Here is a 72,089-nt window from a genome sequence, read left to right as displayed (position 1 = left end):
TTTAATTCCTAATTTTAATTTTTAATTTTTAATTTTTAATTTTTAAAGTTTTAAGTTCAATTTTTAATTTTTAAAGTTTAATCTTACTTTTAATTTTTAAGTTTTGAGTTTTAATTTTAAATCCTTAGTCATCTCACCCGATCTACGCTTTCATTCAGGAAATCTTATAATTTTGTGAGATGAGTTAAGTTCAATTTCAGGTTGGGTTTAACTTTGTGTTAAATTTAGATTTAGCTTTGGGTTCAACCAGTGGCGGATCAAGAAATTCAAGCATGAAGGGGCGATTTTTACGTGAAACAAGGGCCGATATCTTTTATCTCTACCGGTGGAACCCCACACCACCCGCTGGATCCGCCCCTGGGTTCAACAAATAGACATTGTTTGGATAAACGTCTAAGCTATGGTGAGTCATCTGGACATCATTAGAGTAATCACGCCTTCGAGGTTTCCTAAATAGTCCTATCCATTGAACTTAGTACAAAACCTTAGTCTAACTAGTCAAGATCCGTAAGGAATAGCTTCAGTTAGTTCCACTCAGCCAAATGCACCAAGTCGAAGCCATATCTTCCTAGACATACATAAATATAGTTTCCCTAACCTACTATTATCCAAAACTTCACCAGTACTTTTGTCAAGTTAAATTGTTGTCCATATTTTAGCTAGTCCTAATTACCCTACCGGGTAAGTTATTATTTTGGAAGTGCCAACTAATTTGGAGCCTCCCTCTGAATTATTGAATATTTTGAGTTTAAGTTTTGGGTTTATGTCGATTACTTTTATAATTATAGTATACTTGATTATAATTTTTGTTTTTGTTTAAGTTAGGTTTGAATAACTTAAGATTTTTCTTTTGTTTTATATTTATTTTTGAAGATTTAACTTTAGAGTTTAAGGGAGATGATTTATTATAATTTATATAATAAATTTTATCTTTAGGTATGTAATATTGATTGAGTTCTACTTGCGTGGTTAGACACGCTTTCGGAACCCAAGCTTTACTTTGATTTTTATTTTGGTTAACTAAAGATATAAAGGATTTGTTGGTTGAGCTGGGCTTATATCCAACTCCGGACTTGTTGTGCACAACTCTTTGTGATCCAAGTATCATGTCAAGATACTTGGATCTAGTTGTGAATTTTCAAGTAATTCCTTTAGTTTAACTATTTCTTTTTTCAATCTGAAATTGTCCTTCTTAAGTTTTGCAATTTGAATTGGGATTTCAGTTTGAATTGGTTCAGTTGTTGAGTTCAATTTTAATTGTTCATTAAGTTTATCATTTTTTTTGTCAGTTCATTTATTTGATTTTCATAAGTGGTTAATTTCCTATTTAAGCATGCAATGATTTTAAAGAACTTTTTATTTAATCAAAAATATACCTTATCTGAACCTTCAGAAACGAGTGCGGACTCGTGGCTTGATTAGGGTTCGGACCCGTCTTCGGATTCACTTTTTGATTCAGGTCTGTACGCTATCAGTGCGAGGTAGTTGGAGTGTTTCGATTCTCTGCCGTCTGATTCATCTCCGGGCAATTTGTCCCACATCGCTTTGAGAGCCTTTTTTTTTCAGATTTGGGTAGTCAGTCTTGTAGTGCCCGTTCTTATTGTATCCGAAATAGGTCACTTGTGGTTAGAGTTGGAGGTGGAGTTGATCTTCTGCAAGTTCTTGTTGGTGAAGTTCTTTTTTCTCCTAGTGAACATTTTTCTTACCAAGTTCACCAGGTGTTCTTCATCATCTGAGTCTGGGTCAGACTTGTCTTCAGGTTCCGGCTTAGATTTGGACTTGTCTTTTGATGATCCTGCAATAAGAGCAAGACCTTTCTCGGATTTGGCGTTAGTCTGTTCGTGCAGTTCTAGTTCACAGAATAATTCATCTAGTTTTAACTTTGACAAGTTCCTTGAAATCTCATACGTATCCACGATGGATGCCCACAATGCATTTCAAGGAAATGCGTTCAAGGCATACCTTATCAGGTCTCAGTTCTCTAATTGGTGGTCAATTATGTGGAGTCCGTTGAGAATGTCCTTTATCCTCGCGTGCAGATGACTGGAAGTCTCACCCTCCTGCATTTTGACATTAAACAACTTATTTAAAAATAAATCTCTTTTTGTTACCTTAGCATCATTAGTTCTCTCGTGCAATTCTATGAGTTTGTCACAAAGTTCCTTTGTGTTTTCGTGTGGGCCGATGCGGTTCAACTCTTCTTTTGTTAGCTCGCACTGAATTGTGTTAAGTGCTTTGAAATCGATCTACGTCTTTTTCTTCATTTTCGGATTCCAATGTTCCGGGTCCATTGGAATTTCGACGTTGTCAACAGGAGCTTTGTAGCCTCTGGTGATGCTGAACAACTGGTCAAAGTTGGTCTTCAGGTACACCTCCATCCGCTTCTTCCAATAAGGAAAGTCATCACCGTTGAATAGGGGAGGGCGAACAGTGTTGTACCCTTCAAATTGTGTCATTTCACAGTTGTAGAAAGGAAAACTAAAATGAGGTATCAAGACTTGGTATTGGATTAACAGTGTTTGAGATAAAAAATATAGAAAAATTTGAGAAGTATTGCACCAATCTTAAACTAAAATCGGACGAAAATAATTATCTGAATAGGTCAATTCAGATAGAAAAAAATAATGCCCCCGGCTTGATTTGTGGTTGCACCAAATCACAGTAAAACATACTCTGATACCACTTGTTGGATCGATTATACACGTGAAAGGGGGGGTGAATCATGTGGGTTTCAAATATTTTCTTTTTGTAGTTTTAAAATCAAAGTGCGAATGCAGCGGAAAAGAAAAACACAAAAACTAGGCACGAGAGGAACACAAGCGGTTTACTTAGTTCGAAACCTTCGGCGACTCCTACTTCAAGACCCAGGTTTCGAGGATCTATCGATGGGTAATTCACTATAAACCTCTTCCGGTACCTCCGGAAGAGGGAATCGAAGTACAAGGAAAGTTAGAATAAGTGTAACACCCTGCACTCGTCCTTTTGTAGTATGTAATTACAAAAAGAATTTACCGACACTTTGGAGATCAAAGTGGGAGTGCTCATATCGATCTCGGTTTGCTGACTGTAATCGGAAGTCCTTGGAGCAATCTTCGAGCACAGCCACTTTGCAGCAAAGTCGTAGCAGAAGCCTGGAGTAGTCGGAAGTTCAATCGGATGCGCAGTAGCTCGTATAGGTGTTGTGTCTTGAAGCTTGGTTGAGTATGTCTTATATAGGCTGTGGAAGGCGCCTTTCATAGCCATGGAAGGCGCCTCCAATGAGGCAAGTTTGATCCCGAACAGCCTGTCACTTATCCACTGTAACACCAATTTTTTATCCTGTGGAAGGCGCTTTCCAAAGCCATGGAGGGCGCTTTAGAAGGCGCCTTCATTGCTTGAAGGCGCCTTCGGACACTGTTCATCCGAAGGTAATTTCCTTCTTTTTGCCTTGCAAAACAATGTTAGTCCAAAAATACTCTGCAAAGTAAGTATTAAGACAATTTAATAATAATAATATAGAGTAGTAATTAGTTCCTGCCCTTCCAAGATCAGGAACTAGTCAATGTCTCAACTTAGGGATCCCAAATAGACCTAAATTGGACCAACTCTTACTGTCCCTTCAACCGGGGTGTGCCCTCACTTGGTCACTCTCCTCTAGTGACCTGCCTTAACTTACCAGTTTGCCAAACATCCGGTCAGCCCATCGACCTGTCTGGACTTCGTGCCAGCTATCCGGTCGGCCCGTTGACCTAGCTAGACTTCGTACCAACTATCCGGTCGGCTCGTTGACCTAGCTGGATTTCGTACCAGCTATCCGGTCGGTCCGTCGACCTAGCTGGATTTCATACCAGCTATCCGGTCGGCCCGTCGACCTAGCTAGATTTCGTACAAGCTATCTGATTGACCCGTTGACCTAGCTAGATTTTCTGCATACTCAATCAAGTGGTTAGATCACAACAAAACCTAATTTAACTTACTTGTCATTCATTAAAATCTGAGTTAGACCGTTAGTGTAAAATCACACCAACACTTTGCTCCATTTTCGCTCCAATTTATGTCTTATCAATCAAAACAAGTAAAGAGCAGATCTCCAAATAAATATAATGAAAATATGACATAACAATGAAATAGGGTACAATAAACATAGATTATATACATGAAACATAAGTAGATGTGCGTTAAAGAATACTTTAAAATATATATAATCTACGTACATCACTAGTAAGGATTTAGGTTCTCACCAACTCTACTATATGATAGTTTGGGAGTTAGATAGTCTGTATGTTAGTTTTTGTGTTACTCTATTAGCGACTTGCCATTTGGCGAACCTTACTCTCATATTACATTGGATACCATCAATATATATTTTTTTGGTGAGGAGAGAGTACCCACTGTGACAGACTTTAATCTCTCTTTCTCTCTCTCAGGGTTCAGGACTATGTCTTGTATAGAGTCCTTACCACCTGTATTTTACTGATCACATCTCACGATGTTGCGGCGATGCAACCATCACATTCTTTCTTCCTTTATGCACTATGCCAGAGATTAGACATCAATATTACATTATATATGTTTTATAATGTCATTTATGTATTAGTCTCATTACTAGGGGACGAGTTTATATGCCCTACTGTTATATTCTGACATTCATATTTTCAACCATAGGAGTAGACATGACCCAGGGTACACTCACTCCCTTAGCGAGTATGATGAGATTAGTCAGCGCCAGCTTGCATTAGTGCATATAGATATTACCGCTCAGGGAGGACTGACTTAGAGAGAGGGTCTTCAGCCAGCTGTTCCAGACTAGGCCGATGAAGGCATCTTGCCAGTCATTCTAGCCGAGGTCGATGAGGCAACGACAGCAATAGAGGAAGAGATGCCAGAGTTTACATTTGACAAGTTCTTTGCATCTCTTCTGACTAGGACCCAGCGTTCGACCTCACTCTCCATAGATGAGCACCTTGCCAGATTGGAAAAGTCTTCCACACAAATTCAGTAGTAAGTCTCAGAGGGATTCACCTCTCTATGTGACGAGATGACCACTAGATTTAGGTAGATTGACCAGCATATGCAGGTTATACTTCCGACATTACATGTGACTGATCAGCCCCCACCTCCACCTACCGATGATGATTAGAATTTATTTTGTTCAGTGTACTTGTATATATTGGTCGCTTGACTTGATCTATTTATTTGACCTATTCAGTATATATGTATGGTATTGATTACTTTCTTTAGATAATCTAGTAATTTTTTTTAAATCTAATTACATGATAGGATGTTTTTGTTAAAATAATTTCTATCTTCTAGGGCACTGCTACTTCTACTTTTTTAAAAAACCCCATTTTTTTTAGTTTTTCAAAAATTATGATAGACTTAGCCTAGGACTTCTCCTAGAAATCATGTACATATAGTTTTTAGACAACCAACATCTCACAAGCACATTAGAATTACCTTGCTTGTATATTTAAAAATATTGAATGGTGTGAGATGCTTAAGACTCTGCCTGGACTTTAGATGCTTATATTAGTGCATCAAAATAAGTCTGGGCGTTAAACACAAAAAATACATTGATCAAGTTAAATAGTTCATTTTAGTAAATCACTAGCTGAATTAACATACTTAACTTGACTAACTAAGTGAACGCTGCTATCTTCTAGTAGTTAGTTAGTAGTTACAAGTTAGACATTTAAGGATTATTTTTAGATGAATATTATTTTCAAAGTAATATCAGGTTAAAGAGGAGGATCTGCTTGGACAATTTAAAAATATTTTGAAAGATACTTTGAAAAATCTTTTTTTTAAAAATATTTTAAAAATATTTCAAAAATTATTTTCCTTAAATTCTTTAGAAATATTTTGTAGAATTTTTGTAAAGTTTCATAAAAATATTTTAAAAATTATATGTTTAAAAATTAACTTGAAATTATTAAATGTTTTCAGAACTTTCAAAACTTACTTTGAAAATACTCTTATACTTTTCAAATGTTTATTTTGAAAAATTACTTTGCAACATTATTTTGAAAGTCCTTTAAAACACTTCCTTAATAATTTGAAATTTTCTTTAAAAATACCTTGAAAAATATTTTATAAAATACTTACAAATTTTTATGAACATTATTGTGAAAATTACTTTTAAAATGTTGTTGAAAAATACTTGAAAAATAATTTGAAAATATTTTTATACTTTTCAAATATATGTTTTGGGAAAATGATTTGAAAAACTCTTTTCAAAATTTACTTTGAAAACTTAACTTTCAAAAATTGCTTTGAAAATTAACTTTAAAAAACTTACTTTGTAAACATTTTCAAAAATTTTTTTAACAACTTTCTTTAAAATTAATTGTAAATTCTCAAAATAAATTGTTTTCGATATTTTTTCTACTTAAAACCAATTACTTCAGAAAAGAATTATAAAAAATCTTTTTTCTCAATTTCTTTGCAATAGTATTATCTTTGAATTTCTAAATACTCCCTAAAATAGACCTATAATGATATAAGAAAACAAAAGTTTATTGCTTGACATACTTACTTGCTTTATTTATCTATTTCATAATTTCTCTTATTTATTTACATGTTTTTTTTTATAAATACCAAAGATGAAGGGTAAGGAAAAACTAAAGATAAATCTGACAAATTTAAAAATCTGAATCATATAATAATTAAGAGAATAAAATAGAAATTAAATTTACTTATTTTTATCTCTTGAATCATTTTTATTGCTATTTTATTTTGTATATTTTTTCTAACTTTAATTGAGATTGTCATTGCATCAAAAAGGAAGAGATTGTTGGTGCAATTGACACCAATGATCAAACCTAAGTTTTGATAAATGACAAATTGATTAAAGTTAGATGTTGGTTGATCTAACCTTTCTACCAAGTGTGTAGGACTTGATGGGTTTGATACCAAGTTGAAATCTAGTTAGATCTGGAGGATCTGATAGCTGGTGTAAAAGTCCAGATTGGTCAAAGAATGACCCGATATCTGACGAGAAGTCCGGTTGGCTCCGCGGGACCTAATAGCCGGTTAAAATCCAATTAGGTCTACGGACCTAACAATTGGCTAGAAGACCTGGTGGACCGAAATAAATTCAAGTGATTCTACATAGTAAATAAGTTAAGTCACTGGAGGAGAGTGTTCCAGTGAGAACAAGTCCCAATTAGGGACTTAAACGCATATCCAGTTTAGGCCCATTTTAGAAACCTAAACTGAGACTGTGACTAGATCCTAGTCTCGGAAAGACAGGATCTAATTAATAACATTTATATAAATTGTACTAACTTTATTTTATAGGTTAGATATTTTTCTATTAGCCTAACACATTTTTGCAAGAGCAAAAATCAAATTAAGCCTCGGATGAACAATGTTTGAGCCGCCTTAAAGGGTCTTGGAGGTGCCTCAGAGTGGTGCGGAGGCACCCTAGATCCAGCAGAGGCACCCTCGCATGGATGGACTTTACGGATAAAGTTTCATTGTGGGGAGACACCCTAGAGAGCACGGGAGGCGCCTCAGAGTGCTTCGAAGGCGCCTTAGAGAGCATTGATGGCACCCTCAAGTGGATAGATGTCGAAGACGATGTTGTTTATCGCGACCGAAGTTTATGGGATTAAACGACTTTGCATTGGAGGCGCCTCCTATGAACTTGGAGGCGCCTTCAACACTCTTTAAAGGAGCAATTCGAGTAGCCTTCATGAATCAATTGAATTACGAGCTTCATCAACCTTTTGCTATTTCAACTTCATTCTGCTGGTGCGCTACTACTTCGAGGGCATCCAACCGCTATTGGCAAACAGACTCCGACACACGAGTCCGTTCGAATTCTACATCCTTAAAGTGTTAGTAACAATTTAATATTCTTTTATTCTTTTATATCAATAAAAAAGAAAATGTAGACGGTTATACTTTCTCATTTTCCATATTTATATTTGATTTTTTTTTCTGACGATTCTAAAAAGGATTTATAGTAAATTATCCGTCGATATAATACTAAACATCGCGAATCTTAAAATAAAAATCATCGAAGGTTCGAATCAAAAACTCCTCGTACTTATATTTTTTCGATTCTATTTTATTTTATTTCACTGCATGCTTCATCTTTAATTTCCAAGAAGAACGGAGTTTTTTTTATCACGTGATTCACCTCCACGTTCCACCGGTTCTACCTATTGCGCTTTAAATTTTCGTTGATGCGATTTATTCCGCTGCATGCTTCATCTTTAATTTCAAAGAAGAACAGAGTTTTTTTTTATCACATGATTTACCCCCCACGTGCCACCGGTTCTCCATATTGCGCATTAAATTTTTGTTGTGCAATCTAATTGATGCGAAAGGAGCAATTCATGCTTCTGAGCTCACATTGGTCCCAACACATCTATTCTCTCAAAATTGATTAAACAACTTTAAAATAATAAATTAATAAATTTAACATATTCTGCTTAAAATTTAAGGCAAATGTTGTTCACGTATACATTTAAAATGACAAAAAGGCTCAAAAATAATTATTTAATGATTTTGACTAAAATTTTGAATGTAGATAGATGCAGTTTAGGAGCTTATTGAAGTCACTCATATTTCAAAGTGATTAAACAACTCAAAAATAAACGTACAATAAATTTTGCAAAATATACTCTAGGAGATTATTAGAGTTGTTCTGTATTTTTAAAACGATCAAATAATTTTAAACAAAAAATATGATAATTTTAGCTAAATTTGTTACATGATAATTTTGAGTCTTTTTTTAATATTGATACGGTAATAAAGGAGACCCACTAAGTGTGAGTCAAAGAAGGAAGATATAAGTTTATGTGGAGGTCAAAGTCAAGGGATTCAACATCAGAGGACCGACAGACCCACCAAAGGGTGGCAAAACGGAGCCCTACATTAGGGGCCGGTCGGACATATGTTGCTTGTGTTGGGACCGAATATGTAGCCAGAGGGGGGTGAATAGCTCGATGCGCTCGTCGTGCTCTTCGTTGCTTGTTTCTTCAAAGATATGTAGCGGAAATACAAGAAACAAAACATACAACGCTAACAAAAAGGATTTACTTGGTATCCACCTTACAAGAGGTGACTAATCCATGGATCCACACACTCACGCACCCTCCACTATGAAAAACACTCCTTTATGGTAACTACCAAAGGCGGAGAAGCCCTACAAGTTCACACTACAAGAAGAAAGGGAAAGGGAACAAAATACAAGCTAAAATCTTACAAGTTAGCACAAGAAAACCCTAACCCTAGATTTCTTCTTCTTGCTGTAGATCCGCCTCTTGACTTGGAAGTGCCTCCAAGAATCCTCAAGATCTGGCGGTGAGAACTTTGTGGAATTGCTGTGAAGATCGCTGAAGAGAAGAATCGAAGCCGTGGAAGTTCTTGCCGAGAGAACAGCTCGCCGGCAGCTAAATACGACGCCAACGGTCAGATCCCGATCGATTGGATTGCTCCCAATTGATCGGGGAGGCTCTGGATCGATCGGTCGATCGATCCAGAGCGCCTCTGTGCTCTCGGGAAATGCCTGGATCGATTGGCTGATTGATCCAGGGCTTATCGCGCAGAATCGCGACTCCCAATCGATCCACTAATTGATTGGGGGCTCTGGATCGATCGGCCGACAGATCCAGAGTTGTTCTGTGCGATCGCGCACTTCTCCCAATCGATCCACTAATCGATTGGGAGGAGGCTTGTCGCGAAGACTCGCCCAATCGATCAGCCGATCGATTGGGCATGAGCCAATCGATCGACTGATCGATCCAGCTCATGATTTCTCCCAAAATCAAGTCTAACGTCTCCTCAAACCAACATCCGGTCAACCATGACCTGTTGGTACATCATGCCTAGCATCTGGTCACCCTTGACCTGCTAGGACTCCCTTACCAAGCATCCGGTCAATTCCTTTGACCCATTTGAACTTCCACCAGATGTCTGGTCAACCTTGACCCATCTGGATTTCCTCGTGCCAAGTATTCGGTCAATCCCGTTGACCTACTTGGACTTCCCAACACCAGATGTCCGATCATCCTTGATCCATCTGGATTTTCCTTGTGCCAAGTATCCGGTCAATCCCTTTGACCTACTTGGACTTCCCAACACCAGATGTCCGATCATCCTTGATCCATCTGGATTTTCCTTGCCTAGCTTCACTCACCAAGATTTCCACCTGGCTTCACTCACCAGGATTTCTCTTCTGCCTAGCTTCACTCACTAGGACTTTCACCTGGTTTCATTCACCAGGATTTCTCTTCTGCCTAGCTTCACTCACTACGACTTTCACCTGACTTCACTCACAAGGATTTCTCTTCTGCCTAGCTTCACTCACTAGGACTTTCACCTGGCTTCACTCGCCAGGATTTCTCTTCTGCCTAGCTTCACTCACTAGGACTTTCACCTGGCTTCACTTACCAGGATTTCTCAGTCAAGTATCCAGTCAATCTTGACCTACTTGACTATCCTTTACAATCTCACCACATGAACAATTGCACCTGCAATCTCCATGTCTTGTCTCCATATATTGTCAAACATTGAAACTCAAACATCAAGACTCGAGCGTGAACCAATTCAAGCTCAGTCAACCAGGTCAACCTTGACCTAGGGAATATTGCACCAACAATCTCCCCCTTTTTGATGTTTGACAATACCACTTAACAATACCACTTGTAAGTTAGGCTAATCTCATAGCCTGAACTTCCTTCATGTCAATATGAGAATGATGGTTTCCTTCATCCTTCCCTTTTTCCCATAGGGTGATGGACACATTCTCCCCCTATTTCAGGGAATGAAGGTCTAACTTAACCCTACATTCTCCCCCTATTGGCGCACATCAAAAAGAAACTCTCCCCCTGAAGAGTTACTCATTGTTGTTTACAACTTCACTCGTTGTTCACAACACGATTCAAATAAAGGTCTCATACCCTTTATTTTCATCAAATGCTCATCCTTGAGCATATACCACTAAACAATGAAGATATCCACTCTCCATTGTATTTCAATGCCCAACCTTGAGCATTTTCACTAAAGAAGGTAAAACCACCATCCACGGTGTATGAAAGTAATTTTTCATGCCCTTAAAGAGTAACTGTAAAGCCCGAAAAATTCCCGAATTTATTTTAGAATTATTCTATGATTTTTGTGGAATTTTTAGATATTTTTCCGGAATTTTACGAGTATCGGAAGTAGCAAAAAGAATTGGAAACGAAAACGGCCTAAGCGGGAATCGAACCTGAGACCTATGGTTTAAGGGATAATGTTAGTAACCAGTGAACCCAGCAGGGCCGTGCTGAGAGAAAGGAGAAACATTTATATTTATATTAGAGTTGGACCGGAATTACCACATGATATAAATAGGAGGTTTAAGTGGGTTGGTTTATTTCTAATTGGTTCGTGACCTTCTCCAAACCCTCACCGAGACCCTCTCCCTCTCCCGTTTCTTTCTCTCGGCGCAGCAAAACAAAGCAAGGGAAACCTAGGGTTCCTTCCCTAGGATCGTGTGTTCACTTTCCGGCGACAACACCAGTACGAAGTCGGTTCTTCTCCGCGAGAGGAACGCGAGGACGTAAGCGGTTCGTCGAACGGAGCAGTTTTCCAGAAAAACCTAGCGGATAAATCGTAAGAAAACCTTGCGATTGAGGTAAGAAACCCCTCACCTGCAGTATAATTGCTCTCGCTTGTTAGTTTTGGCATTAGTTCTGTAATTTTACAGTTTTCAGTTTTAGGGTGTGCTTTTAGTGCACACCAAGCGTTCGGTAGAATGCTCAGTTCCGAAGGATGCACCAATAGGCGTCCTAACAGCATGTAAAATGAATTAGAAATATTTTACTCAGTTTATTATCAGATATTACAGCTAATGGATCAGATATCCATTGGGTGGGCTCCCACAGTAGCCTCTAGGTTCAGATAACCTAGCTCTAGGTTCAGATAACCTAGAACAGCAAAGTAAAATAAAACAGTATTTACTTTTATTCAGTTGGCACTGTACTTGGATCAGATATCCATGGGCTGGACTCCCACAGTCGTCCCTAGGTTCAGATAACCTAGTAACCCTGCTGGATTCGGAACTTGCAATCCCGGGTCTCGTAGGGATGCGCGCACAGTAAGTACAGTTGCCAGGGCCCAGCAGCATGTTTAGTATTTTCATCTATTATATGTATAGTTTTCAAATTTGAAACCAGTGATGAGAACACAAATTTAGCGTTCAGTTCAGTTCAGGTTCAGTTTACATGATTTGAGTTCGTGTACAGATTTAGATATATGCATGACTAGTTCAGTTTCATGCTCAGTTTATAAGTATACCATGTTCAGTTTATATGTTATGCCATGCTTTGTGTGATACCATGCCATGCCATGCTTGCATGCTCAGTTTAGTTTCAAACTGCATGTTTTAAAAACATAATCGCATCGTTGCATGTTTTTGTGAGGTAGATGGTTTCTTACTAAGCTTATTGGCTTACAGATACTACTTTTCTTATACTGCAGATACCGGTAAGAGAAAAGTGGATTAGCGGAGGCTGGAGGGCGATGCTACGATGATGTGTGTGTGCAAGGGGTCTGGAATAAAGATCCTTGGGATCTATACGTTTTTATTTCAGTTTAGCACTTATCATGTCTAGTTTGATACTTAGTCTTGTTACTAATTGTTCTAGCTTAGTAACTATGTTTTGTTAGCTTATCATGTTTAGAACATTAGTACTTATATGCTAGAATGTATCTTCATTGTTTTAGAACTATTGTGTGATGTTTTGGCACGCCAAAGTCTGAAATCGAACTCTCGAGTGAAATCGAGACATCGATCGGTGCCCACCGATCGAGTGCAGTCTGAATCGGATCGGCCACCGACCGATCCGGTGAGATCTGATGCTCAGATCCTCCTGGATCGGTCACCGACCGATCCACCGATCACAGAACAGCGAGGAAATTGTGCGTGGATCGGTCACCGACCGATCCAAAGATCGAACAAGAGGCATCTCGGCGCCTCCGGTGCATCGGTCGCGATCGATCCAGACACACCGGATCGGTTCGCCGATCGATCCACCTCTGATCGTTCCGTAGATCGATCCAGCAGGGCATAGAATCGCAGTAAGATTCATCGATCCGTGGATCGATCAGCAGCTAGCGGGGAAGTTAGTTTGAGTTCCTAGCTCAGATGGGAGGTCAAGCATTCTCCTTAGCACATGTACACCAATCGGAAAGGGTCTTGAATCCTTCCTTATAATAGCATGGGTGCATCAGTTATCAGATTAATAGAGTCAGTTAGTGAAAATTTTATTTTACCTAGTTTTCTGGACACAGTACGGCACAGTAGTTTCAGTAGTTAATGTAGCGATCCGGCTCACAGCCTAGTACCCAGGAGTTGGGTCGTTACAGTAACTCCCCCTAAAGACATGCACGTAACTTCTGTCATTGCATCAACAATGACTTGGAATCCCTAAACCTTTAGGAAACCCAAAATTAGAAGTTTTGAGGTTCAAAAATTTAATATTGAAACCAAACCTCAACCTAAACCTCTACGTAGTCTTCCTTGACCAATCCATCCTTGTTTTCATCATGAAAACTCCTCCTAAATATATACACTTGTATTTTGAGGGGTTAGGAGTGGTTACCTAGACTAAAGGGGGGTTCAAAATGCTGAAATCAGGCTTTCCCAGCCAAAATCAGCATTCCCAATCGATTGGAGTTGGGTCCCAATCGATTAAACCCGCTGAATCGATCCACTGATCGATTCAGACTTCTTGGATCGATCGGCTGATCGATCCAGCGAGCTTCTGCTCGTGAGAACTGCCTTCTCAATCGATCGCCCGATCGATTGAGGCACTCCAATCGATCGGGTGATCGATTGAAGCTCTGAAATTACTGAAATTTCATTTCAGTCAATTTCAGAAACCCTTAGAAAATTCTACAAAATCTCAAAAATCATGAAAATTGTTGTAGACATTATTTAGGACATATATTATCATGGAAAAATAGTTTTCTAAGAAAATACATCATATTTTTAAAGATGGACACAAACTTGAAAACTTGTAAAAACTTTAGTGTTTTCTTCAAGTTTGTGCCTAACTCTTCAATGATGATCACTATCAAAAGATAGTCTACATCAAGGTTTTCCAAAAGCATTTTAAAATCATTTTCAAACCTAATTTCCAATCATGTTCTTTGGGCTCAATGCACATGACCTGTACATTAGCTTTCCCAATGATTGGAAAACACATAACTATGTGTTTGATGAACTTAAAACTCACAAGAATGCACTAAATCAACATCTTGAGTTTTGTTTATCATCCTAACATCTCACTTGTATTTAATGTGTGCGAAACCACATACAAGTCACCTTATAGTTTTTAGTGAGATGTAAACTTTTGGTTTTGCCCTAATCTAGGGATCATGCATATCTACCTAGACATTTTGAGGTTATGAACATCCACCAAGGATGTTATTTGTTAATAAATGTCATTTATCCTTAAATTGCAAAGAATTAAGATAGTGCATGATATGTTATGACATACATCAAAAAGGAATAAGTTTCAAAAGAAAATTTTCTATAACTACATGATGTATGTATGACATGACATGGTATTTTTGTGTTTTTCATAATAAAACATGAATGCAAAAATAAATATGATGTCATGGCATATTATGGGCAAACAAAGCATGACAAATTTGCATAAATAAAATACCTAGGTTGTCTACCTAAGTATCCTTAAGCCTTAGCTAAAATAAGATTTAAAACCTAGATTGCCCACTATTTCCCAAGAAAATGCCAATAATCCAATTTTGATATTTCTTTTTATTTTCCTAATTTGTGCCAATTTACATTAAAAATATTCCTCAAATTTTGGCACAATTTACTCTTTTAAAGAGTAACCATTTGAGTTAAGGCATACATTGCCTTTAATTTCCTAAGAACATACCAAAATCTCAACTTGGTAGTTCTTATGATTTTCCCAATTTATGTCACTTAAAATATCATCTAATTTATCAAATTGTGACACATTCTACTCTTATGAGAGTAAATAAAAATTCTTTTTATTTTCAAATGTTAACAATAACCTTGAAAATGTTCCTTGAGTGTCCACTTCATCATGATTAGGTTAACTACCCTTTCAATTTGAGTTGACACTCTCTAACCCATTTATGGGGTAGAGAAAATGCTCCTAGGAACCCAAAACCTATTGGTGCTCCTTGGATGCTCTAGGTACTCGCTAGGGATAACCTCCCTAGATACCTTCCTTGTGACTTTGTTTGGCTTCTTAGAAGCCTTGGTCACCTTTTCTAGGTCAACCCTAGGGATTTCTTCCCTTGTGACCTTTTTAGTGACTTTGTTAGACTTCTTAGAAGTCTTAGTCACCTTAGTTGCAAAAATACTCCTAGGGATGACTTCCCTTGTACTTTTGACTTGACCCTTAGACCTAGACTCGGTTCCATAGCTATATGGAACCCTATGGTAAGAAATTACATCTTTCTTAGCCTTTGGTTTGTATCCCAAACCTCTATGGCCATTGGATGAGTTTTGTTGTCCTAAACCTAGGTTATGCCCATTTTGCCCTTTAAGGATATTTTCCATCCTTTTTAGGGTCTTTTCCATTTTATCAAGTCTTGACCTCAAAACTTGATTTTCTATCATTAAGTCCTTAGTTTTTGGTTTTTCATTAAAATCATGAGCATTTTTATTTCTAGACCTATAACTAAAACTCTTAGTTTTTTTGCCTAGATTTTCATCTACCTTCCTAGACTTAGATGTGGTAGTCTTAGCATGGAGGGCCATATGTTTTTCTTTAAAGCTATCATGCTTCCTATTTTTGTGGTAAATAACATTAAAATGATAAAAACTTGAATTAGCATGCTTTTTACCATTATTTAAAGGGGTAGGATCAATAAATGATACATTTCGTTTTACCTTGGAGGCTCCCCCTTGACTCATGCTTCCTCCATGAGCCTTGATCTTCTTCTTCCCATTAGAACATTGACTCCGGTAATGTCCTTTTTGATTGCAAGAAAAACACACAATGTGCTCCTTGCTCTTGTTTGTTCCGGGAGCGGTCTCCTTGGGCTTCACCTTGCCCTTTAGTGCCACTTGGCCTTTCTTCTTTGCCAATTTGGGGCATTTGCTCTTGTAATGCCCATGCTCCCTACACTCAAAACATATAATAGGATTTTTATCTTTAATTGAACTATTTTTACCTCCATGTGTAGAGATGGCACTTGATCCTCCATTTGATTTCGCTTGACTTGTGGAGGTGGATGCTTCTTCATCCTCTTCTTCTCTTGACCTGGATGTGAAGCCTTCTTATTGCTCCGGTGTCAATGATCTACACTCCCCCTCAATCCTAGAGGTGGAGGCTTCTTCATCTTCGTCTTATATATGGAACAAGGAGTATGCCCTCTCCTTGCCCTCTTCATTACATTCTTTTGAAGATGAAGCTTCTTGGACTTCTTCTTCGGAAGATGAGCATCTCTCACCTTCGGAATCTTCTTCCTTTTGATCTTGCTCCATTGAGTCACCCTCTTTGGATTTTTCTTGGATTGGTACAGTGGAGGGGATCTCATGAATCTTTGTCAATTTGCTCCATAGCTCTTTGGCATCTTCAAAATATCCAATTTGCTCCAAGATATTGCTTGGCAATAAATTGACCAAAAGCTTGCTCACTTTGTCATTGGCCTCACATCTTTGGATTTGTTCTTGGCTCCACTTGCTCTTCTTGAGTACTTTGCCATTGGAATTTGTGGGAGCTTCAAATTCTTCCATTAGTGCAAACCATTGCTCTATCTCCATCATCAAGAAATTCTCGATCCTTGATTTCCAAAGATCGAAGCTTATTGAAATAAATGATGGAGGCACCCTTGTATCGAATCCAAGTCCGTCTTGTAATTCCATTGAAGTTGAGCTTGATAAAATCTTTGACTTGAAGAATTTTGCTCCAACTTCTTCACCCTCTAGCTCTTTTCCCTTTCCGGCGATGATTCTGGTGAAGAGCAAACATTGCTTTGATACCACTTGTTGGGACCGATTATGTAGCTAGAGGGGGGTGAATAGCTCGATGCGCTCGTCGTGCTCTTCGTTTCTTGTTTCTTCAAAGATATGCAGCGGAAATACAAGAAACAAAACATACAACGCTAACAAAAAGGATTTACTTGGTATCCACCTCACAAGAGGTGACTAATCCAAGGATCCACACACTCACGCACCCTCCATTATGAAAAACACTCCTTTATGGTAACTACCAAAGGCGGAGAAGCCCTACAAGTTCACACTACAAGAAGAAAGGGAAAGGGAACAAAATACAAGCTAAAATCTTACAAGTTAGCACAAGAAAACCCTAACCCTAGATTTCTTCTTCTTGCTGTAGATCCGCCTCTTGACTTGGAAATGCCTCCAAGAATCCTCAAGATCTGGCGGTGAGAACTTTGTGGAGTTGCTGTGAAGATCGCTGAAGAGAAGAATCGAAGCCGTGGAAGTTCTTGCCTAGAGAACAGCTCGCCGGCAGCTAAATACGACGCCAACGGTCGGATCCCGATCGATTGGATTGCTCCCAATCGATCGGGGAGGCTTTGGATCAATCGGTCGATCGATCCAGAGCGCCTCTGTACTCTCGAGAAATGCCTGGATCGATCAGCTGATCGATCCAGGGCTTATCGCGCAGAATCGCGACTCCCAATCGATCCACTGATCGATTGGGGGCTCTGGATCGATCGGTCGATTGATCCAGAGCTGTTCTGTGCGATCGCACACTTCTCCCAATCGATCCACTAATCGATTGGGAGGAGGCTTGTCACGAAGACTCGCCCAATCGATCAACCGATCGATTGGGCATGAGCCAATCGATCGACTGATCGATCCAGCTCATGATTTCTCCCAAAATCAAGTCTAACGCCTCCTCAAACCAACATCCGGTCAACCATGACCTGTTGGTACATCATGCCTAGCATTTGGTCACCCTTGACCTGCTAGGACTCCCTTACCAAGCGTCCGGTCAATCTCTTTGACCCATTTGAACTTCCACCAGATGTCTGGTTAACCTTGACGCATCTGGATTTCCTCGTGCCAAGTATTTGATCAATCCCTTTGACCTACTTGGACTTCCCAACACCAGATGTCCGATCATCCTTGATCCATCTGGATTTTCCTTGTGCCAAGTATCCGGTCAATCCCTTTGACCTACTTGGACTTCCCAACACCAGATGTCCGATCATCCTTGATCCATCTGGATTTTCCTTGTGCCAAGTATCCGGTCAATCCCTTTGACCTACTTGGACTTCCCAACACCAGATGTCCGATCATCCTTGATCCATCTGGATTTTCCTTGCCTGGCTTCACTAGTGAGGGCTTTCACCTGGCTTCACTCACCAGGATTTCTCTTCTGCCTAGCTTCACTCACTAGGACTTTCACCTGGCTTCACTCACCAGGATTTCTCTTTTGCCTAGCTTCACTCACTAGGACTTTCACCTGGCTTCACTTATCAGGATTTCTCAGTCAAGTATTCAGTCAATCTTGACCTACTTGACTATCCTTTACAATCTCACCACATGAACAATTGCACCTGCAATCTCCATGTCTTGTCTCCATGTATTGTCAAACATTGAAACCCAAACATCAAGACTCGAGTTTGAACCAATTCAAGTTCAGTCAACCAGGTCAACCTTGACCTAGGGAATATTGCACCAACAGCTTGACCGGTAAAGAGGTGAGCCAAGTGAAGCGCCCATGCAGTCAAGATCACTAGAAGTTCGTCACGGAGCAAAGGAGCCTAGAGATGACCGAAACGTTATTCTAGTCGGGCAAGAACGTACTACCAAAACTTGTCACCGTATGGAAGAGCAGTCAATTCTTTCCGAGCAGAGGAGTACTTGGCCGATCAAAGAAGTACTTTGCTGAGCGGCTATCCCGCTTGGCCAATTAACGGGAACCTTGACGTGTTTTTGGATATACTTTTGGTAGATGGTGTCGCTGATACATGGTATGGTCAACCCGCTTGACCAATTGGAGAACGTATCCATGACCACGTGTCCAGGACCAATTAGGGAACGTGTTCGCAATCAATGGGAGAATGTGCCCATGCCTCAAAAAGCACGTACGTTGCCCACCGAGCAAGAGATGGTGACTTAAACCGAGCAAGGAAGTCGCATGTCCAGCGCCTAAAAATACATGTTGTCGAATGTAGCAAGGAAAAAGCCGAGGGGGTTGAGATCAATTTTGGCCCCCGAGACCTAGAGGGAGTGGAGATCCCTCATGATGACCCCCTGATTATCCAAGCGGTAATAACTAATTATAATATTCACCAGGCCTTTGTTGATACAGGAAGCTCGATGACTATTATATTCAATAAGGCGTTCGACCAACTGTAAATTGACTGGAGCAATTACAGCCAATGACGACCCCACTCTATGGGTTCACAGGCAATGAAGTATTGTCGATCGGCCATATTTGACTGGCCATATCGCTTGGAGAAGAGTCACTCAAGAAGACAAGGACCACAAACTTCATTATGGTGGACGTGTCGTCCGCCTACAATGTTATATTGGGCTGACCGACCCTTAATGAGTTCCAAACGGTGATATCCACTTTCTGCCAGAAGATCAAGTTTCCTGTGGACAACAAGATGGGTGAAGCAAAAGGCGATCAGTTGGCCGCTCGGTGATGCTACGTTGAGATTATCAAGTCCAAAGCAAGAGCCGCACAGAAGGCCCCTCACTTGGAAGTGAACGCCATCAAAGAAGAACCTCCCGTGCTGATCTACGAGGAAAATGAGGAAGTCCAAATTCATCATAAGCAATATGATTTTGTCTGAAAATCATATAGACGAAAAGTTGGGGATGTGGCTGCTGTATTGACTGGATGTAGACCCTGTTCCAATTTGAAAGCACGAGAAATGTCAGTGTCGTGTCAGGGAAGGGGTCCCCGATGTTGGCCCTCCGATGCTCAAGTCAGTCACTGACATAAAGAAGAAGGCGAAGTAACAGTAACACAAGCGCAAAAAGTGAATTATGTGTACCTGCACCGGTGCACGGACCTCCTTTATATAATTCCCTGGTGAGCGACATACATGCTTTTTGAGGTGTGGGTACGTTCTCCCATTGATTGTGGATACATTCCCAAATTGGTCATGGGCACGTTCTCCAATTGGTCATGGGCACATCGTACGATCTGCCTATTGACCATGCCCGCATCGGCGACACCATCTCCCAAAAGTATATCCAAAGACACGTCAGCATTCCCGTTGATTGGCCGAGTGGGATAGCCGCTCGGTTAAGTACTCCTCTGATCGGCCAAGTACTCCTCCGCTCAGAAAGACTCGGTTGCTCTTCCATACGGTGATGAGTTTCGGTAGTACGTTCTTGCCCGACCTGAATAACATTTCGGTCATCTCTAGGCTCCTTTGCTCCGTGACAAACTTTTGGTGATCTTTGCTGCACGGGCATTTCACTTGGCTCACCTCTTTGCCGGTCGGGCAACATATGCCCGGTCCGCCCCTGATGTAGGGCTCCGTTCGACCACCCTTTGGTGGGTCCGTCGGTCATTTGTTGTTGACCCCCTTGACGTTGACCTCCATGTGAACTGCTATCTTCCTCCTTTGACGCACACTTAGTAGGTCTCCTTTATCACCGCATTACAAGTTTTCCCCTCAAGTCTAGTCAAAAGAGGCTGTAAGTCCAACTGACTGAACAAGTAGTGCCTCGGACAACCTCTGCCGATCGGACACTCTCTGTACTCTGGATGCTGGTCGGCTGATATCTACTAATCGCCGTTCAGGCATAATAAGCGGAAAAGTTTGGTCACTGATTCGGAGGGTTAACTCGTCGCCCAGTGGTTCACTTCTTTGTTCTCGAGTTCCCAATCGGCTAACATAATCTTCATCGTTCTACTTCATTTGTTGACCTGGGTGTGTGACTAATTCTCATATCATACCTCATAAGCCCGGTGGTGGATCGGTCGTTCGATGATGTGATATTCGGATATCTGTATCGCTCGGGATGGTTGACGACTACATTTAGCGAATTTTCTCCTTTCCCTGCACTCTCTTGGATGAGCGCCTTTTGATAGGGTTGACGTCCTCCAAATTTCTGGAAGACCGTACAAATCTTTGATCATTATGTCCGAGCATGCCGCCCATGCCTTTTAATTAAGCCTCAATAATGCTTCGCTATAGCCTAAACTCATGTCTTCGTTAAATGTTGAGAGGTGATTATAAACTCATGTCTTCATCAGCAGCCGAGCGACCGCTATAAATCAAGTTTACGCATCAACAGCCGAGCGATGACTATAAATTTAAGTCTAAGACGAATAGTAACCGAGCGACGGCTTTAAAATCGAGTCGGCGATGAAGAAGGCTGAGTGGCTTCTTATAGCTATAAAGTAAAGTTAACAGATCGGGCAGCGATCAAAGCAGGGACGCCTCGACATGATATTACCGTTTAGACGCCTCGACATGATATTACCATTTGGCCTATGCTGGAATGAGCATACGGAAATCTCTAAGATTAGCTACACTCACGATCGAGAAACATAGAGTTATACTTAATACAAATTTAATAAAACTCTAATCGGAAAACAGAGTGTTATACTTAATACAAATTTAATAAAACTCTAAGTGGTACATAATCCCAATTGAACCGAACTGTGGCACATTCCTTAAGCACTTTCAAATACGGACAGGATCAAATATGAAGCGATAGAAGTACTCCATCCAATAATGTTTTTAAAGTAAATAATCATATATTTGGTTTGGCCAAACGTTTAAATTTTCTTCTCAAATTTCGAAGTTAAATAGAGATATACCATAGGAGGTCATCGAATTTCATCTATGTATTTAAAAAAAAAAATCAAACAACTCTAAAATAACTAAGTAACAGGTTGGGACAAAGTTGTAATAGGACCTTTCCTGTTAAAATTTTAAATCTGAATACATAACATCCTATTCATTCTTTTAAAATAACTAAAGAATTCAATATACAGAATCACTATACGATCCATTTTGATTTGTTCGGATCCGTACGAATGAGAGAGATGAATAGCTTCAACCATGTCTCATCGTCGCTCTGTACTCGTCGTTAAATGGGGAGTAGAAACCTTATTTTAAACTCAATTTCACATCATGCATAAGATTTTACTTTACTTAAATATCTATCCGTTTGAGATGATTAATTTAAGGGTCCTTATCAACTATCACGTCCATTATTAATATTTTTCTTATCGAAAGCTTTCCAGAAATAGAGAAATTTCATACAATTTTATCCCTATAAGAACACAATAAGAAACAAAAAAGTAAATATAAATATAATGAACATTTTACTTACATAATCTATTATTATTCCGAAATACCTCTCCTGGTAATTCAAAAATATAATAATATCTTGTTTCAGAATCTCCAAGAATTGACGTCTTTAAAACTCTATAAATTTCTTTTTCTACAGTTACTTTCGGATTGGAAAATGCATCCTAATAGATTGATCTTGCCCTCCAATAGATTATCATGTCAAATCTGACAATTTAAACTTGTAAAATTACTCTTTTTTACCTGACCAATCAATTAATGAGTCACACCAATTGATTGTTAAATGTCAATCAATTACCTCAATCGATTCTGTATTCTTCTATTTGCTTGAGAAAACATAGCTAATTGATTATCCTAATTGATTACCATGAATCAATCGATTCCTCACCATTCTGTTCGTTAGAGAAAATAGCTTCTTAATGATTGTCTTAAACGATTCAGAAACTTTCTATTCGTAGAGTAAACACTTCATAATCGATTGTTTCAATTGATTGACGTTACCTAATTGATTGCCCCAATCGATTCCGACAGGTTCAATCGATTACTTTAGGCCAATCGATTGCCCAACTCTAAATCCGAAATTTTTGATTTAGGGTTTATCAATTGATTGATGCCCCACCAATCGATTGATAACCCTAAATTCAGCATTTCCAAACTGAATTTGTATTTTGTCTAGTATCCGATTAACCACAATCTACCAGGATTTTTTTTTTTATCAACATCCAATCATCCGTGATCTATTGAGACTTTTCATTATTTAACATTCAGTCAACATTGACCTGCTAGGGTTTTTTCATTAGTGTTCATTCAACCTTTGATCCACTTGGACTTTCCATCTCATGCCAAGTATCCGGTCTTTCTTGACCGACTTGAATTTTTTCCTTGTCAACTTTCCGTTGGTCTTTTCCTTGTCTTACCTCCAGTTAGTATTTTTTTTCTTGTCTAACCTCTCGTTAAGATTTTCTATAACCTAACCTCCAGTTAAAATTTTTTATAACCTAACCTCCACTAACTTCCAATTAAGATTTCTCAAGTCAAGTATCATGTTCTTACTTAATTTACTTAATTTTTGTCTCACATATTGTCAAGCAGCAAAACTTAAGTTCAGACTAACCCAAGCTTGAACAATTTGATCAACCTTGATCGAGGTCGATTGCACCAACATATTTAAAATTATCATTTTTTATTTATATTTTATTTCTTATTTGAAAAAAATAATTCTCTCTTAAACTTTCAAAATTGTGTGACTTTGATGTTTATTATTTTTTAAAAAATTTTGCGATAATTTTTTAAAATTTATAATTTCTATAATATATATATATATATATATATATATATATATATATATATATATATATATATATATATATATATATATAGATATATATATTTTAAAAATGTATTTTGTGGTAATATTTAAACCTATAATATATATTGATATTTTAAAATTTATAATAATGTAGATTTTAAAAAAAATACTGTAAAGTTTATATCCTTTCTTTTTATTATTTTTAAAAATGAATATTTTAAATATTTTATATTTTAAAATTTATAACGTATTAGTTTTAATATTCTTTATTTTAAAAAAATGACAAACTCATGAATTCATGTAGTTGTTCTACTAAAATTTTATTTAGGCGTGTGGAAGTTCGAATTAAACCGATTTAATTTTTTTGTGGGTAAGTAATCAATTTTGATGGTAGAGCACCCTCTATAATCGGCAAAAGGCACAACTTAAAATATTGAACCAGTACGCTTATAATTGGCAAAAGGCACAACTTAGAATATTGAGCCAGATAATATCAAATTTAAATGGATCAATCTGACTCTATAAAAATTTTTGATCGATCAAAATAAGTTAAGAAGTGCTCATAATAGGCGGTCCAAAAATTCAGCATTCTATAATTGTATATCTCATTTAGAGGAAAAATCCCAGTAAATATACCATAGATGAGATCGAACCGCAAATGCATGGGTGACAACTTGACACCCTTCCATTCCATTGCACCATAGTCCCAGGGGCATAGAACGTCTTATACAATTCTACAAAAAGTAAAATCCATCACCTCCCCCCCAAATTGTCTCACACCATTAGGAAGAAGTAAATCAGGAAATCAAAGTTAGTCATCACATAAGAGGGTAATTCCTCGGTCTTTGTCGGGATTCGACTTTTGCTCAATTCTATGAACCTATCATATGATAACTATTAAGATAATCTGGTGAGCTAGAGGGGGGGTGATTAACTCCAATCGCTTCGTCGATGATTTGTTACAGCAGAAAACTAAAAGCAAACACTAATATCCTTAATTTTACATGGTATCCACCTCCTTAAGGTGAGTAATCCAAAGGTTTACTCTCCTCACTCACAGTATACTATGAAATCCTTCTTTCAGGAGGCGAAGAAACCTAGTATAAACTCTAACACGAGAAATACAATAAAAGATACAATATGAACAAGGAAATGAATACTACAATGAAGAACCTTTGCTCTTGATCTCTTGTTGCTATGGATCACCTCTTGATGCTTGGAAATGCACTACTACTTTGTTCCAAGAACTTTCAAGAACTAGCGGAAAGAATCAGAGAAGAAGTTATTGCGTTTGAATCTTTGTCGTCGCCTTTATATCTTGCGGATTAGGACTCCCAATCGACTAACCTTACCCTCAATCGATTGTCACGTCAGATTCGAGCGCATCCCATCTAAACCTGTTAGATCCGAGCACATCTCATTCAAACCTCACAATGACTCTTTTTTCGTTACTTAATCAATTACGAGTTTACTTAATCAATCACCCAACCGATTATGAAGCCCTCTGTTCACTTACGAACTTCTCTCAATCGATTATCCAATTAATTAAGCAGCTTTAATCGATCACTAAATCGATTCAGAAGCTCTTTGTTCGTTCACTACCAAGCTTAATCGATTAGCCAATCGATTAAACCTCTCGTGATATCCTTAATTGATTGGAATTCTTCCCAATTGATTCAGCATAGGGCAATGTATTGTGCTTCGCGAAAATCAATTGGGTTTAGGGTGAATTGATCACCTGATCGATTCACCATGCACTTCGCGAAGAGATGCGCTCGATGGATCAGCCGATCGATTGGTACAAGTCTCAATCGATCACCTGATCGATTACCCCAACCCTAACTTGTTTAACCCAAATCTAGGATTTCCTTGCCTAATCTCCAGTCAACTGTGACGTATTGGGACTTCTCTACCAAGTGTCCGATCAACCTTTTGACCTACTTGGACTTTGTCAATTTCCTGTTGGACTTCTGATCTCCAAGTGCAGTCCTCCTTGACCCACTTAGATTTTCCTCTTGCATAACCGTAGTTAGGACTTTACCTTGCCAATGTGTAGTCCCCCTTGGCTCACTTGGATTTCCCTTTGTCTAACCATAGTTAGGGCTTTCCTTTGCCAACATGCGGTTCTCCTTGATCCAATTGGACTTTGCTTGCCTAGCCGCAGTTAAGATTTTGCTTGCCAATGTGTGGTCCTCCTTAACCCACTTGGACTTTTCTTTGGCTAACCGCAATTAGAACTTTCCTTGTTAACGTGTAATTCTCCTTGATCCACTTAGACTTTGCTTCCCTAACCCAAGTTAGGACTTTCCTTGCCAACGTGCAATCCTCCTTGACCTACTTAGACTTTCCTTGACAACGTGTGGTTCTCCTTGACCCACTTGGACTTTCTTTTGCTTAACTGTAGTTGAGACTTTCCTTGCCAATATACGGTTCTCCTTGACCTACTTAGATTTTCTTTGTCAATGTGCTGTCCTCCCCGATCCACTTGGACTTTTCCTTTACTTAACCCTCGAATTAGAACTTATCTTACCTAACCTCCAGTTAGGACTTTACTAGTCAAGTACTTGTCCTCCTTGACCAACATCACCTTTCTCACATATTGTCCATTAACATATTATCCAAATATATTGTCCACAATATATTGTCTAAACATCTAAACTCAAACTTGAATCCACTCAAGCTTAGTCAAAATTGTCAACTTTGATCCGGGGAACGGTTGCACCAATAATCTTCCAACACTAACCAACTCGGCTATACCTAGGCGTAATTTTTTTTTTAAAAAAAAAAAAATCTAGGTGTATATAAAAAATGTGGAGCCGCCACATCAACGACCCCCTCTAGAGTCGATCCTATGAATATAAAGAGAGGTAAATATAGGTACACAATTGAAAGTATATGGTAGAGACATATATAACATGGTGGCAAAAGGTGAATACGCTCGCCCCCAGCGTCCCTGCCAACCCGTCCCAGGGTCAACACGGAGGAGGTAAATCATGGACGGCTACTAGCCTTGGGAATAGTGACTAGCATATAAGGGAGGCATTTACCTCGACTATGCCGAGATTCGAACTCTAGACCTTATGGTGGGAACACCTCATGTGCTAGCCACTATACTATTCCAAGGAGACATAAGTGACACGGAGACATATATAACATGATGGCAAAAGGTGAATACGCTCGTCCCAGCGCCCCCGCCAACTCGTCCCAGGGCTAACACAGAGGTAAATCACGGGCGGCTACTAGCCTTTGGAATAGTGACTAACACATAAAGGAGATATTTACCTCGGTTTTGCCGAGATTCGACCCCAGACTTCATGATGGTAACACCTCATGCGCTAGCCACTAGACCGTCCCGAGGGGACTAGAGACGTATAACATGGTGACAAAAGGTGAATACGTTCGCCCCTAACGCCCTCGCCAATCCGTCCCAGGGTCAACACGGGGAAGATAAATCACGGATGACTATTAACCTTTGGAATAATGACTAACTCATAAGAAAAATATTTATCTCAATTTTATTAAGATTCGAACTCCAAATTTTATGATAGTAATACCTTAGCCACTAAATTATTTCGAGAGGGCCTGAGATGGTAGTGTAACGCCTTCAACATGGTATATGGTATAATATTAAGACATTTAGTAGACTGATGAAGCACATATACTTTGAATTTCAGATATGACGTATTATAGATATTTTTTTAATAAGATGAAAAATTTAAGAGGCTGACAGTAGGGTGAGAGTACTTTTAGATTTATTGCAAATCGGACAAAAGGTTGTCCATTCTAGAATTAATTGGATTAGTAAGGACTTAATAAAAGAAAAAAAAATAATAGAGTAGCCTACCAGGAAATAATAATGGTAAGGTCTAAGGAGGGAGAGGACTCATGGATGTTGCGCGTTTAACATATTTTACCCATCGCAAAAGAATGAAGTAGCGAGATCAAGTGCGTTTACCTGAATGATCTCATTGACAAAAGTGCAAAGTCCTAACAACCTCTTCTTATTTTATTCATAAAGTATGTTTATGGCTTCGCTGGATTTCACCTTGATCATAATCAAATCAACCCTCAAATTTTATCTTAGTCAACTGCTTAGTGTTAATGGGTTGTAATCAATTATTATCCTTGACTAGTTTTTTTTATATATAATTTAAATATCTAACTCTTTGATATCAATTAATTAATTTTGATGATGACTGATTTAATTTTATAAAAAAAAATTACTGACTATTAAGATAAATTAAAAAATATTTATAGAGATATATCTAAATAATAAGTTTTTTTAAATTTATTGATCATCCCATGAAAAAAAATTCTATAGGATGATATCGTTTTTATATAATTACTTAACTAAGGCCAATTTTCAGTTTGGCCATAATCTTGTTTTTCTTCGAACTTGACTTCACCACTGCCGACCCACAGCGGTTATACACAACACACACGAGGGAATTAAATTTATCTTTTATTGTAATGTAATCCGTAGTCACGTGGGACTTTGACGCCACCGAACCTTCTCAAGTGTTCAGCAATTGAAAATTATATATAAAAAAATTAACAGACGTATTTACCTTTTAAATTTTCTAAATACATTTATTTATTTTTATTTTCCTCCCCTACCATTATAATACTGAATAAAAAATACCTTTAACCTCTGGTATTTTTTATCTAATAGTATTTTGTCTTTATATTTAAAGAATAACATTTAATCCTTTTGTTTTACAAAAAATCTAAAAAAAATCTTATAAAAGATAATTATATCCTTATCTAAAAAATCTAATAAAAAATAATTATGTCTTTATTTTTTTTTATTATTTTTATAAAGATTCTCATAAAATTTATGTAGGCATAGTATAAATAATAAATAAAATTCTAAAAAAAATAATCAGTCAAAAACTCATTTCATCATTCTCACCAAATTGAAAAGAAACTAGAATTTTAAGTTATAAATCAAAATCAAATCAGGATGGAACAAAATTTATCATTAAAAATTTCCTTCTAATTATTAAATATGACATACAATGAAGTAGAAGTGATTTTAGTTCATCAATTTAAATTTCTGGCTCTTCGAATGTGATGGGATGAGTTTTTAGCTAATTATCTTTTTTGAGTTGTTGTTTTTTTTTATTTATGCTGGTGCATATATGAATTTTGTGAGGGTTTTTATCAAAAGAATAAGTTTTTTTAGTTTGATGAGGGTGGTGGAATAAATTTTTGACTCAAAGTTGTTATTTTTCTATTGTTTATACTGGTGCGTATATAAATTTTATGAGGATATTTACTGAAGCATGTAATATAATGATCAATTCAACGTGCTTTTTCTCACTTGAGATTATTATCGAAAAATAATAAAAAAGATAAGGATATAATTATCTTTTTCGTAAAATACTTTTGATCAAATAGGGTTAAATACTATTTTTTTTAATAGATGAGGACAAAATACTACTTGATAAAAAATACAAGAGTTAAATGTATTTTTCCCTTTAAAAAATAACATAGTACTCATGTAATATGGTATTTCAAAAATCAATATCAATCTGATATTATATTTTTAAAATTAATACCACTTTGCTGATTGATTATGATGTTAAGTTTTAATAATCAATATCATAATTTTTAAAAATCAATATAGTTGTGGTAGTTGAAAATCAACACCTGTTGATTTTCACAAATGAAAAATCACTCCTATGTATTTTGAAAATCAATATCATAATAGTGGTATTAATTTTTGAAATATTTTTTTAGTTGGTATCAGGTATCAAACTATTTTAATGGAATAATTTTAGATGGCCAACCCGATGATCCATAAAAATTTTTCTTCGATCATCAAAATAAATAAAGAAATATTCATGAAGATCTATCCAGATATCTAATATTCTTAAACTCACTTCTCGCTTAGAGAAAATTTATTATAATACGTCAAATGTTAGATTTCTTCATTATCTATTATAGGACTACCATTGCCGTGGGACTTATTTTTTTAAATTTAGCATACTAGTTTTTTTTTAATGCAATATCATAATTCACAGTGAGAAGAATAAAATGAAAAATATTTTTGAAAAAAATTAAAAGAAGGTGTGTTTTGAAAAAAAAAAATTAATGAGCCATTTCATCAATTGCAGAAGTTAGACTCACTTCTAAAAATAATATTGGATATATATATATATATATATATATATATTAATTTATAAGTATTTTTATAAAAGGTTAACCTAACATCCCAAAAGGCACCTCTAATATTGTGGGGCCCTAAAGATGCACCGTCTTGTTTGTTAAGGAGGGAAAAAAGTAAATTTAATTTAAATTTTAAATTAAAATTAATATTTTGGTGTTGATTTCTAAAAAATAACATTATTTTGGTGTTGTTTTTTAAGAATAGTACGTACCAGTGATGTTATTTTTTTTTGTTAGTTAGATTATAATGTGGTGTTGTTTTTTAAAAATTAATATGTTAAGATTTATATAAATGAGGGAGAGAAAAATGAAAAATAAATCAATTTATGAAATAAAAATATGTACCTTTTGACTGTCACAATGTTAGGTGCGCTTCCCGGGTTTTTGGTATATTACCGTTAATTTATAAAGTTGTTAGGTCTCCTGGTAATAAAAAAAAAAAAAATCAGATCCCTTTGTTACGGCAAGGGATCCATCGTCACCACATCCTATCTTAATTGATTGTAAATTTTTTTTTAAGGTTGATCATTCCTCTAAATTATAACTTGAGTGAGTAAGTGGTCAGAGATCGTCCGAAGATCATCAATGATGAGCAAATGATCAAGTTACTGGGCCTCGATCAGGGACGACTTTCGAACAGCTCTGATCATTCATCCCAATCCAAATTATAATCTAGAAAGATAATAAATTTAAGGAGAAATTATAATCAATTATGATTAAATAGTGATTATAATTTTAGATGGTCCATCTCTTACTAAAAAAAATATAGACCAGGAGATATAATCTCTATTGCCGATTGAATTACTTTTTTTCATTATTATAAAAAGGTGGATTTAAAACTGAGAGAATTATTCCGATTTATCAAAAACTTGCAAATAAAGAATTAGATTCAGAATATGCGTTGAAATAATGTTGCAGCTAGAAATAAATTAAAACATATAAAGCATTTTTCGTAGATTTTTAAAATTATTTGTTTCCTAATCAATTGAAGTGATAGCAATTGGTCAGGCTTAATTTCAGTTAGTTGATCATCATTAAATAATTTTTATTTATTTATTTTTAATAATCATAAAGATTTAAAATTTATATTAAATTAGTATTGTTAAATTACTATGTTTCTCGTAAATCTATTTATGTTATTTTTTAAATTAATATTTATGCTACGGAAGTTATAATCTTATAATTGGTATAATATGATATTGATTAATATTATTTGTATCAATTATGATTTGAAGTTATTATAATATAATATTTCTTGTGTCGATCAATGTTGACTAAAAATGAATTATCTATATTATAAAAAATATGAATTGCAATTGTTATAATATAGTATTATCAATATTTATCAATCTAATATTAATCAATATTGATAAAGATGAAATGTTTATATTGAAATAGTTATAAAATAATATAGTTGCTATAATAGAATTTATTAAACTCTACTGTAAACACTATTGTATTGTTGCTATAATATAATAGAGTTTATTAATGTTGATAAAAATGAAATATTCATAATTATGAATTCCTAGTTGTTATAATTAAGAATGTTGCTAAGTTATTAATTCAATGTAGGTGTAGTGGCTCACACTACACGATGAGGCATCGACGTGGCAGTCTCACAAATGGTTGTTGCCCCACCAAGCAATAACGTAGTCGTGCAAGGTAGCGTTTGCTCATGAGGTGACACCATCGTTGCCTTACAAACAATGGCCGCTTCACAAGCGATCGCGTCGTTGCATAGCGAGGCAGTAACTGCGTTGTTGTTTGGTGGGGCAACAGCCACTCAAGAGGCTACCACATCAGGCAGCACAAGTGGTTGTGCCTACATTTTTTTTTGTTGTACAAGGAAAAAGAATTAGGGTTACCTTTGAGCATAATTCATTGCTTGTTGTGTGGAGGGCATTGCTTGCTTCAGAGATGGAATGAGACAGAGGGTATTTCTTGCTGGCTTGCTACGGAGAGTGAAGGTGACAAAGGGCTGCTTGTTGTGGAGAGAGAAGGAGACAGTCTAGATGAAGGGTGTTCAGCCACTGCTGTTAGTGTAAGTACCCTGGGTAGTTTTGATGTGGTCAATCAAATTCAGTTAGGTCATATTATATTTGATCCTTGTGTCTAAGTGTACAGGAGCTTAGGAACACAAGAAACCGAGTAGAAGAAGAAGCTAGCGAGAAGGATGACACAGGAAGGGTGTCGACGGGCTCGGTACATCCGAAGGACAAAGTACTGCGAAAGAGTACACCGGAGGACGAGAAGGATGCGCGCGGTGGTCTGAGGGACGAGAAGCCGGAGAGGAAGGCTACTCGAGGAGAAGGCCGGAGTTGGGTTCGGGTGAGCTCAATTTCGGATGGCTTAAGCATCACCTAAGCAAACGGAGCGAAAATTGGTTAACAAGGGAAGTTAACCATTTCCGGATGAACAATGCTAAAGGTGCCCTCAAAGGCTTGGAAGGTGTCTTCGATGAACAGTACGAAGGCACCTTCCAGCTCTTGAAGGCGCCTTCCAACAGCCATTAGCGAAGATAAAGTTTTATCTTCTCACGGATAAAACATAACCAATTGAAGGCGCCTTGAACCCTCTTGGAGGCACCTTCCACCTTCGGATAGGATTTTCCAAGAGCTATAAAATGACCCCTAGAACTAGGAAATAAACAACAACTGTAACTACAACTCTTGTAATCTTTCCTAGTCTATTTTCTGAGAGGTCAACGTCTGTAAGAGGCTTCTCCACCTACAACGAAGGAGATCTACTAGTGTTCTTCACTGTCTTGGATTAACAACCATTTAGGTTGTAACCAAGTTAATTTCTTGACCTCTTCTATTTTTAGTTGTTCAATTTCTTTTATTATAATTGTGCTACTAATCTGAGTTGAGAGACTGGGAAAGGTTAATTTTTATTTTATAGGCAATTCACCCCCTCTTGTCAGTCCCGCTGCACCAACAAGTGGTATCAGAGCCCAACCACTTTAGAAGGACTAATCGTCGATTGAAGTACAAAGACAATGGCCAGACTAAGCATTTATCCGCTGAAGTTCGAGGGAGACTTCCCGTAATGGAAACGCCGGATGGAGGTATTTTTTAAAACGAACTTTGAAACTCTCTTAATTATGAAATATAGTTTTGTAGCTCACAAAGACCCACAAGGAAATGAAAAATAAGAATACCAATGGACCAAGAAGGAGCAAGAAAACTTCGTAGCAAATGGATGAGTCGAATTCTATCTGTTGAGCGTGCAACCTCGGCAAGAAGTCAGCAGAATCAGCACCTAAGAATCAACAAAGGAACTTTGGGAGAAGTTCCTAGAGCTACACGAAGGAACATCCGAAGCAAAGCTCATGAGACGAGACCTGCACCAGAACCAAATCAGCAACCTCCAGATGGAAGAAGGTGAATTAGTTGCACATCTACACGGAAGAATCAAGGATCTAATCATAGGATTAACAAACCTTAGAGAAACGATAATTAATCAAGACGCACAAAGGTATGCTTTAAATGCGTTCCCAAGAACACCGGAATGGATATCTATAGTAGACTCCTACTATATCTCCAAAGATCTTAAGGTAAGTACATTAGAAAACTATTTTTCTATTTTCGAATTACACGAGTCTCGATGTGCAGGACAAAGAAAGGGGCTAAGTCAGAACCTAAAACTGCAAGCCTAAAAGGGCAGACGAGACTCAGACTCCGAAGAATCTATCCACATAGATGAAGTAGCATTATTGGTAAGGAAATTTAATAGATTTATTAGATCTAACAAATTAAAGCTGCAAACGAAAAAGGACTTAAGAAGCAAAAGGAAGAGTTGATGCTACAATTGTCAAGAAGAAGGACACATCAAGGATGACTGCCCCAAACTGAAGAAAGACAAGGGCAAAAGACCAACAAGATCGAAACTCAATAATTTAAAGGCAACATGGGATGAATCTTCATCCTCCGAGTCTGAGATCGAGGCCTACGCCGGACTAGCCCTACTAGCCGACCACCAAGGAGAAGATGAAAGCAGCTCAGAGATGAGAAACTGAAGAAGGAGGAGGATTATCAAAAGAAAGTTGCGATGAAGAGGAAATATCAGAACATGAGGTAAGTAAGGTACGTGACTTAACTCCTAAAAAGTCTTTTCAATTTATTAAAGTACTTTCCAAGGATTTAGTAAAATTAGAAAAAGAAAATGCTAAGATAAAAATGACCTTAGCCAATTTATGCCCCTTAAAAATGTATGATAATTTAAAAACTGAAAATGAAAAATTGAGAATAGAAATCGAAAAGTTAAAAAATAACCATGCATGTTCTAATTACTATCAAAAACCAAAATTTAGAAATTATGGTAAAATCAACTGGTACATTAGAAAACACTAGGGACAAATTAGGAAAATTCATAAAAATTATGTGTCTCCCAAATATTTAGTTAACCCAGTAGGACATAATTTATTTTGGATTCCTAAATCTTGTTTAGATAGTTAAATCAATTTTTATTTGCATGTTAGAAATTTAATTTACCTGATTTATTCTTGTCGATAAAATCAATCATTTTTTAACTTTCTGGTCAAACTTTTTGCTAAAAAATTTATCTATACAAAATGAAATATTCTCAAAATTGTCTTTAGTTGAGTTTTTTTATGTTTATAAGAATTTTCAGATTTGAAAAATATTTTTTTCACAAAATTGATTGTTCTAATAAAATAAATCAACTATGTTCGTTACTAATTTTTTTATGAAAATATTTTCTACTAATTATTTCTAAACAATGTTAACTTACTTTTTTTTGTTAAGTATCTCTAGATAAATATTTTCTAAAAAGTTTATTTTATTTTTTTCAACTTTTTTTTTGATGTGATCAAAAAGAGAGAAATAAGGGAGTTAGGATTTAGAATTTCTACTTATCTGTTTGTAAGCAATTTGTTTTTTTTATATTTATTTTGCAAGTAATTTGTTATCACTTTTATTTTACTATAATTTTTATCCTAACTTTAACTTGGGTTGATGCACATTAAAAAGGGAGAAATTATAAGTACCCCCGGGTAGTTTTGATGTGGTCGACCAAGTTCAATTAGTTCTTGTTATGTTTGATCCTTGTGTCTAAGTGTATAGGAGCTTAGAAACACAAGAAGTCGAGCGGAATGTAACGCCCGCCCTTCCCCTACTGATAGCAAGGGCGGCGCTACGCGAACATACATGCATGTGTGATCATTGCAGCGGAAGAATTCTTAAATTTTTAAAACATACATAGAGAACAATATAATCATGTAAACATATTAAACATGTGAGCATGCTTAGCATTCATGTGCGTACTTGATTTAATATTTAGTCACTAAAACATAACATAAAATTCAAACATAGTTTAGTTACGTTAACATTCAAGCATGATAAAAAGGTTCTTAGCAATTCTTTAACTAAACCAAGTGCCTATTAGTTCAAGATTCATGAAAATAATAAAAAGAGATAGTCAAGTAGCAAACATTAAAAGCATCAAGTAAGAAAACAAGTTAACATGCAAAACTTAGAATATGCATAAGTCTTAAAACACAAAACAGATCTCTTCCACCATGCCACTGCCACATACATCTTTCGCCCCTCCTGCTGCTCTCTTTAGTTTAGCCATTCTTTACCCTTGTCTGCAGTACAAGGAAAGTAAAACTATAAGCACATAGGCTTAGTAAGATCCTTTCCTACTCACAAAAGCCATAAATCATGAATTAAACATGGAGTAGTGATATATTCATTTAACCAACACCTAGATTTAACATTTCATGCTAGCATAAAGTAGTGTCATACTCATTTGGGCAAATCATAAACATAGCATATGAGAGCATAAGCATAAGGCAGTAGCATGTTCATCTAGGTATCATAGACATATTTCAAGAGAGCATCTTCCTAAAGCATAATAATCATATAGCATGAAATAAGTATATGCAAGATGTTCTTTTGAAAACATATATCATAATCATATAGCATGAAATAAGTATATGCAAGATGTTCTTTTGAAAACATATATCATAATCATATAGCATAAAATAAGTATATGCAAGATATTCTTTTGAAAACGTATATCATATAGGTACTTAAACATAAATCTCAACATGAGGGTCCGACATTGTACCACATACATGAATTGCGCGCATCCTAATTAAATCCGAGGTAGCTAATCTCGAACCTACTAGGAACTAGGCCCGTACTTCGACCTAGGGGCAACTTAAGAGCTCATCCCATGGACCATTCTTAAGATCCAGTACAAGTCATACAAAAGTAAAATAGCATATCATATTTCTTGTCATATCATGAAGAGTGCTCTTAGTCCCAACTTATAGAGAGGCATCTCTTAGGCATTTCATCATACATAAGCCTTGCATAAGCATAACATGGTGACATAAAGTTTGCATATCACATAGCATATCATGAAGAGTCATTATCATGCATAGTTGGAGTTTTGATCTTTCTACAAACCCTAACACATATCTTGGCCAAAACTTACATGAGGAATCATAAGCAAGCATAGTTTAGGTTTTAAAACTTTCTCTAATTCTTTTATTTCTTCTTGGCTGAAACCTAAAGGAGCATGGTTCTAAGTTTTTAAGCAGCATAAAGCATGAAAATCTTAAACCAACATCATATAATGGATTACACACCATGAGGAATCATAAGCAAGCATAGTTTAGGTTTTAAACTTTCTCTAATCCTTTAATTTTTTTCTTGGCCGAAACCTAAAGGAGCATGGTTCTAAGTTTTTAAGCAACATAAAGCATGAAAACCTTAAACCAACATCATAAAATGGATTGCACATCATGAGGATTCATAAACAAGCATAGTTTATGTTTTAAAACTTTCTCTAATCCTTTTTATTTCTTCTTGGCCGAAACCTAAAGGAGCATGGTTCTAAACTTTTAAGCAACATAAAGCATGAAAACCTTAAATCAACATCATAAAATGGATTACACATCATGAGGAATCATAAGCAAGCATAGTTTAGGTTTTAAAACTTTCTCTAATCCTTTTATTTCTTCTTGGACGAAACCTAAAGGAGCATGGTTCTAAGTTTTTAAGCAACATAAAGCATGAAAACCTTAGACCAACATCATAAAATGGATTTCACACCATGAGGAATCATAAGCAAGCATAGTTTAGGTTTTAAACTTTCTCTAATCCTTTTATTTCTTCTTGGACGAAACCTAAAGGAGCATGGTTCTAAGTTTTTAAGCAACATAAAGAAAAATAACGAGGAAAACTACTTGTACTGCAGGTGAGGGGAATACTTACATCCTCTTGCTTGATTTACTAAGAAAAGTACCCTTGGTGGAGGAGAAGAAGAAGACTTCCGCTTCTAGGACTCCCCTTTGTGTACCTTGCTTGTGAGAAGGATTAGACCTTAAGGACTCTTCCTTGTGTAGTTTTCTTAGGGAGAAACCTTAAGTTTGTTTTCGGAAATGGGAGAGGGGAAACTTAGGATTTCGGTGGAGGAAGAAGAAGGAGAAGCAGGAAGGAGAAAACCAATTTCTCTTGCCCTCTTATTCCTTTTTATTCTAAATGAAAGGAGAAGGAAGAATGAATTTTTCTTTCCCTTATCTTTTTATTCCTATTTATTCTAAATAAAAGGAAGAGGGAAGAACACAACTTGTCATTCTCTTGCTTTCTCTCTTCATCCCTCTCACTTATTCTTGGTGAAAGAAGAAAAGTGTCCCCTTACCTTCCCTACCTTTAACCACAAATTCCATTTCCTTTCTAACAATACTTCCTCTTGGCCTATTGGTTATTCCATATCACTTAAAGCTTGCCACTTGTTAAGAGGTTCAAGGTTCACACCTTGGCCATGCCTCTTTTTGGTTCTATTTTCTCTTCTTTTTTTTTTGTAGAAGGAACCCACATAAAACTTATTATAATCATGCAAAAACTATATAAAATTACTAGAGACTTTATGGGTATTACAATCCCCCATACCTTATAAAAAGTTCGTCCTCGAACTTAGAATAGCTCTAGGTATTTTCGTTTCATATCGTCCTCGCGTTCTCAGGTGGCTTCTTTGAACCGTTGACCTTGCCACAGGACCTTTACTAAGGGCACCTCTTTGTTCCTTAGTCTTTTGACTTCTCGATCTAGTATCTGAATAGGTCAACTTTCACAACTTAGGTCCTCTTGAACTTGCACTGCTTGTGGCTCGATCACTTGGTCTGTACTAGGAATACATTTCTTGAGCATTGAAACATGGAACACGTTGTGGATAGCCGACATCTCCTGAGGCAGCTCTAGCTCGTAAGCTACCTTGCCGACTCTTTTCAAGATCTGATATGGTCCCATATAGCGCGGACTTAGCTTACCCTTCTTCCCGAATCTCATCACTCCTTTCATAGGAGCTACTTTGAGAAATACTGAATTCCCAACACTAAATTCCAACGGCCTACGCCGCATATCCGCATAGTTCTTTTGCTAGCTCTGAGCAGCTTCTATTCTTTGGCGGATGTTCTGTATAGCTCGGGTGGTGTCGTCAATGAAATCTGTTTGGAGTCTCATCTCTTTCTTTTCACCACTTTCGTACCAGCATATAAGAGACCTACATCTCCTCTCGTACAGAGCCTCGTATGACATCATTCCAATAGTAGCTTGGTAGCTATTATTGTAGGCGAATTCCGCTAAGCATAGATATCGGCACCAGCTCCCCTTGAAATCTAAAGCGCAAGCTCGTAACATATCTTCCAACACTTGGTTCACCCTTTCCGTTTGTCCGTCAGTCTGATGATGGAAGGCAGTACTTAATAATAGCTTCGTGCCAAGAGCCTTCTGAACACATTCCTAGAAATGTGAAATAAAGCGTTCATCTCTATCAGAAATGATGGTCTTAGGAAGCCCATGTAATATGATAATTTCCTTAACATATAATTGAGCCAGTTGCTCAGTCGAGTAAGTCATCTTGATTGCCAAAAAGTGGCCAGACTTTGTCAATCTGTCCATGATTACCCATATAGCATCATATCCGTTCGTCGTTTTGGGTAGTCCTGAGATGAAATCCATAGAAATATCTTCCCATTTCCATTCTGGAATTTGAATTGGTTGCAGTACTCCTCCAGGTCTCTGGTGTTCTTCTTTAACCCTTTGGCAGGTTAGGCAGGTACTGACCTACCGAGCCACATCTCTTTTCAAATCGAACCACCAGAACTTCCCTTTCAGGTCTTGGTACATCTTGGTGGATTCAGGATGCATCGCATAAGGTGTTCCGTGAGCCTCCTCCAATATCTTCTTTCGCAACTCAGGATCGTCGGGAATACATAAGCGATCTCTGAGGTATAGTATTCCACTGTCAACGATACGAAACCCATCGTTCTTTCCTTCTAGGACCTCTTGCTTGATCTTTTGGATGCTTGGGTCACGTGCTTGTTTTTCTAATATATCATCGAACAACATCGATGTTATTGTCAGGGTAGAGAGCTGTCCGGACATGCTTTCGACCCCGTAACCCAAAATTTCCCTTTGCTTTCCAATAAATTCAAACATCGGTTCTGCTTCGGGCCGAAAGATCACCCTTCTTTTACGGCATTCGATCGAAGCACCGTACTTGCTCAGGAAATCCATGCCCAATATAATGTCATAATCCTAGATGTCGAGCACTATCAGATCACAATAGTCTCTGCCTGCGATTCTGATAGGAGCGACTCGCAGCATATGGGTAGATGACATCACTTCTACTGAGGGCAGGGTCGTTAAGAACTTGCAATCTAAAGCTTGTGGTGGCATGTCTATCTTCTTTGTGAAAGGCATAGAGACGAACGAGTGTGTTGCCCCAGTATCAAATAATACGGTAGCATGCTGACAGAAAATAAATATGTGACCTGTGATAACCGTAAAAGCATTCGCCACGTCTTCCTTGGTGAGAGAGAAAATCCTGGCATTTATCGTAACTGGCGGGGCTTCCGATCTCCCTTGGCTTATCTGAGTATCTTCTATCGCAGCTTGCATCTGGTGTAGCTATGAGGGAGCACCCCGGTTCTGAATATATTGTTGAGGAGGTGCCTGAACCTAGGTAGGGCAGTCTCTGGCTCTATGTCCTTCCAGTTCACAGTTGAAGCACCTATTTGTGCCCTTGTGGCACACCCCGGGATGCTTCTTTCCACATGTAGTACACTGAGGGTACGTGGGTTGTTTGTTTGTTGGACCACCCTTAGAGTTGTTCCATTGCTTTCTCTTACCATTAGGGTTTCCTTTCCAATTGGCTTTGGTACTTTGAGGTTTCTGTCCTCTTGACTAGGCTTGACTCTTGCCTTCGTTCAACGCCTTCAGGTAGTGCTCGGTGATCAGGGCGCTGCTGAACAGCTCTTCTGCGGTCTACGGTCTATTAACCCCGGCGGCCACATTCAGAGCTATTTCGGGCCTGAGCATCTTTAGCATGAGTCTGGCCCTTTCTCTTTCCGTACCAACAAACTCTGGGCATAGGCGTGCTAGTCGGTTGAATCTTTTCACGGCTTCATTAACTGATAGGTCATCTTGCCGTAACTCGGTGAACTCATCGTAGTGCTTGTTTGTCACACGCATATGAAAGAATTCTTCGAAAAATTCAGCTTCAAAATCTGTCCATCTCATTTGGTTCACTTGCCTCCTTTAACCATGTCCCACCACATTCTGGCATCTCCCGAAAAGGAAGAATGATGCACACTTGACCTTTTCATGTTCAGGCCAGTCCAGTAGTTCTACTATACTTTCCACAGTCTTGAACCAGGCCTGGGCGTCCCATGGTTCACCAGTGCCAGAGAAATTTTCCGGCTTTAGTCTCTGCCACTGAATTAGATATGCCTTTTGTCGAACTACTGGGGTTGGGCCTATCGGTGGTACTGGTGCAGCTGTAGGTACGACTGGCATCTGATTCTGGTTCACTGGTGGGGTGGTAGGATTCCCTTGCTGATTCGTCAGAGCATTAATTACTTGTTGCTGCTCTGTAACCTAACGCTGGAGTTCAGTAACTACATGCATCAGATCAGGTGGGGGTACTGTCTCATCGACTCTATTATTCCCTCTTCTAGCCATGCATATCTTCATCAATGACAACAAGGCTAGCATAAGATTATTATCATCTTAACCTACATTCATGCATACTTAAACTAAAGCATTCCTTATCATACATAAAAGAAATAGAGTAGGCATAGAACTTTTTACTTGGAGCAGCAGGATGAAGGCTTGATGTGTGTGTATTGGAAAGGCAAACCTGGCTCTGATACCAAACTGTAACGCCCGCCCTTCCCCTACTGATAGCAAGGGCGGCGCTACGCGAACATACATGCATGTGTGATCATTGCAGCGGAAGAATTCTTAAATTTTTAAAACATACATAGAGAACAATATAATCATGTAAACATATTAAACATGTGAGCATGCTTAGCATTCATGTGCGTACTTGATTTAATATTTAGTCACTAAAACATAACATAAAATTCAAGCATAGTTTAGTTACGTTAACATTCAAGCATGATAAAAAGGTTCTTAGCAATTCTTTAACTAAATCAAGTGTCAATTAGTTCAAGATTCATGAAAATAATAAAAAGAGATAGTCAAGTAGCAAACATTAAAATCATCAAGTAGGAAAACAAGTTAACATGCAGAACTTAGAATATGCATAAGTCTTAAAACACAAAACAGATCTCTTCCACCATGTCACTGCCACACACATCTTTCGCCCCTCCTGCTGCTCTCTTTAGTTTAGCCATTCTTTACCCTTGTCTGCAGTACAAGGAAAGTAAAACTATAAGCACATAGACTTAGTAAGATCCTTTCCTACTCACAAAAGCCATAAATCATGAATTAAACATGGAGTAGTGATATATTCATTTAACCAACACCTAGATTTAACATTTCATGCTAGCATAAAGTAGTGTCATACTCATTTGGACAAATCATAAACATAGCATATGAGAGCATAAGCATAAGGCAGTAGCATGTTCATCTAGGTATCATAGACATATCTCAAGAGAGCATCTTCCTAAAGCATAATAATCATATAGCATGAAATAAGTATATGCAAGATGTTCTTTTAAAAACATATATCATAATCATATAGCATGAAATAAGTATATGCAAGATGTTCTTTTGAAAATATATATCATAATCATATAGCATGAAATAAGTATATGCAAGATGTTCTTTTGAAAACATATATCATAATCATATAGCATGAAATAAGTATATGCAAGATGTTCTTTTGAAAACGTATATCATATAGGTACTTAAACATAAATCTCAACATGAGGGTCCGGCATTGTACCATATACATGAATTACGCACATCCTAATTAAATCCGAGGTAGCTAATCTCGAACCTACTAGGAACTAGATCCGTACTTCGACCTAGGGGCAACTTAGGAGCCCATCCCATGGACCATTCTTAGAGTCCGGTACAAGCCATATAAAAGTAAAATAACATATCATGTTTCTTGTCATATCATGAAGAGTGCTCTTAGTCCCAACTTATAGAGAGGCATCTCTTAGGCATTTCATCATACATAAGCCTTGCATAAGCATAACATAGTGACATAAAGTTCATATATCACATAGCATATCATGAAGAGTCATTATCATGCATAGTTGGGGTTTTGATCTTTCTACAAACCCTAACTCATATCTTGGCCGAAACTTGCATGGGACATGATCTTAAATCTTAAGCAACTTTAAACAAGGAAAGCATCCTACTAGCATCACATAATACATAGTATATCATGGGAGAAAACATAAGCAATTCTAGTTGGAGTTAAACTTCCCTAAGCCCTTTCATTTCCTTCTTGGTTGAAACTTACAAGACATGGTACTAGGTTTTTAAGCCACATTTAAGCATGGAACATCAAACTAATACCACATAATACATAGCATAACATGGGAGAAAACATAAGCAAGTCCAGTTGGAGTTAAACTTCCCTAATCCATTCCATTTCCTTCTTGGCCAAAACTTACAAAAGGTATAGTCCTAGGTTTTTAAGCAACATAAAGAATGGAAACCTTAAACTAACATCATATAATGGATTACATACCATGAGGATTCATAAGCAAGCATAGTTTAGGTTTTAAAAATTTCTCTAATCCTTTTTATTTATTCTTGGCTGAAACCTAAAGGAGCATGGTTCTAAGCTTTTAAGCAACATAACGCATGAAAACCTTAAACCAACATCATAAAATGGATTGCACATCATGAGGAATCATAAGCAAGCATAGTTTAGGTTTTAAAACTTTCTCTAATTCTTTTATTTCTTCTTGGCCGAAACCTAAAGGAGCATGGTTCTAAGTTTTTAAGCAGCATAAAGCATGAAAATCTTAAACCAACATCATATAATGGATTACACACCATGAGGAATCATAAGCAAGCATAGTTTAGGTTTTAAACTTTCTCTAATCCTTTTATTTTTTTTCTTGGCCGAAACCTAAAGGAGCATGGTTCTAAGTTTTTAAGCAACATAAAGCATGAAAACCTTAAACCTGTTGGTTGCTACTCGGAAAGCCTAGAGGTTCCACTGTACAAAAATTTTGTACAAATATCTGAACCTTTTCCTAGCTACCATGTGTTCTTTTAAATTAAATTTTGGATCGCCTGCGGAACTTAACACGTTTGATCCAAAACTTAATCTATTTGTTCTTTTAGGTTTTGACTTGGATCTCCTGCGGAACTTAACACGTTCGACCCAAATCACCTTAAGTTATTAATTCCATTAAATATTAATTTCTATAATTGGTTCCCAGTACTGACGTGGCGAGGCACACGGCCTTCTTGGATATGGGAGCAACCACCACCGACTAGACAAAACCTTTTATAGAAATCTAATATTTAATTTCCTAAAATAACTTTAGGTTAACCGAAAAGAACAATCAAATCACAAGGAAAAGAAAAAACAAAAAAACACAACATCGAAAAACATATTCGAAATTCTAGAACGTAAGCCTCCTGTATTTGGTATTATTTCCATAAATAACTAGTATGATGCGGAAAGAAAAATTACTAGTTATACCTTGTAGAAAAATAACCTCTTGATCTTCTACCGTATTCCTCTTCTAACCTCGGACGTTGTGTGGGCAACGATCTTCCGAGATGAGAAACCACCAACCACCTTCTCCTCCTTGCTAGGTTCGGCCACAAAGAAAAAGCTTCACCAAGGAAGAAAATTAAAACACTAACCAAGCTCCAAGAGATGCTAGCTTTCTCTCCTTCTTCTTCTTCTTCTTCTCCGAGTAGTATCCGGCCACCACAAGAGCTCCAATGGAAAAGGGAGATTTGGCCACCACAAGAGGAAGAGAGGGAGAGGATGGCCGGCCACACCAAGGAACAAAAAAAGGAGAGAAAATAATAGAGGTTGTGTCTTGTGAAGGCACCCTCACCCCTTCTTTTATATTCCTTGGCCTAGGCAAATTAGGAAATTTAATTACAATAAAATTTCCTTAATTCCCTTGACATGATTTAATTGAGAAAAATAAAATAATATTTCTTCAATTAATCTCTAATGGCCGGCCACTTCAAGAGGAAATAAGTTAGACAAGTTTTAATCAACAAATTAAAACTTCCTAATTTGTTTCCGGAAATTTTAAAAATAAAATTTCTCTTTAAAAATCTCTTCATGGTTGATAAAAGGAAATTTCTATAATTTTAATTTTATCAACATGTGGATAATTTTAAAGAGAAAATAAAATATCTCACCAATCTACAAATAAGGAAAGAGATTTAATCTCTTTCTTTAATCTTTTGTAGATCTTTTACAAGAGAGATATTTTAATTTTAATTCTCTTTAATAAATTATTTCTTCCACATAATAAAAATTAAAATTAAAATCTCTTTTTAATTTAATTTGGCCGGCCCCCACTAGCTTGGGTTCAAGTTAGGGCCGGCCACCCAATTTTATACCTAGGCCGACCCTAGCTTGGTCGGCCCCCTATTGGTGGGTATAGAAGGTGGGTATAGGTGGGTATAGTACTCTATAAATAAGAGGCTACGATAGGGACCGAGAGGAGGAATTGGTTTTGGTCTCCCGATAAAATTAAGCATCCCGTGTTCGCCCCGAACACACAACTTAATTTTATCAATAATAATTCATTCCACTAGAGAACTATTATTGAACTACCGCACCAATCCCAAATTACATTTTTGGGCTCCTTCTTATTATGAGTGTGTTAGTCTCCCTGTGTTTAAGATATTGAATGCCAACTAATTAAGTGAGTTACTGACAACTCATTTAATTAATATCTTAGTCCAAGAGTAGTACCACTCAACCTTATCGTCATGTCCGACTAAGTCCACCTGCAGGGTTTAACATGACAATCCTTATGAGCTCCTCTTGGGGACATTATCAACCTAGTATCTCTAGGACACAGTTTCCTTCTATAATCAACAACACACACGATAAGTTATACCATTTCCCAACTTATCGGGCTTATTGATTCATCGAACTAAATCTCACTCATTGATAAATTAAAGAAATAAATATCAAATATATGTGCTTGTTATTATATCAGGATTAAGAGCGCACACTTCCATAATAACCGAGATCTTTGTTTCTTTATAAAGTCAGTATAAAAGAAACGACCTCAAATGGTCCTACTCAATACACTTTAAGTATACTAGTGTAATTATACAGTCAAGATAAACTGATACCTAATTACACTACGACCTTCTAATGGTTTGTTCCTTTCCATTTTGGTCGTGAGCTACTGTTTATAATTTATAAGGTACTGATAACATCATCTTCTGCATGTGACACCACATACTATGTTATCTACAGTATAAATTAATTGAACAACTACAACTAAATGTAGACAATTTGACCAAATGTGATTCTTTATTTATAATGAATGTTTACAAAGCTTAGGCTTTCAGTATACACTCCAACAATCTCCCACTTATACTAATGACTAAGCTGCCATATCTTCTACCATACATCTGATTCCAATTCCCTCCACATGCCGATCAAAAGCTTTCGCCGGAAGGGCCTTAGTGAAAGGATCTGCCAGGTTATCCGCTGATGCAATCTTGGCGATGACAACTTCTCCTCGCTTCACGATATCTCGTATCAGGTGGTACTTGCGCTCTATATGTTTACTTGCCTTATGAGCTCGTGGTTCCTTCGAGTTTGCAACTGCACCGCTATTATCACAATAAATTGTGATAATTTTGGGCAAACCAGGAATCACATCTAAGTCCATTAGAAAGTTCCTGAGCCATACTGCTTCTTTAGCTGCCTCAGAGGCTGCTACATACTCAGCTTCCATGGTTGAGTCCGATACGCATTTCTGCTTAACACTCCTCCATGAAATGGCTCCACCTCCTAAAGTAAACACATAGCCTGATGTAGACTTACTATTGTCCCTATCTGATTGGAAATCTGAATCCGTGTAACCCATAGGGAGCAAATCGTCTGTTTGGTAAATTAGCATATAATCTCTAGTCCTTCTGAGGTACTTTAATATATGCTTTACCGCAGTCCAATGTTCTTGTCCAGGGTTACTCTGATATCTGCTGACCATGCCCACAGCAAAACAAATATCAGGTCTCGTACATAGCATTGCATACATAAGGCTTCCTACAGCCGAAGCATAAGGAACTGCTTTCATGTCTTCTATCTCCTTTGATGTCTTCGGAGACATCTCTTTAGATAGAGTTATTCCATGCCTAAAAGGTAAGAAACCTTTCTTGGATCCTGCATACTAAAACGAGCAAGGATTGTATCTATATATGAATCTTGGGACAGACACAACATTCTTTTCTTGCGATCCCTTATCACTTTGATCCCAAGAATGTGTGCACACTCTCCTAAGTCCTTCATATCAAATTGTTTGGACAACCATACCCTTACGTCTGATAATACCTTGACATTGTTGCCAATTAACAAAATATCATCTACGTATAGTACAAGAAATATCACCACATTTCCGTTACACTTCTTGTATACACAAGACTCATCCGGACACTGAATAAATCCATATGACTGGATTACTTCATTAAACCGGATGTTCCAAGACCTTGAAGCTTGCTTCAGTCCATAAATGGACCGATTGAGCTTGCACACTAGATGCTCTTTGCCTTTTTCAATGAACCCTTCTGGTTGCTTCATATGAATGTTCTCTTCAAGACTTCCATTAAGGAAAGCTGTCTTGACATCCATTTGCCAAATCTCATAATCCATAGGAGCAGCAATGGATAAGAGTATCCGGATAGACTTAAGCATGACTACCGGTGAAAAGGTCTCCTCATAATCGATTCCCTCTTTCTGAGTGTACTCTTTCGCAACAAGCCTAGCTTTGAAGGTCTCTACCTTCCCGTCTGTCCCTCTTTTCCTTTTGTAGATCCACTTGCATCCAACGGCTTTTACACCATCAGGTGGTTCTACAAGCTCCCAGACCTTATTAGAGTACATAGACTCTATTTCAGAATTTATTGCCTTTTGCCAAGATGCTGCATCTAAATCTTGGAGTGCTTCGTCGTATGTTCGTGGATCAGGTTCATGTTTACCCGGGATCAAGTCCGAAGACTCTCCCAAAAACATGAATCTTTCAGGCTGCCTTACAACCCTCCCACTACGACGAGGCACTGTCTGTGGTTGTGTATCATGTGTGACACGTGTTGCAGTCTCTTGTGGTACTTCATCTTGTACTGTTGGTACTGAAGTAGACATGTCCTCTCTAAGTTCTTCTAAAACAACTTTGCTACTGGGCTTGTGATCCATTATATAGTCTTCTTCTAAAAACTGGGCATTGGTGCTAACAATGACCTTCTGGTCTTTAGGACTATAAAATAAACCACCTTTCGTTCCTTTGGGATATCCTACAAACACGCGAACTTCTGTACGAGATTCTAACTTATCAACATCTGGTTTCAGCACATGTGCTGGACTACCCCAAATCCGAATATGTCTTAGACTGGGTTTTCGCCCATTCCACAATTCTATGGGAGTAGAAGAAACTGATTTAGAAGGTACTAAGTTCAGAACATACACTGCTGTTTCCAGAGCATATCCCCAAAACGAATTTGGTAATTCTGAATAACTCATCATCGATCTAACCATCTCCATAAGAGTCTTATTCCTTCGTTCTGCTACACCATTCCAGGTGCAGACAATTGGGATTGAATCCCGGCCTCTGATAAGTAATTCCTAAACTCTCCTAAGAGGTACTCGCCACCACGATCAGATCGTAGTGTCTTGATACTTTTACCTAATCGTTTCTCCACATCAGTCTTGTATTCTTTGAACTTATCAAAGCACTCGGACTTGCGGCGCATTAGGTAAATGTATCCATATCTTGAATAATCATCTATAAAAGAGACAAAATATTCAAAATCACCTCTTGCCTGGACAGACATAGGACCACACAAATCAGAGTGAACCAACTCTAACACTTCTTTGGCTCTATACCCCTTGGCCTTGAACGGCCTCTTGGTCATTTTACCTTCCAAGCAAGATTCACAAGTTGGAAAATTTTCCAACTCAAATGAACTCAAAAGTCCATCGGCTATAAGCCTCTGAATCCTACTTAAGTTAATATGACCAAGCCTTAGATGTCAAAGATATACTTGGTTTATTTCCGAAGGTTCTTTTCTCTTATTAGAGTTAGAAGATGAGTTATAAATTTCCATGTTTTGCTTTGTGGAAGAAATTGAATTTAAAGTATACAAATTGCCAACTAATGCACCAGAACAGATAATCACTTTATTTCTTTTAATAACTACATCGTTACTGAAAGAAACTGAATATCCATCTAAAAACAGCTTAGAAACTGAAATTAAATTCTTTCTAAAACTGGGTACATAAAGACAATTTCTTAAAATCAAATTTCTATTTCTACTAAAAGATAAGTAGACGTCTCCCACTGCAACAGCTGCCACCTTAGTAGCATTGCCCATGTAGACGATAATCTCTCCTTCAAATAGTCGTCAGGTTTCCTGGAACCCCTGCAAAGGTGGCTCCCATATCTACACACCGGTGCTGGTAGATAACATCGCTAAACATGTTTCAACAACTAGAGTATGAGATATACCTTTGTTTTGGTTCCTACGAGGACAATCCGCCTTCCATGCCCGCTTGCAGATGAAGCACTTGTCCTTCTTCTTCCTTTTTAAATCCGTACTCGAGACTTATTCACTTTCTTTGAACCGACTTGTTTCTTCTTCTTCTTCCTTTCGGTAGAAGTAGAACCATTTTCAAGATAGTGAATTTGAGCATTGTGAAGAAATAATCCTTCTGCTGCAGTAGTTCCGCTAATAAATAAATCCTCTTATTCATATTATAGTTCAAACGGAACCGCTCAAAACTTCTCGGTAGCGTTTGGAGGATCATATCGATCTGGGTTTCCCCATCAATTTCTCCTCCAAGGATCTGTATCTCGTTCAGATAAGTCATCATCTTTAGGATATGATCCCTCACAGGAGTACCCTCTTGCATGGTGGCTGTCATTATCTTTCTCATAGCTTCTTGTCTAGAAGCCCTATCCTGATGACCAAAGAGTTCCTTGAGATTGTTCATAATATCATAGGCTGTTGGTAAATCTTGATGCTGATGTTGCAATACATTTGACATTAAAGCCAAAATGTAACACCGCGCCATCTCATCTGCTTTTACCCATTTCCTATGATATTCAATCTCCTCTTGGGTAGATTCACCAGTAGGTGCTTCAGGACAAGGCTCAGTCAGTACAAATTTATAGCTTTCAGCAGTAAGGACAATGTCCAGGTTCCTTTTCCAATCTATGTAATTAGGTCCAGTAAGTCTATTCTGTTGAAGTATGATGGACAGTGGGTTGAAAGTCATCCTAAGAATCACAAATAACTTTTGGTCAGAACTCTAAATTTAGAATAATATTGATTCCTCAAACAATACTATTTTAAATTAACCAACACCTCAAAACACCGTGAATTTTGTATGCCACGTTAGTGTGGACGTATACAAATTCAACATTTGTAAAAGGAGGGTTTTAACCCATTAATTTTATTATCTTGTCAACCTAACTTTTTGACAAATAAAATTAATAGTTGGTATCTTTTGGTCACACAAATAATAGCAATGACTCCGATGGGGAGGATACTATTAGGTGTGTCTAAGTGTATACCATTACTTGACACTAAGTCCATTAATAAGATTATGCCCCTTCCGTTGGGGAAGATCACACGCTCTTAATTAACTTCCTATAGTCATCCAAAAATGGAAGTCTGTTCTAGTGATCCACAAACAAGCTCATCCGTTATGGAGGAAGGCACTCAGAGCCAACGCGCAAGCTTGTTTGCATCACTTACAAACCAGTAATGGAGACCATGGGATTTATTTAAAAATCCTTCTCCCACTTAGTTATTTATAAACGAGGAATTTTAACTATGCTAGCCTACTAGTCATGTATACTAACATGCACACACAGCATAATATAAAAGCAATAAATAGAAAATCTAATTTTCAACTATTATGGCTTTTATAGTTGTCCTCCGTGTGTTGTCATCCCAAGCTACTGCCATATTTGGCCACCGCCACCGGGTCTAGCTGTCGCATCCATCTTGCTCCTAGTTCCGCTGCGCCTTTGGTCCTTAGAAGGTTCCACGCTTTGCAAGAATCGATCCGCGACATAAATAGAATTTTACATTTTGATCCTATATTCCATAAAAGGAATGTACTTGTATCTAGATCAAAAATAAAATCCTAATAAAACTAAATACAGCTCCTGCTGTATTTTAATACAATCATGCACACACATATAAATGCCCTTGGCATGTCCAAGGGTCCAATCACACACATAATAACTAAAAGCCATAATAGTTGGATCCTACATCCACAAAGTTAGCATATCCTACTATTAACCTGCCTAAATTATGTATGACATGTGCATAATTAACCTAATACCAAATACACAGAGGCAAAACCCTAGCTCTGATACCAATTGTTGGTTACTACTCGGAAAGCCTAGAGGTTCCACTGTACAAAAATTTTGTACAAAAATCTGAACCTTTTCCTAGCTACCATGTGTTCTTTTAAATTAAATTTTGGATCGCCTGCGGAACTTAACACGTTTGATCCAAAACTTAATCTATTTGTTCTTTTAGGTTTTGACTTGGATCTCCTGCGGAACTTAACACGTTCGATCCAAATCACCTTAAGTTATTAATTCCATTCAATATTAATTTCTATAATTGGTTCCCAGTACTGACGTGGCGAGGCACACGGCCTTCTTGGATATGGGAGCAACCACCACCGACTAGACAAAACCTTTTATAGAAATCTAATATTTAATTTCCTAAAATAACTTTAGTTTAACCGAAAAGAACAATCAAATCACAAGGAAAAAAAAAATAAAAAAACACAACATCGAAAAACATATTCGAAATTCTAGAACGTAAGCCTCCTGTATTTGGTATTATTTCCATAAATAACTAGTATGATGCGGAAAGAAAAATTACTAGTTATACATTGTAGAAAAATAACCTCTTGATCTTCTACCGTATTCCTCTTCTAACCTCGGACGTTGTGTGGGCAACGATCTTCCGAGATGAGAAACCACCAACCACCTTCTCCTCCTTGCTAGGTTCGGCCACAAAGAAAAAGCTTCACCAAGGAAGAAAATTAAAACACTAACCAAGCTCCAAGAGATGCTAGCTTTCTCTCCTTCTTCTTCTTCTTCTTCTTCTCCGAGTAGTATCCGGCCACCACAAGAGCTCCAATGGAAAAGGGAGATTTGGCCACCACAAGAGGAAGAGAGGGAGAGGATGGCCGGCCACACCAAGGAACAAAAAAAGGAGAGAAAATAATAGAGGTTGTGTCTTGTGAAGGCACCCTCACCCCTTCTTTTATATTCCTTGGCCTAGGTAAATTAGGAAATTTAATTACAATAAAATTTCCTTAATTCCCTTGACATGATTTAATTGAGAAAAATAAAATAATATTTCCCCAATTAATCTCTAATGGCCGGCCACTTCAAGAGGAAATAAGTTAGACAAGTTTTAATCAACAAATTAAAATTTCCTAATTTGTTTCCGGAAATTTTAAAAATAAAATTTCTCTTTAAAAATCTCTTCATGGTTGATAAAAGGAAATTTCTATAATTTTAATTTTATCAACATGTGGATAATTTTAAAGAGAAAATAAAATATCTCACCAATCTACAAATAAGGAAAGAGATTTAATCTCTTTCTTTAATCTTTTGTAGATCTTTTACAAGAGAGATATTTTAATTTTAATTCTCTTTAATAAATTATTTCTTCCACATAATAAAAATTAAAATTAAAATCTCTTTTTAATTTAATTTGGCCGGCCCCCACTAGCTTGGGTTCAAGCTAGGGCCGGCCACCCAATTTTATACCTAGGCCGGCCCTAGCTTGGTTCCCAAGCTAGCTTGGACGGCCCTCTATTGGTGGGTATAGAAGGTGGGTATAGGTGTGTATAGTACTCTATAAATAAGAGGCTACTATAGGGACCGAGAGGAGGAATTGGTTTTGGTCTCCCGATAAAATTAAGCATCCCGTGTTCGCCCCGAACACACAACTTAATTTTATCAATAATAATTCATTCCACTAGAGAACTATTATTGAACTACCGCACCAATCCCAAATTACATTTTTGGGCTCCTTCTTATTATGAGTGTGTTAGTCTCCCTGTGTTTAAGATATCGAATGCCCACTAATTAAGTGAGTTACTGACAACTCATTTAATTAATATCTTAGTCCAAGAGTAGTACCACTCAACCTTATCGTCATGTCAGACTAAGTCCACCTGCAGGGTTTAACATGACAATCCTTATGAGCTCCTCTTGGGGACATTATCAACCTAGTATCTCTAGGACACAGTTTCCTTCTATAATCAACAATACACACTATAAGTTATACCATTTCCCAACTTATCGGGCTTATTGATTCATCGAACTAAATCTCACTCATTGATAAATTAAAGAAATAAATATCAAATATATGTGCTTGTTATTATATCAGGATTAAGAGCGCACACTTCCATAATAACCGAGGTCTTTGTTTCTTTATAAAGTCAGTATAAAAGAAACGACCTCAAATGGTCCTACTTAATACACTCTAAGTGTACTAGTGTAATTATACAGTCAAGATAAACTGATACCTAATTACACTACGACCTTCTAATGGTTTGTTTCTTTCCATTTTGGTCGTGAGCTACTGTTTATAATTTATAAGGTACTGATAACATCATCTTCTGCATGTGACACCACATACTATGTTATCTACAGTATAAATTAATTGAACAACTACAACTAAATGTAGACAATTTGACCAAATGTGATTCTTTATTTATAATGAATGTTTACAAAGTTTACGCTTTCAGTAAACACTCCAACAAAACCAACATCATAAAATGGATTGCACATCATGAGGATTCATAAGCAAGCATAGTTTATGTTTTAAAACTTTCTCTAATCATTTTTATTTCTTCTTGGCCGAAACCTAAAGGAGCATGGTTCTAAGCTTTTAAGCAACATAAAGCATGAAAACCTTAAACCAACATCATAAAATGGATTACACATCATGCGGAATCATAAGCAAGCATAGTTTATGTGTTTAAAACTTTCTCTAATCCTTTTTATTTCTTCTTGGCCGAAACCTAAAGGAGCATGGTTCTAAGTTTTTAAGCAACTTAAAGCATGAAAACCTTAAACCAACATCATAAAATGGATTTCACACCATGAGGAATCATAAGCAAGCATAGTTTAAGTTTTAAACTTTCTCTAATCCTTTTATTTCTTCTTGGACGAAACCTAAAGGAGCATGGTTCTAAGTTTTTAAGCAACATAAAGAAAAATAACGAGGAAAACTACTTGTACTGCAGGTGAGGGGAATACTTACATCCTCTTGCTTGATTTACTAAGAAAAGTACCCTTGGTGGAGGAGAAGAAGAAGACTTCCGCTTCTAGGACTCCCCTTTGTGTACCTTGCTTGTGAGAAGGATTAGGCCTTAAGGACTCTTCCTTGTGTAGTTTTCTTAGGGAGAAACCTTAAGTTTGTTTTCGGAAATGGGAGAGGGGAAACTTAGGATTTCGGTGGAGGAAGAAGAAGGAGAAGAAGGAAGGAGAAAACCAATTTCTCTTGCCCTCTTATTCCTTTTTATTCTAAATGAGAGGAGAAGGAAGAATGAATTTTTCTTTCCCTTATCTTTTTTATTCCTATTTATTCTAAATAAAAGGAAGAGGGAAGAACACAACTTGTCATTCTCTTGCTTTCTCCCTTCATCCCTCTCACTTATTCGTGGTGAAAGAAGAAAATTGTCCCCTTACCTTCCCTACCTTTAACCACAAATTCCATTTCCTTTCTAACAATACTTTCTCTTGGCCTATTGGTTATTCCATACCACTTAAAGCTTGCCACTTGTTAAGAGGTTCAAGGTTCACACCTTGGTCATGCCTCTTTTTGGTTCTATTTTCTCTTTCTTTTTTTTTTGTAGAAGGAACCCACATAAAACTCATTCTAATCATGCAAAAACTATATAAAATTACTAGAGACTTTATGGGTGTTACACGGAAGACGCAACCAGTGAGAAGGATAGCACAGGAAGGGAGTCAACGGACTTGGTGCATCTGAAGGACGAAGTGCTGCAGAAGAGTACACCGGCGGACAAGAAGGATATGGGCGACAGTCTGAGGGATGAGAAGCTAGGGCAGACAAGAGTGCTAATGTTCACGAAGAAGAGTCTTCCCAATTATTACCCAATTAATCTGGGAAACTACTATTTGCTTGCATTTTCTTCCAATCGATTACCTGATAGATTGGAGATGATCTTGATCAATTACCCAATCGATCCAACACTCTTTTTTTTTTACGAAGAAAGACTCCCAATGGATCACCTGATCGATTAGCTTTGGCCTTGACCGATTACCCAATCGATCCGGTGTCCTTCTATTTCATGAAGAAAGGCTCCCAATCGATCACCTGATCGATTATCTTTGGCCTTGATCGATTACCCAATCGATACGATGTCCTTCTATTTCATGAAGAAAGGCTCCCAGTCGATCACCTGATCAATTGACTTTGGACTAAACGATTATCCAATCAATTGTTCAGCCCTAATCCATTAAACTTGGTTTTAGGGTTCCTTTGTCCAACCCAAAGCCTTCCATGACTTGTTAGGACTTCTCGTTACCTAGCATATAGTTAACCTTTATCTACTATGTAACACCCCCCCCCTTCCTCACTACTAGTCTGTGAGGGTGGAGCGCTACTGGACTACTAACTTTACTTAATTGGAGTTGTTCACATGTAAAGATCAATACATAAACTCTCTAAACATGCAACTGATAGCAGCGGAAAACATAAACAACTTATCTCTACATTCTACTCCAACATGTGAACACAACTAAAATTATACATCAATCTAATCATGCTGAAATATAGTTATTAATCTGAACATGCATGCAACCATTATACAACCCAGATAATAGGTCTAATGTGCAAAACAATCTTAAAAAATTGTTATGCTAAATCCCAAGGCTTCTATAGTCCAGGCATCACACATCCATCCGCACCTCCTTGTCGCCTTCCTTTGCTATAGCTTTTCCTTTCCTTTATCTGCAGTAAGAGAAAAATACAACTATAAATAAAATTGCTTAGTAAGCGCTATCTAACTCATAAAACTCGAATATGCATGTGACTGAAAGAAATCTAGAAACTGAATGCTCAAAAGAAGATACTACTCATGCTCATCTAACAGCAAAAGAAACATAGCATACTGAAATACTAAACATGTAAGTAAATCTAAACAACATGTCAGCATACAAGAAAACTAAACTTGCTGAATTTTAAACTTATGTGAAGCTTATTTTACTTGTTTAAAAACTTATACTTTAATACTTCAAAATAATAATCAATCTCTTCTTGGGCACAGGCTTAGTACCAAAGCGCGCTCCCTAATAGAAACTGGGGTAGCGACCCACCAATCCTACGAGGGTAAAGACCTCGGTCTTACTAGGGCCAAGACCTCGGAATTCGTCACCTGGATTTGTTTAACGACAACCTCGGAAGTCGGGTACTAGCCTTTCAAAGTAAAATATCTTAATTACTTTTTCTTTAAATGCCTTGGCATTTTAACAAACACCTTGTGTGCCAAAGTCCCTAAAGTCTTGACTTTGGGATCTACTTAAGGCCTTGGCCTTTTTCTTTCTTTTCTTTATCTTTCTTATACTTTTCTTAAACTCAAAATACTGTAATACTTAACAAGATATGCGCTATTACACTTAACAGAATCTGCACTGTAAGCTTAATTAAAAATCTGCACTATAAGCTTAATTAAAATCTGCACTATAAACCTAATTAAAATCTACACTATAAGCTTAAATAAAAATCTGCACTATAAGCTTAATTAAAATCTGCACTATAAGCTAAATTTAAAATCTGCACTATAAGTTTAAATAAGAATCTGCACTATAAGCTTAATTAAAATCTGCACTATAAGGTTAATTAAAATCTGCACTCTAAGCTTATATAAAAATCTGCACTATAAGCTTAATTAAAATCTGCACTATAGGCTTAATTAAAATCTGCACTATAAGCTTACATAAAAATCTGCACTATAAACTTAATTAAAATCTGCACTACAAGCTTAATTAAAATCTGCACTATAAGCTTACATAAAAATCTGCACTATAAGCTTAATTAAAATCTGCACTACAAGCTTAATTAAAATCTGCACTATAAACTTACATAAAAATCTGCATTATAAGCTTAATTAAAATCTGCACTATAAGCTCACATAAAAATCTGAATTTCTAATTACAAGGGAAAAATAAATCTTGGATCTGCTCTAAATTCCCAAGCAACCACAATCCTTTACAGCATATTCCGAAAACTAAAAGAAACACTAAATCAAAGCTCGAAACTACCCTTACCACAGGTGAGTAGCACTTACTCTTGTTCTTGGACTCACAACCGAAGAAGGAGGCTCCTAGGGCTTCGGTAAAACTCAAGCTCTCGGCAATTTCTTCGCATCTACTTGTTCTCCTCGCCAAGGTGATCACGATGGTGGAGGAAGCCCTCGGATTTGGTCCTTGGTCGGCCGCCAGAAATGATGCCCTAGCTCCGGCTTTGTTTCCCGCCCGAGCACCGCCGTCGCGAGCGAGAGGAGAGGAGAGAATGGTTTAGGTCACGGGAAAAACAGAACATCAACTTATCCCTTTTTATAACTTAGTATTTCTGTTATGGCTTAAGAACAATTCGTTATTAATTTATTCACAAAACACCTGGTGAACGCTTGGCTACCGCGCTTCACCTAAATCTCTGACCTGGTCAGAGGTCGCAGGTTCGAATCTCGGCCGCATCTCTTTTATACTTAATTATTTTCTGTTATTAACTACTACTTAAATAAATTTTGTTCTTCCTTTAATCAGCACCGCCTGCTTGGGCACTTGGCTATTGCGCTCCGCTTAAGTTGTGGACCGAGTCGGAGGTTGCGGGTTCGAACCTTAGTTGAAACCCTTTTATTTCTAATTATTTTTTGTTTACTACTACTACTTAAAATATTTCCACTCCTTCTTTAATCAGCAGCTATCGTGCTTCGCTTAAGTCGTGGACTGGGTCGGAGGTTGTGGGTTCGAATCTTGGTCGAATCCCTTTTATTCCTATTTATTTCTGTTTATTAACTACTACTTAAATAAATTTCACTCTTCCTTTAATCAGCAACGCCCGCCTGGGCACTTGGTCAGCCGAGACAACTTAAGGCTTTGCTTGACCAGAGGTCTCCGGTTCGAACCTTGGTTTAATTTTTTTTATTTTTTGCAACTTGTTTATTTTGGTAAAAATATCAAACGAACTCCAAAAATTACATAAAAATACTCTAAAAATTTCTAAAAATCTCTAGAATATTTCTAAAGTATTTCTAAATTTTTTTAAGTGCTATTAGGACTCGAAATGAGGAAATTTGGGTTGTTACATACTAGGATTTTTTTATCAAGTGTCCGGCCAACTCTTGACCAACTTGGACTTTCCATCTCGTGCCAGCTTTCTATTGGACTTTTGATCATCAAGTACAATCCTCCTTGACCCACTTGGATTTTTCTCTTGTCTAACCTCTAGTTAGAACTAGTCACTCGGTAGACTTCCACTATACCTAAACTCAATTTGGGTTTTCCCTTGTCTAACCCCAGTTAGGGTTTTTCTTTGCCAGCGTGTGATCCTCCTTGACTTAATTGAATTTTTCTTTGCTAAATCTCAGTTAGGACTAGTCACTAGTAGACTTCCACCCTATCTAACCTTTAGTTAGAGTTTTCCCTTGCCTAGCCCCACTATAACTCCTCTTTGACCTACTTGGATTTACCTCTTGCTAACATTTCTGTTGGACTTCCCCTTGTCTAACCCTTGAGTTTAGGAGTTTACCTTATCTAACTTTTAGTTAGGACTTTTCTTAATCACGTATTCGGTCCTCCATGACCTACTTGACTTCTATCTCACATATTGTCAAATATCAAAACTCAAGCTCGAGTCCATTCTAACTTACTCAACTTGGTCAATCTTGACCCAAGAAAAATTACACCAATACTGTTTTTATAATCCAATACTGTTTTAGTAGATGAAACATGTGAAGGAATAAATGTTTAACTAGAATATGAGTAGAAAACACTAGAAGGGAAAGATTTTAGACTTAGTAGAATAAAGACAGAATATATGAAATCTAAGTTTAGCAATATTAGACATAATGAGATAATTGTTAAGATAGGAGATGATGAGTTACTCAGAACCGAGAGCTTTAAATATTTAAGATTATTTTTGTAAAACAATGGAGGGATTGAGAGAGATGTCTTACATAGAATACAAGCAGAATAATTAAAATGGAGGAGAGTATTGAGTGTTTTATGTGACCGTAAAGTACTTCTAAAATTTAAAAAAAAATCTATAAAATCACAGTTAAATCTGCTTGTTATATAGAATTAAATGTTGGGTTATGACTCGAGCACATGAATAAAAGATGAGGATTTTAAGGTGGATGTCTGGAGATACGATGATAGATAGAATAAGAAATGAGAGTATCAAAGAGAAATAGTAGAAAAATTTCGAGAGACAAATTTAAGATGGTATGGACATGTACTTAAAAGACTAATAAATTTTTCAGTTAGGCAATGTGAAACTATGATAAATACATATCAAATAAGAAGGAAGAAGATAAAAAAATTGACTTAATTAATAATAATATAATACAATAAAATTTATTTAAGTATAAATAATAATATAATAAAAAATAAAATTTAATGGCATAAAAAGATTTTTATAATTAATTTCACGTTACTTCACTTAATTATTCTTGTTATAAATAATTTTCTAGATTTCAGTTCTAGCTGGTCACTAAACACTCGGGTCTTATCCTATTGGCAAAACGCAAAGCTGACGATGACATGATCCACATCTAAAAGCGCAACGCGGTCGCCAACGCATCCACGTGGACGCACACTCATAATTTAGACAAAGCAACGTGTCCAATATAATTCTATGCGCGCTTGTTTTTTTCCCTTTAATTTCAATTGACGCACAAGCAACACGACCAGCCATGAGTCATGCCGTTAAAAATATATATATATATAAATTTTATTTACGTATTAATCAGGGATTAGAATTAGAGAGTGTAATGTATTATTAAAAAAAATATTAATTAATGAAGAATATAGAGCTCATTTTTATTTATCAATTAATTAGAAATTTAGAATTTGAAATCTAATTATAGTATTATTAAGAATTTTTTTTTATTAATAATTTTATTTTATTTTTTTAATCATATATATTAAAATTGATAATACTGTAAACATAAAAAATAAAAATTCTATAAATATTTTGGACTGATAACCTTACAAAATATATTTTTCTTAATTTTTTAACAAACATCAATATGATATTAAATTTTGTTTTTTTTAATAAGAGGGAGACTCTGAAGAATATACGATCATCCGCATATAGTAATTTAACGCAGGTGCACGATGACACGCATATATACATCTCCATATCAGCGTCGAAACGGATAATCTTAAGAATATACGTAGATACCTAGGTCGCTCGACCCTATCTATGCGGTCTTCTAGTAGTTGTACATTTATTTTGCGCCGCCGCCGAAAACGACCGCACAAGGCTGAGTATGTCATGTGTTTGCGTTCAGCATTTAAAATGGAAAAAAGGCGTCGGCGACGACGATTCCATAAATTTTGTCAAAAATTGCGTGCCAAGTCGGTGAACCGCATACGTCGAAGCATGCGACCTCTCATGACTTCCTTTTCACGACTCGGATGGCGAACGCCTCGGACGACCTTGACTTGGCCGACACCATGAATGTAATTTCTCGATTGGACCGTTCACGGAGGAAAACAGATAAAGTGGCGATTGATTTTGGGTTAAGTTCCGGATGAGACAATTTTTATAAGATTTATAGTATGAAATGAAATATGTCCTCGTGCTAAATTGATGAATGATATATTTATCATAGCATAGAGATTAGTTTTTGATAAATATATATATAAAAAAATTCTTTTCATTTCCTAATTATTTAATAATCGATTATAAATTAATTCTATAATTTATCTTCTTTCTTTCATATAATCTGAAAGATATAATATGAGAGATGTCATAAATATAATTATTTTTATGATGAAAGATTTAAATAAATTGAATATCGTAAAGGGTTCGGTTTGATTTTATTATGATGCTTTTTTAATTACATGTTCTCCAACTACTAACTTTTTATTTTTTATTGGCAAGTATGAAATTCTTGGTCCTTAAATTGCTTTCTTTTGTCCAAGGGATTGAAAATTAGCTTTTTATTTATTCTCCTACACTTGTTGCACAAATTTCAAAGTAATGGTAGCCAACATTAGAAATTGAAATTAATTAGCTTAGAATATTGCAATTTTTCAACAATACTTTACTATCTATAAGCATATACATACAATCAAGTAATTGAAAATCTAATTAGCTTGTTAAGTTCTTCAACAAATTTCACATCAACATGCAAAATTCATCTTTTTCATAGTGAGTGATATGATGCATAAAGATGAGGTCTGATAAGATTAGACAGTTAAAAGGTAAGATGATGTAATAATCAGAAGTCAATAAAATGTCACAAGTAAGGATGATCAAAAGTTAGAGGGAGGTGACAGTCAGTAGATAGGAGAGGAAAGAAGGAGTTAGACCGTCTGACGTCATCTAGCCGTATAATTCCCGGTCGAGTATCGACAGATTATGGTCATCCTAGATATGAGACACAATATGTAGCCTGGAGTAATGTCTAACCTGCCCCGACTGGTCAGGTTTCCTCAACCCGATCCACATAGCCATGCCTCATACTCTCAGTAAGATAACTCTCGGTCGGCCCTTCAGTAAATCGAGAATAAAAGATGGGGCCCTCGCCACAGATCATCTCCCTCACCAAGACTCAAGCTAGGGGTCACACCCGAACGGTCACCCCATGTTGTTCGTAGCTGAACCCGGTCAGAACAGAAAGTACTAGGCAACAACAATGTCAAGGAATCACAACCTCCTGTCAGAAAATATCTGTCATACATCAGGTAATATTCTAATGGTCTGTTATCATCTGTGAATGTAATCTTCTTTCAATCAATAAGAGGACACCACGTATTCTCCCTCACCCAACAGGCTCTGACATCCGATATTCTCTGACACTAGTCAGTCTCCAGAGATACGCATTGTCATATAAAAAGGGAGGTCCTCTCCATTGAGTAGGTATGTGCACATTCGCACTCGTCTTTTATAGTTCTTTTTCCTTTGTATAATGTTCTTCTGGGGCAAAAATATCTGACTTAAACATCGGAGGGCCTGCTCCAGAGACTTTTTCTCTAGTTTCTGGTCACTAACGTTCCGTGTGTTTATATGAGTGTGCGTAGAGTTTAAGTACCGCCGGTTTCGTCACCGTCGTCCTTCAATCCCACGTAGGGGTCCATTTTCATGGGCACATACACTTGGTATGTCCAAACCATCTCTCCGTCAACACCGATGACATCTCAGTCGAATTTTATCTGACTCAGATTTCGAATAGAATCAGTGAAAAGAATCCACAAGCTTAATTAGGTCACCTTCCATACACTGGATATAATTTTGGGACTACTACCTAATCAAGATTATTAAGATCCACTTACTGACAAAGTCTCAACCAAATTGAATTCATGGCAACAAGTTTTTTCTTCATCAAAGGCAAGCAGACAAGAATTAAGAGCGTGTGCTTACTTTCAAGATTTTATTACTCATTACTCATTATAATTGTCGTCTACCTAGTTCCCTCATAAGTGATAGAAATATTAGATCGGAATATTTAATTTGCAAACCTACTGATTTTGGATATTGACATTAAAACTTATGTGAAGTTCTAACCAGTTGACCGTGATTCTTCTTCTTTATTTTTCTAATTTTTTTGGTTTTGAGATGAACTGAGTAGAAATGCATAATATTCATCTTTCATTGTTATATCTAAAATTTTATTTGGGTTGGCGATTGATTATAAGTTGATGTTATAATTTATCTTTCTTCATGTAACTTAGATTGAAAACAAACGGCGAGAAAGTGAACGAATGTAATCAATTTTTTGCTAAAATAGAACTTTTATTTGGTAACATTGGAGTCTGTACATTTAGTTCCTAAAGATAGATGAGATTGCTTCTTAGTTTTAATGATTCCACAACATGGGTATGTACTAAAGCTCAAGCATGGTTATTGATACGATGAATAGGAAAAAGGCATCCCAAGGGGTTTAGGGGTTAATAAGCTTGTATAAATCACGATCAAAGTTCACGATAAGTCAAAAAGTTGAATAGTTGGCTTAGTAGGGTCTCATACTCCTAATCGGCCTTGCCGATTGAACAGGCTCTCCATGGGCTTCACTCCTGGCTTAGATTGAACTCATTCGGGACTCAGCTCTTCTCTCTCTCCCGATCAACCCTGTTGATCGGAAAGGTTATCCTAAGCCCCACTCTCGTAAGGACTGGACTCACTCAGGACTCAACTCTCCTCTCTCTTGATCGGCCCTGCCGATTAGACAGGCTCTCCATGAGCCTATTCCTAGCGCAGACTATATTCGAACGGGACTCTATTGTCAATCTCCCGATCAGCCCTGTCGATCGGGCAATCTCTCAATGCCCCAATGTTATACTCTTGGCTCAGACTAGATTTTGCTCCCTGTTTTTTCCAAATCAGTCCTTTCGATCGAACATACCATAAAAGAATTAATATTGACTTGTTAGACAACCCATAAAACTGTGCACCCTTTAGGGATTTTGCTATGACCCAGTTAGGCCATATATAGAAATGAGTTATCTGAGATGCCCATCTTCTAGCTAACAGCCCAAGAGGCCTCCCAGCTCAAAAGTTCAGTTAACACGTAGATACTTATATGATACACCTTTTCCATAATTATGTAATTGATGGATGTGGTATAAACATAATAACAGAACAGACTGATCGATTGCACGATAATACTTCATTAATGTGGAGATTACGAGAGACATTTTAAAAGGAGGGTCATTCTTTGTTGGCATAGGTACGTTACCTATGTGCACATACATACACATCTCCTTCTATTTTTTTGTTGCTTGATGTCATATTGTGCCATCATCATTGCTGATTTGATCATCCGAGTAGCTGCACCATGGATCCTCCTTGGCTTATTTACTGACAATTTCCTTCTCATCACAGGATTTCTTGGAGGCAGTCAATTTGAATACCATATCACCGACGGTCCATGTTACGTTGATCGCTTTCGGACCGGATCGATTATAGTTATTACAAATGTAGAGAGATGATTGTAACTTCCAAAATGAGGAACCTTCGCTCTTATACTTAATATTAAATTGCATGGTTTAAAAATATTATAGTCAAGTCATAAGGATAAACAGCTACTAGACCTAGCCAACGTTATAGGATCTATCCATTGTCAAAGTCTCAACCAAATTGGACTCTTGGTAACAAGTATTTTAACAAGTATTTCTCCCCATCAAATTAAAGGCAAGTAGGTACTTATTCAAATTGTGTTTAATTTTTTCTTCATAGTTTGTTATTCATTATTCATGCACCTAATTCCCTCTAACGCGATACAAAAATTAGATCACCAATGTTTGATTTGCAAACCTACTCATTTGAAATGTATAGGCATTATACAAATAGTGGTGGTTGTTCACCACTTCCAATTCTCTATTTTTCTTTTTTTTTTCAAAATTGTTAGGCTTGAATTGAATTAATTGAAAAATCAGATACAAGGTATTATTATATATCTAGAGAGAGTAGAATTTAGCCAACTCCTGACATACATCAAATGGGAAGTTTCCAATTTGTCTTCATTACTTGAATAATTTTGTTATGCAGCAATAAGTGGACTTGAATAATCTCCCATTCAATCTGACTGTAGTCCAATCCATCAAATTGGTTGATTGTTTCTTTGAAGATCAAATTAATTAATTACATAACTCTTTCTCTCTTACCATTGGTTTTGAATCAAATATTATCTCGATTTTCTAATTTATCTTATAGCCGGAGGTGCTTACGTGGTAGAAGATGATTGGCTTGTCCCTGTTTTGAATCTTTCCTAATTTGCAAGTCTCTGCCGTATCGCATCTAACTGAAATCTTTCTATATATTCCACCACCAATTCCAATCTCCCTTTCGTGCCTTTCTCTTCTCTTCTCTTCTCTTCTCCACTGCTACGGCTGCCCTTCCCCTCGCCATGGACTGCAAGTGGCTCGACCTCGACCTCAACCTCAGCTCCCTCCACGACCCTCCGGCCAAGTGCGGCGCCGACGACGCCGACCGCCCCGCGGCGAAGCAGGTGAAGGAGCTGGAGGCGGAGCTGGGCCGAATCTCCGACGAGAACAAGCGCCTCAAGGAGATGCTCGCCTCGGTGGCCGCCAACTACAGCGCGCTGCAGGGGCAGCTAGCGGAGCTCTCCACCAAGGCCTCCTCCTCCTCCGAAGCCAAGCGGAGGCGAAACGCCGTCGCCGAGTGCTGCACCTCCAGCGAGGAGGAAGAGGACTCCGGCGGCAAGCGCGCCAGAGCAGAATCCTGCAAGCCGCTGCTCTCCAAGCGCTACGTCCGCACTGACCCGTCCGATTCCAGCTTGGTAATTGCAACATTAATTGATTGATTATCCCAAACAGTCTCGATCGCTCTGCTCGTTAACTAACTCGGTCGATCGCTCCTCTGTTCTTGAATCACGACGATGATCAGGTGGTGAAAGATGGGTATCAATGGAGGAAATACGGGCAGAAAGTGACGAGAGATAACCCCTGTCCCAGAGCTTACTTCAGATGCTCCTTCGCTCCATCTTGCCCTGTCAAGAAGAAGGTGAGCTGAGTGAGTTCAGCAACAGATTCCCCTCGAAGTCGAATCAAAATCTGTTTTTGATCGACTCGGATGATGAATTTTTGGGGGTTTCAGGTGCAGAGGAGCCCAGAGGACACGTCCCTGCTGGTGGCCACCTACGAGGGCGAGCACAACCACGGCGGCCAAGCTTCTAACTCCGCGTCCAGCTGCGGCGCCATCAGCTCGGCCCACGAGCGGACCCCTCCTCCTCTTCCTTCTCCGACGCCGAGCAAGATGATGCTGGAGTTTGGGCCGGTGAGACTGCAGCAGAAGTCGGAGTCGCCGCCGGAGCTCCCCCGGAGCCTGGTGGAGCAAATGGCGGCGTCGCTGACCAACGACCCAACCTTCAAGGCCGCCGTCGCCGCGGCCATCTCCGGGAGGATGTTCCAGCCGCCGCCGCCGCCTCCAATGTGATTCTTCTTCTATTTCAATTATTTTTCATCGAAAAAGACAGATTTAGATGATCGCGGAGAGAGCGATCGAGATGGTGTTGTGAATACGAATCTGCCGGCCGGCAAGAACTAGGATTTAGATTTTGGAGCGATGCAATTCGAGTTCACAAGAATTATGATCATGGCAAAATTCGATTTCCCTTTTAGTGGAAATATGGAAATTATAATAGATTCTGATACAATTTTAGTAGAATTAATTAATTGGAACAAAGTATGACAATTGGACAAGTACAGAGATCTGGGAAGCTTCCTTCCTCTTGCCACCATATCTAAGACTAGATTGGCGGCTGCTCACGACAAGTTTGCAAAAAGTCAACGAACCGAGTCTGCCGTCAAACACGTGTGGTTGGATTTCTGGTCAAGCAGCTGGTTTTGGTCCCACTGATTTGGGAAAAAGTAGATTCATTGTATTTGTATTCTGTATTTTGAAATAATAAGCGAATGCCCTGTATGTGGAAATTGGAATGATGAAAAAATATTGATAAAAATTATCAATATGTTTAAAGAAATTTTAAAAACTGGTGGCAAATTTAAACTTGAATTTTGTCCATGCTCCAACATTTGATATCAAGAAATAATAAAGGTAACCCCATTCTAATAATACCTTTCTGTGAATTTTAATTTTAAATCTTTAATAAAAAATATTCATTATTCATTATTTATTGCAACTAGTTACTTTGCCGGTCAATCTTGTACACTCCTAAATAGTCATGTTGTTGACATGGTCAACAGATGAAGGAAGAAGGTGAAGTAGATAGAGAACTTAAGGTTTTATTAGTCTTACTTAGCTACTATATTAAAAGGTGAAGTTGCTCTCTTGACGGCTCTTTTAAGATGTTTCAAACATTTTTTATATGAGAGAGATCCAATATGACATTTTCATATCGGTCCCTCCATAGTTTTGATAGCTATAGTACAATACAAGGTGGGCATCATGGAAGACAAAAGATGAGGAGAATTTTCAACGGTAAATTAAAGAAAAATCTCTAATTATAATTTTAACTATGCATATAATTCTCATGTGTAAAAAACTTTATTTTCACTCTCTATATGTAAAGTTTTATTTGCTTCAACTCCCTCGTGTAAATATCATTATCTAATTGTACCTCAGATTTTTTAGGTACAAAAAAATCTAAAAATAAGTATAATTCCTCTTAAGTTCAACACTTTAAACTAAAATTGAGTATATTTTCTATCAAAATTACCTCTTATATTTTTTAGGTATAAAAAGTCAAAAAATAGATATAATTCCTGTTAAATTCAACACTTTAAACTAAAATCGAATATATTTTTTATCAAATTGAGCACGACTTTCTAATTGTCCCTCAATTTTTTTTGCTACAAAAAGTCCAAAAATGAATATAATTCCTCTTAAATTCAGTACTTTAAACTAGAATTGAGCATGTTTTCTATCAAAATTTTCTCTCATATTTTTTAGGTACAAAAAGTCTAAAAATAAATATAATTCCAGTTAAATTCAGTATTTTAAACTAGAATATAGTATATTTTATATCAAATTAAAAATGATTTTTGTTCGTGCGTAATATAATTCCTCCTAAATTCAATATCATTTAAAGAAAATATAGTATATTTTCCATCCAATTGAGCATTATTTAAAAAAAAATCTAGTATATTTTTGATCTAATTGAGATAGAAAAAGAGTCGTACTCAATTTGATAGAAAATACATTAAATTCTAGTTTAATGTGTTGAATTTAAGAAGAATTATATTTATTTTTTAGATTTTTTATATCTAAAAATATTAGAAATAATTAGATAAATTAATGTTCATTATGTTTGATTAGAAAATGAAAATAAAATTTTTTATCAACTAACATTACAGGTAAAATTTTATTAACGATTAAGACCTGCATGTAAAATTTTCCAATTTAAATTTACAATTTTCAATGTGTTTGACTTTCAAAGCACCTGTACCTATAATAAAAGCTCAGTTAGCAAAGAATTCAACTCGCCATGTTTTGCGGAGTGATCCTTGGCTAGTTTCTCTATTTTATATGAGAGCTCTTGGCCAGGGCAACATGTTATGCTACTATCTTCTCCTTCGCATCTCAAGTTGTCCTATCCACCCTTAGGTTGCCCATTATCTTTTTGCTTCCTCTATCTCCAATTGCACCCTCCTTCAAGCAACATCACCAAGTTCATGTTCATGCCGACTGCTAATCCAATTTGTAGTTCGATTTTCATAACTATGGTTGAGCATGAATTTAAAGGGCAGGGTTTTGGGGGAAAGATTATTTCTGCGATTCGAATCCGTGACCATAAGGTCGCACGATAACAACTTTAACGCTGAGCATGATCATCAAAAATACAAACTTCAGAATAATCAATTGTTAATTTCCTACTCTACTTGCATCCCTAATTGATTTTCAACAATTAGGCACAACTCTTATTTGTGGTGTAAATTCTAGTTTTGGTAACCAAGTAGAACTCACATGTCTTTCAGCAGTGCTCTTAACCAGCAATACATGGATCGAGTATGGCATAATGACAAGCAATGATCTAGGCTAGATGTTCCCAGGCCTCACTATAGAAGTAACAATTCAGCTACATTACTCGTTCAGAATTTCAGATTCTTTCTGAAAAACAGAGATAAACTAGAACAATAAACATAAACAAGCTCTGCTACCATCAAACATAATAATCACTCAAGTCCAAAGAGAACACATGCAAGCACCGATCGAGTAGAGATCACACCCCATGTCGATATCCCCAAATAGCATGTCATCGTCCTGCTGAAAGACACATAGTCAGCGTACCATCACTGATAAATTACAAGTCTTAAATGTTTATAGTGATACAACACAATTACACAAAGAAGCTAGTTGAGATGCAACCAGTAAATTGCATTGCTTGCTACATTAACTACTAACTTGACAGACAAACGTTCGAGTAACAAACACTTCCCTGGGAACAATCAACCGGGAAACACAGAAAAGGTACTTACTGGTTTAACCATGGAATTCACCACATCAGCCAGACAGGAACCGTTGGAGTTTATGCCACTGTGCAATCTTGAGTTCTCCGATTCATATCCACCCTTAAATTTCAGCTGACCGTCAACAGTGGACCTGTCAATCATGCAATCTTGTCTGACAAGCGAAGTGCCAAAGTTTCCTTGTACTACTGCAGTGGCACCCAAGTTTTTCTCACCAACTGCAATGCCCGAAGAGTGAAACCGGGCAGTTGCTTCATCATTTCGGAGTTTGGATAGCAAAGGATTTGAGTAACGACTCGAGACAGTATTTGAATTGATGGAATAATCCCAACTCTGAATAGAGTTGTCCAAGCTGAAATTAGACGGTCTTGAATCATCGTGCACCGGAGGCATGGCCATTGTGTTCCCATTGAGTGAACGAACATGATTATTGATATTATTATTTGTGATTGCATCATGCAGTGGAGCAGCCATTGTGTTTGCAAATTCGTCAAAAGGTTTGGTCACTGCATGAGTAGTTACTGAAGAAATATTTGCTCCAATGTTCGCAGAAGACAAGGCAATATTACCGAAAGGGGCTAGGATTGACAATGAACTAGTAGGATCTTCAGTTGAACCTGAAGCGCCCTGCCATGAGCCGTCACCAGATCTATTGTTAGAAGTAAACTGGGAAATATCTTGAAGGTCGAAATCGAGAAGCTCTGAACTTGAGGGAGACATTTTGACTGAGTAATTTTGCAATCCTCCTGTTCGATTGTGCTGCTCATTAGCCTGAACAAACAGAGGGTTGGTAGTGCCAATAGGAAAAGAATTGCTTTTAGGACCAACAGTGAATCCAGAATCCGAAAAGCCAGCAGGTAATTGGTTTCTTGGTTCTTGCAGCAATTTGAGTTGTGGAAATTGTTCGGGCTCCAAATTCAAAGGCACTCCGTGCAACAAATTCATTTGGCGGTTGCCTGGCGCTACAATCCCTTGAATCCTTCCTAAATCAGTGTTACAAGGATTGCTTGTGCTTTTGTGCATTCCACAGAGCTGAACCGTTGGGGAAGGTAGTAGCCCCTGCATTGCTAGAGTCGATGAACTGTTCATTCTACCAAGAACTCCAGTTGGTTGAAGAGATCCTACTGTCGGTAGTTGTCTTGATCCCCCAATTGCATAGTAATTTCTGAAACCATTCAAAGAAGCCATATTTAGGTACGATGAGTTTCTACCTCCTACAGCTGCAACCATGCTCGCTTGTTGGCCTGCCACCACACTGAGCCTCTTCAAATAGAGCCTATATTTCTGCAATCATGAAATGCAAATGTAACCGAAACCATCAAAGAGAAGCAAACAAAAACAATAACTGACAGAAGAGTGAATCACAATTGTATTAACTCGAAGAGGGAAGCCTGTCTATTTACGTATTTAACTTGTCAAAAGCATCTATAGGTCTATGGTCAGGTACCAGCGACTTTGGCACAAGCTAATGATGTAACATATAATGGAATTAAATGTATTGCTCTATACCTGTAGATGGCTTGCAACATTTTCCCTTGTTAGGTTCTCAACATTCATAAGATCAAGGATTTTCTTTGGTACAGCCTCTGCATAAGGAAGAGCAAGAAAGGGAAAGTTTCAAATATGTCTCAAATCCCTTTTGTTCGCCGTTCTACGAAGGAAAGCAAAGACGAAGATGCTTACTGTCAATGCCCAGTTGGTTAACAGCAGCAACAAATTTCCTGTGCAGCTCAATTGTCCACACGACTCTAGGCTTTTTCAGGCTAGATGGATCATCATTCTCTATGTTGTCTTCACTATCATCTTCGTCTGCCTCGCTCTGGTCCTTCCGCTTCTTGGTGATTTTTCCATTGTGGTCATCCGCCACCCAATGGCCATCTTCTGAGTTTGCAAGAACCTTCAGGCCATCATCCCTATTGTCAGAATCGGTACCGCAACTTTTTTCAAACTTCCTCCTCCTAATGACATGTTGCCATATGTTCCTCAGCTCCTCGATCCGCACTGGCTTTAGCAGATAGTCACAAGCGCCATGGCTGATTCCCTTCATCACAGTTTGGGTTTCACCGTTCGCAGACAACACTGCACCATAACATATTAATCTCATTCTTATTATAAAAAAAGAGATTTTTATATAGGGGCATCCCAAGAACAAATTTGAAATTTCTTGAAGAGCAAAAATAATCATGATAATAACCACCATGACAATAACTACTACTGTTTGAACAAGTTACTGAGACTTACTGATAACTGGAAGGTCCATCTCGAGGCCTACGAGCTCTAGTAGCTTGAAGCCGTCCATATCCGGCATGTGCACATCACTGATAACCAGATCAAATTTGTTTCTGTTCTCTCTCATCATGTTTAACGCCGTGATCGCTTTATCAGTGGTAGTAACTAGAGAAACAATTCACACGCCCATAATTCTATAAGTTAAAATCTTGTTTTGGGTGAGAAATGGAAACAAAAAGGGAATTAAACAAACACTCAACAACAAAAAAGAGAAATAAAAGAGACCAAACAAGCAAGCGTTAATGCAGTTGAAACAATCATTCTATAGCAGTATTTTGCTTCAACAGATAAAGCGTTGTAAGATGAAGAAGAAAAGTAGAAACGATGGATAAGAAAAACATAAGAAAGATTGAGGGCAAACCCTTGTACTGGCAGCGGACTAGCAGGGCCTCCAACAACTTGAGGCAGATGGGGTTATCATCCACCGCAAGGACGCGCATGCCCACAGGAAACTGATCCCTGGTCCCCTTCCTCTCCTCCACAATCATGGTTCAAGAGAAATCCCCCACCGCTGCAAAGCAACCCCAGACAACTAAAACCCTCGGGCGGAGAAAAGCACTCGCTGCGGTCAGAGGTGGAAGAACGCCTGAGGCCGTCAAGGAGACACAAAATTGCAAACTTTGACACAAAGATGCAACCTTTGGTGGAGCAGAGAGCGAAAGCTACAACCTTTGGGCCGAAGATGCAAACTTCAGATTAGATGGAACAGGCTTTGGCGAAAAGAGGAAGAAAAAGGGTGGAGGATGAGGAAGAAGAAAGCAACAGAAGTCAAATGGGGAAAGAACAATGAGACGGAGAGGGAGGCAGAGATTTGGGTGAGGTAGAAAGAAAGGATTGAGGGTGGATGAGGAGGAACTGAGGGTGAGGATGAGGTTCCTGGTTCATGCACCCATCAATTATATGGCCACTTTCATCACTTGCCTTCTTTTGAGGTTCCTTTTGGTCATATTTCCACTTTGCCATCATCAATCATCACTGCACAATCAATGAAATTGCCATTGGTGATCAACTTGGAACTTGGAAGGGTTGGGATCTAGGGAGCTGTGGGAGAGGGAGGAAATCAGGGTTTGGCCTTTGTCCTCATCTCAATTTTGGCTCCATCCTACATATCCTTCTCTAGTTCCACTACCATCCTACATTTTCTCCTCTATTGTTATTTAACTTTTTTATGTTGTTAGAGTTGAGACAATTTTGTCATATTTTGAGATGATAAATTGTAGAAGAAATTAGAAATGTCTACATCATAATAGTACTTTCTCTTATAAACTAATTTGAGGGCATGAATAAATTTACCTTAAAAGTGATAAAAGAAGAAGTTGAAGAGGTTGATTGGCATAATTTAAGAGAATGAGATGGATGTCATCGGCAATAATCTATTTAATTCTTCCCTAACTCAATTATGCAATTTGGATTAAATTATAC

General features: G+C 37.4%; 2 protein-coding genes across 3 annotated transcripts; one reads left to right on the top strand and one right to left on the bottom strand.

Annotated features, from left to right (window-relative positions):
* The first annotated feature begins 64,283 nt into the window (after positions 1-64,283).
* On the top strand, positions 64,284-65,911 carry LOC122017957 (WRKY transcription factor WRKY28-like). Its single transcript, XM_042575684.1, has 3 exons — positions 64,284-64,729; positions 64,837-64,953; positions 65,047-65,911. The coding sequence occupies exons 1-3, from the start codon at positions 64,337-64,339 to the stop codon at positions 65,383-65,385; spliced, it is 849 nt and encodes a 282-aa protein (XP_042431618.1). The 5' UTR covers positions 64,284-64,336; the 3' UTR covers positions 65,386-65,911.
* A 2,030-nt stretch (positions 65,912-67,941) lies between these two features.
* LOC122015086 (two-component response regulator ORR24-like) lies at positions 67,942-71,647 on the bottom strand. 2 transcript variants are annotated; one of them, XM_042571766.1, is made up of 6 exons: positions 71,029-71,647; positions 70,620-70,772; positions 70,062-70,457; positions 69,888-69,964; positions 68,388-69,662; positions 67,942-68,172 (listed from the first exon to the last, which is right to left on the bottom strand). In XM_042571766.1, the coding sequence occupies exons 1-6, from the start codon at positions 71,153-71,155 to the stop codon at positions 68,089-68,091; spliced, it is 2,112 nt and encodes a 703-aa protein (XP_042427700.1). In that variant the 5' UTR covers positions 71,156-71,647; the 3' UTR covers positions 67,942-68,088. The 2 variants fall into 2 exon arrangements, with proteins under 2 accessions (XP_042427700.1, XP_042427699.1); XM_042571765.1 differs by having other exon boundaries at positions 67,942-68,175; positions 71,029-71,642.
* Positions 71,648-72,089: the final 442 nt, after the last annotated feature.

Source organism: Zingiber officinale, chromosome 8B, assembly GCF_018446385.1.
Source record: "Zingiber officinale cultivar Zhangliang chromosome 8B, Zo_v1.1, whole genome shotgun sequence".
Lineage (NCBI taxonomy): Eukaryota > Viridiplantae > Streptophyta > Magnoliopsida > Zingiberales > Zingiberaceae > Zingiber > Zingiber officinale.
The sequence above is the reverse complement of the archived record's forward strand: the minus strand, read 5'-3'. Positions and strand labels throughout refer to the sequence as shown.

Bases quoted from the DNA above. Each gene is read 5' to 3' on its own strand.
- LOC122017957 (XM_042575684.1), top strand. From the start codon at position 64,337: ATGGACTGCAAGTGGCTCGACCTCGACCTCAACCTCAGCTCCCTCCAC. The intron at 64,730-64,836 runs GTAATTGCAACA...GACGATGATCAG, and splicing joins ACCCGTCCGATTCCAGCTTG to GTGGTGAAAGATGGGTATCA. The intron at 64,954-65,046 runs GTGAGCTGAGTG...TGGGGGTTTCAG, and splicing joins CTTGCCCTGTCAAGAAGAAG to GTGCAGAGGAGCCCAGAGGA.
- LOC122015086 (XM_042571765.1), bottom strand. From the start codon at position 71,155: ATGATTGTGGAGGAGAGGAAGGGGACCAGGGATCAGTTTCCTGTGGGC. The intron at 69,663-69,887 runs GTATAGAGCAAT...TCATGATTGCAG, and splicing joins ATGTTGCAAGCCATCTACAG to AAATATAGGCTCTATTTGAA. The intron at 68,176-68,387 runs GTAAGTACCTTT...TGTGTCTTTCAG, and splicing joins TGAATTCCATGGTTAAACCA to CAGGACGATGACATGCTATT.